Source organism: Notolabrus celidotus, unplaced genomic scaffold, assembly GCF_009762535.1.
Source record: "Notolabrus celidotus isolate fNotCel1 unplaced genomic scaffold, fNotCel1.pri scaffold_150_arrow_ctg1, whole genome shotgun sequence".
NCBI classification, from domain to species: Eukaryota; Metazoa; Chordata; class Actinopteri; order Labriformes; family Labridae; genus Notolabrus; species Notolabrus celidotus.
Window position 1 is genome coordinate 1 of NW_023260024.1, and position 70,976 is coordinate 70,976.

General features: G+C 42.2%; 3 protein-coding genes across 4 annotated transcripts; 1 reads left to right on the forward strand and 2 right to left on the reverse strand.

Annotated features, from left to right (window-relative positions):
• Positions 1-3: 3 nt before the first annotated feature.
• LOC117808782 (cGMP-dependent protein kinase 1-like) lies at positions 4-35,861 on the reverse strand. 2 transcript variants are annotated; one of them, XM_034678442.1, is made up of 23 exons: positions 35,389-35,861; positions 34,596-34,769; positions 24,990-25,079; positions 23,963-24,166; positions 21,178-21,313; positions 21,005-21,071; positions 20,718-20,817; positions 14,458-14,571; positions 10,493-10,598; positions 10,309-10,372; positions 10,102-10,179; positions 7,574-7,668; positions 7,389-7,454; positions 7,205-7,279; positions 6,048-6,144; positions 3,978-4,117; positions 3,748-3,837; positions 3,511-3,652; positions 3,254-3,417; positions 2,040-2,162; positions 1,898-1,960; positions 1,751-1,817; positions 4-1,673 (listed from the first exon to the last, which is right to left on the reverse strand). In XM_034678442.1, coding segments are annotated over exons 3-23 (2,091 nt in total). In that variant the 5' UTR covers positions 24,991-25,079; positions 34,596-34,769; positions 35,389-35,861; the 3' UTR covers positions 4-1,574. The 2 variants fall into 2 exon arrangements, with proteins under 2 accessions (XP_034534333.1, XP_034534332.1); XM_034678441.1 differs by lacking the exons at positions 34,596-34,769; positions 35,389-35,861 and having other exon boundaries at positions 24,990-25,265.
• LOC117808784 (EKC/KEOPS complex subunit Lage3) lies at positions 26,030-29,884 on the forward strand. Its single transcript, XM_034678444.1, has 3 exons — positions 26,030-26,186; positions 28,736-28,864; positions 29,110-29,884. The coding sequence occupies exons 1-3, from the start codon at positions 26,137-26,139 to the stop codon at positions 29,222-29,224; spliced, it is 294 nt and encodes a 97-aa protein (XP_034534335.1). The 5' UTR covers positions 26,030-26,136; the 3' UTR covers positions 29,225-29,884.
• Positions 35,862-36,160: 299 nt separating the features above from the next.
• Positions 36,161-44,523, reverse strand: wdr45 (WD repeat domain 45). Its single transcript, XM_034678443.1, has 11 exons — positions 44,395-44,523; positions 43,423-43,566; positions 43,217-43,291; positions 42,830-42,934; positions 41,744-41,849; positions 41,560-41,654; positions 41,400-41,479; positions 40,032-40,240; positions 38,696-38,797; positions 38,462-38,607; positions 36,161-36,634 (listed from the first exon to the last, which is right to left on the reverse strand). Exons 2-11 carry the CDS (start codon positions 43,469-43,471, stop codon positions 36,525-36,527), a joined length of 1,077 nt encoding a protein of 358 aa, XP_034534334.1. The 5' UTR covers positions 43,472-43,566; positions 44,395-44,523; the 3' UTR covers positions 36,161-36,524.
• Positions 44,524-70,976: the final 26,453 nt, after the last annotated feature.

Sequence of the window (70,976 nt, forward strand, 5' to 3'; positions counted from 1 at the left end):
TCGTTTGAGGAATAAAGTCCTAATCTTTCAGGAATAAAGTCCTAATCTTTCAGGAATAAAGTCCTAATCTTTCAGGAATAAACTCTTAATCTTTCAGGAATAGAGTCCTAATCGTTGAGGAATAAAGTCCTAATCTTTCAGGAATAAAGTCCTAATCTTTCAGGAATAAAGTCCTAATCTTTCAGGAATAAAGTTCTAATCTTTCAGGAATAAAGTCCTAATCTTATAGGAATAAAGTCCTAATCTTTCAGGAATAAAGTCCTAATCTTTCAGGAATAAAGTCCTAATCTTTCAGGACTTAAGACCTAATCTTTCAAGAATAAAGTCCTAATCTTTCAGGAATAAAGTTCTAATCTTTCAGGAATTAAGTCCTAATCTTTCAGGACTTAAGACCTAATCTTTCAAGAATAAAGTCCTAATCTTATAGGAATAAAGTCCTAATCTTTCAGGAATAAAGTCCTAATCTTTCAGGAATAAAGTCCTAATCTTTCAGGAATAAAGTCCTAATCTTTCAGGAATAAAGTCCTAATCTTTCAGGAATAAAGTCCTAATCTTTCAGGAATAAAGTCCTAATCTTTCAAGAATAAAGTCCTAATCTTTCAGGAATAAAGTCCTAATCTTTCAGGAATAAAGTCCTAATCTTTCAGGAATAAAGTCCTAATCTTTCAGGAATAAAGTCCTAATCTTTCAAATAACATAACATCTATTATTCTTTCATTGTCATTTTTTGGGGTAAAACTTCAATAAAGGTATGAACATGAAGTGGGCGGAGTCACTGCGGTTGAAACATGTAAGGTGATGATTTACGACATTGTGCATCATGAGGCGAAGGATTGAACGATCCTGACACATGCACGATTTTCCACGCATGAAGCCGTTAACACACGACAACTAGCTGCGTCACAAACACTTAAATCTGCATCTGTCATGAACTGACTTCACACTCCTCTGATAAGAGGGGTCATCGTCTGTTTGTGGACAGAGTTAAGCTCCTTCAGGATGAGAGCGCACAGCGCAGCTCTGTGCAGCAGGGAGAGGAGATGCCGACAGCTTGTTTACTCGGTCTGCCACAAAACAAGAGCAAACTGCACGGAGCTGCAGAACTGTATGTGTGTGTGTTTGTGCTTGAAGATCACAAGAGTAAAAGGATTGGATGTTGAGAGGAAGTGAGGCAGATGATGGGAAGGTCTTGGTCGCAGTAGGAGTGAGTTCTTCCCTGAGACTCGATGTGTGTCCACATTTGGACACACAGACCGCTGCGTCTTCGTTAAACCGTAGGACCCTCTGTGAGTTTAAGTTCTCATGATCCCCCGTCTGTCAGCAGCCGTGTTGCAGGATGTTTCATCACTCAGTCTGATATTTGAGGGAGTTTTAAAATGTGTTCTTTGTAAAATGATGAGTTCATTCTGAAGACTGTTCCTCAGCATGAAGCAGCACGTCGTCTCCTCTCTGGATGACTTGAAACAGTAAGGCTTTGTTTCTGATGTGTGATGATCTCTTTCTTCAGATATTAGAAGTCTAGATTTTAAACCCTGTCTGATATGGCTTCGCTCCCCCTCTCTGAGCTGCTCCCTCTAAAACTCCAGGTCCCACCCGGACTCCTCGTCGGGGGGCGGGTCGTCTGCGTCCTCGGGGAAGAAGTCAAAGTTGCGGTTGTCCAGCGGTCCCTCCACCTGCAGAGGAAGAAGACCGGAGGTTAACGCTCTCACCTGGGCGCCGTCACCCGACACAGACTCTGACGAACACTCACCGCGGGCGTGAACGGAGAGTCCATGGTCCCCTGCCGGAGTCCGTCCCAGTTAAATCCCTCGAACCACCTACAAGGACAAGGATGTGTTGCCATGACTACAGCATCACTTCCCACAGAATCATCATGAAAGCATCTGTTCTGTCTCACTTGTGTTTCTGGATGTCCTTCACGCCATTCTTCTGGTTCCCGAGCCGCTCTGAAGGATTGTCCCTGAGGAGAGAACACATGAGTGTTTAATACCGGTCCTCCTCTCAGGGTGGATCTGTGTGATCTAGGATTCTGTAAAGACCTGCAGAGACGTTTGATGAGGTTCGCGGCGCTCTTTGTGATCTTCTTGGGGAACTCGATCATGTCGATGCCTCTCAGGATGTTGTTGTAGGTCTTCATGGGGTCAGATCCAGAAAATGGAGGACTAAGGAAAGAGAGGTAAATAACCAAAACAGAGTCACTATACGTGGATACAAGGGAGGCTAAGTGGTTTCTGTTTGTAGTCTGACCAATCACGTGCAGGAAAACCGTCTGTATGGAGAGCAACAGCAGGAGGAGGAACACATCCTGGTTCTCATGATTGTTATTCTTCCTCTCTATAAACAGATCTCTGCATGAAGAGCAGCTAACAATCTGTTCTACATCAAACATTTACACTGAGACACTAATCTGCTTCATGCTGAGTCACTAAAGACAATCAGCGTTTAGATTTCCTGACTTCCCTGAACGCAGCATCAGAAATGATGGATCCCACCTCCATTCAACAAACAAACATTGTAGACGTAGTTTTCTTCTCCTCTTGAGGACAGACCTGACAAAGCTTTTTACTTTCAGCTACAACTAACCTGTAATTACAGATTCTGATTCAGAGACATGTTGGATCTGGATCTCAGGGTCTGGGTTTTTAGTCTGAGAAGGGTTCTGGTCTCTGTCTGTAGTCTGAGGAGTATCCACCAATCAGGTGTCAGCAGGAGAAACAGTCAGTATGGAGAGCAACAGCAGGTGTTCTAGAATTCTGTCTTTGAATAAGAAAGGAGACGAGGAAAGAGGAAAGAGGAAAGGAGAGGAAATGAGAAAGAAGGATGAAAAAAGAAGACAAGATGTGAGACAAGGGAAGAGGAAAGGAAAGAAGAGAGGATGGGAGGTGGAAAAAGGAGAGGAGGAGGTAAGAAAAGAGGAGAGGAGAAGGATGGAAGGAAAGTGGGAATAAGAAGAGGAAAGAAAAGAGGAGAGGCAGCAGAGGAGAGAAGGAAAAAGGAAGACAGAAAGAGGAGAGATAAAGAAAGAGAAGAGAGAGAGGGGAAGAAAGAAAAAAGGAGAGGAAAAACTAGAGAGGAGGGTAACCTAGTATTTACAGTGAAGCTGAGACTCACTAGGTTCATGCTTCTGAAGGAAGCCAGAGGGAAGCCTCTGTGGAACTGTTTACAGTGAAACTGAGACCCGGCACTACTCTGGGTCTATGGGGGGCGTACAGATCTGTCTCTGTTCATCATGCTAGAACCTCTCTGAGTGTACCTGCCACTGAGCAGCTCAAAGACCAGGATTCCCAGAGACCAGCAGTCCGCTGAGTTGTCGTGTCCTTTGTTCAGGATGATCTCAGGGGCCACGTACTCCGGGGTCCCACAGAAGGTCCAGGTCTTCTTACCCAGGCCCACCTTCTTCGCGAATCCAAAGTCCACCTTCAACAAACAAACATAAATGTTTTTAAGCTCCTTCCATCCAGGTCTTCAGTTATATCATGGATGGAAGGGCTCTGGAAAAAGTGTCTGGACCAGCTTGGCGTATCCTCTGTGGTCCAGGATGATGTTCTCCGGTTTCAGGTCTCTGTAGATGATCCCTCTGGAGTGCAGGAAGGCCAGAGCCTCGATCACACAGCCGGTGTAGAAACGAGTGATGCCGTCGTCAAACGATCCCCTGAAACACAGATCCTGGTGCTGAAGACGTCACGGTCTACCTGTGTTTACTACACACACACACGCACACACACACACACACACACACGGACTCACCTGTCCCTCAGCAGAGTCCACAGCTCACCTCCCAGGCACGCCTCCAGCAGCATGTAGAGATATTTAGAGTCTCTGAAGGTCCGGTACAGCCTGCAGGACCACAACCAGAGTCTGTCTTAACTTCAGCAGCTTATAAGAAGTGTCCTAAAAACCCAGCTCCTTCCACCTTTCACATCTCCTTTAAACTTTTATTCCTGAATGCTCCTTTAACCCTTCATGAACCCTGAGACCTGATGATGAAGGGACTGTGCGCCTCCATCATGATGTTGCGCTCTGACAGGATGTGTCCCTGCTGGCTGGTGTCCAGGATGTGACGCTTCTTCAACACTTTGAGGGCGAACGATCGGCTCGTGTCGTTCTTTAGCTGCACCTGAACACACACACACACACACACACACACACACACACACACACACACGCACACACCAACACACACACACACACACACACACACACACACACACACATGAATAAGTTAAAATGTTAAATTAATAAGTTAAAATGTTAAATGAATAAGTTAAAATGTTAAATTAATAAGATAAAATGATAAATTAATAAGATAAAATGTTAAATTAATAAGTTAAAATGTTAAATGAATAAGTTAAAATGTTAAATTAATAAGTTAAAATGTTAAATTAATAAGATAAAATGATAAAATAATAAGATAAAATGTTAAATGAATAAGTTAAAATGTTAAATTAATAAGATAAAATGTTAAATTAATACGATAAATGTTAAATTAATAAGTTAAAATGTTAAATGAATAAGTTAAAATGTTAAATTAATAAGTTAAAATGTTAAATTAATAAGTTAAAATGTTAAATTAATAAGTTAAAATGTTAAATTAATAAGATAAAATGTTAAATTAATAAGTTAAAATGTTAAATTAATAAGATAAAATGTTAAATTAATAAGATAAAATGTTAAATTAATAAGATAAAATGTTAAATTAATAAGTTAAAATGTTAAATTAATAAGATAAAATGTTAAATTAATAAGATAAAATGTTAAATTAATAAGTTAAAATGTTAAATTAATAAGTTAAAATGTTAAATTAATAAGTTAAAATGTTAAATTAATAAGATAAAATGATAAAATAATAAAATAAAATGTTAAATGAATAAGTTAAAATGTTAAATGAATAAGTTAAAATGTTAAATGAATAAGTTAAAATGTTAAATTAATAAGATAAAATGTTAAATTAATAAGTTAAAATGTTAAATGAATAAGATAAAATGTTAAATTAATAAGATAAAATGTTAAATGAATAAGTTAAAATGTTAAATCAATAAGATAAAATGATAAAATAAAAAGATAAAATGTTAAATGAATAAGTTAAAATGTTAAATTAATAAGTTAAAATGTTCAATTAATAAGATAAAATGATAAATTAATAAGATAAAATGATAAATAATTTGATAAAAAGTTTAAAATAAAAAGTTTTAAAGTCAGTTAGAAAATAAAAATTCTTAGCTGTGGTAAAATAATAATAAAAAGTAATTGTTGTGAGGTTAGTCATGAAACTAAGATAAATACAATTTTAAATGTTAATTTCTTAATGTCTTTTTGTTCAGACTGATGTCACAAGATATTGACTTTAGTCCTAAAATTTAAACTTTTGTCGTCGTATTTGAAACCTCCATATTTTGTCTTTTGATCCCATGATTTTAACATTTTATTATCTTACTTGACTTTTAAAATAATTTTAGTTTCAGATGGTTTTAACTTGATTAACATTTGTATCTCTTAAGTAAAACCTTTAACTTAAGATCATGTAAATTATTTCATTATTTTATTTTAGATATCATAATTCAACTTTTGTCCCAAATGCTAAATTTTGTCCTCAAGATTTTAACTTTTAACTGCATTATTATGGTTGTTTTTTGTAATTTTTTAATCTAGTGATGTCATTATTTTGACATTTTATTTTAATTATTAGACTAGATAACTTTATTGATTACAGTCACAAAACACAACAAATAAATAAACAAATAACACAGTTTGGATTTTTATGTTTCATCATGTCTAGAAATTTTAACTTTTCACATCAAAATTTTAAATATTATCTCATTAATGTGAATTTCACTTTGTCCTTTAAACATGTTATGTTTTATTTAACTCTATCTCAAACTTTGACCTTTTAAATTAATATTAAACATCTTGATTTTGGTTTAGATTTTAACTTTTACAACATATTTTTAAACATTTATCTCAACAACACACACATGAAAACACACACACACACACGCACACACACATTGAACCCTGACTCCATTATAGTCTGCTCCATATGAACCCACCAGCTCCACTCGGCTGAAGCCTCCCATCCCCAGAGTGCACACGATGTTGATGTCGTTCAGAGACACTCTGGAGAAGAAGTCTGCCTCGGCCTGCAGCCTGCAGACGACAGAGGAGGAGGAAGATCAGACTGAGAGGATGATACATGATGAAGGTGACTGTCCTTCAGAACAAGAGGGGCTTTTTTATTGATCTTAATTTAATTTAATTTGTATATATGTGTGTGTGTCTGTGACTGTGGATTAGTTTAATTGCTACAGAAAGCATAAAAATAACACTTTTTAAATAAAGTTAAAAAATAAATAAATTAATTAATACATCAAATCATTTACTCTAATTATCACCATAATCCCTTAAAATGAATAAATTATAAATAGAAAATAATAATAATAAATTATGATTCTAATAATTATAATCATAAAATGTATAAAAATGAAAAATTGTTAATAAAGAAACAAAATAAATAGAAAAATAAATTACAAATAAGAATAATTTCACCTTCATCATTCTCACATTCATTAATGATTTATATAAATACATTTATATAATAATAGCGAAAATGTAAAAATGAAACATTTAATGTAATAATAATAATTCATAATAATAATAAAATTATATAAACAAACAATCAATAATTAATAATTATAATAACAAAAATAATTGCAGCTAAATCCTTATCACATATTTATGATTCATATATATATATATATTAATATATATATGTTTACAAATATTAACAATAAAAATATAGTAATAATTCTAACAGCAATACATTGTGATTATATGTGGTATCAGTATAATTTTCTATAATAATAATAATAATAATAACAATAAAGATTCCCTCTTAATTATTGTCACATTAATTTAGTCTTTATTTAGACTCAAAAATCATTGAGAGTAAAAACCTCATTTAAAATTAAGTTGAGCATTTAAAAGAAACATTTAAATTCAAGATAAAACTTTAAAAGAATGATGATCAATGTTAGTTGAATTATATTCACTAAGGTAGTTCAGATCATTAGAATGAGTCAGGAGCTGACAGCTGAACTTCTCAAACTCTCCCATCACTTAGTGTCTGTGAAAGTTTCCACAGCAGCTCTGTAATAATGCTGCTGCTGATGTAAGAACACTTCTATTATCCATGTCTGAATGAACTCACTTGGCCTTGACCTCGCTGTTGTCGTACTGCTTGTTGTTGACGCCATCCAGTCCACCGATCAGCTGTTTGAAGGACCTGAGGAGACACGTTCAGAGAGAGCAGCTGTAGCTTTCTTTAAGGCAGAGCACAAAGCGAGCCGCGGCGAAAACACGGATCTGAACGAGGAATAAAGACTCCCACTCACTCTCTGTCAATGACCAGACACGTGACGTCTCCCACGGCCGTCACGCTGGCGGTGCGGACGTCCTCGCTGCAGAGACCAAGGGCGGAGGAAGGAAGGGGTTCATATGTGAACGTTTTCAGAGGATGTGTGTGTGTGTGTGTGTGTGTGTGTGTGTGTGTGTGTGTGTGTGTGTGTGTGTGTTTCACCCTTTCAGAGCCTGTTCCCCAAACCAGTCCCCCTTAGAGAGACTCTTCACCTCCGTCGGCTCCTCATTGGCCGAGTTCTGCTGAGAGACTTTGACCTGAACACATCACACATAGAGGAAGTCAGGATAATGAGATAAATTAATATGATGAAATGTTAAATTAATAAGATGAAATGTTAAATTAATAAGTTAAAATGTTAAAATAATAAGTTAAAATGTTAAATTAATATGATAAAATGTTAAATGAATAAGTTAAAATGTTAAAATAATAAGTTAAAATGTTAAATTAATAAGATAAAATGTTAAATTAAAGGCAAAAATGTTAATTAATAAGATATAAAATGTTTTCAATGAAATAAGTTAAACTTGTTAAATTAATCTGCTATAATGTTAATGAATAAGTTAAACTGTTAAAATAAGTAAGTTCACACTGTTTAATTAATAAGATAAAATTGTTTCTAAATTAATAAGAAAAATGTTTAAATTAATAAGCAGACACTGTTAAATAATAGGAAACCTGTTATAATTCATAAGTATAATAATGTTAAATTAATAAGTTTTTAAACTGTTAAATTAATACGTTAAAATGTTTAAATTAATAAGATAAAATGGTAATTAATGAGTTAAATGTTACATTGATAAATGTAAATGAATAAGTTAAAATGTTAAAATAATAAGTTAAAATGTTAAATTAATAAGATAAAATGTTAAATTAATAAGAAAAATGTTAAATTAATAAGATGAAATGTTAAATTAATAAGTTAAAATGTTAAATTAATAAGTTAAAATGTTAAATTAATAAGATAAAATGGTAATTAATGAGTTAAAATGTTAAAATAATAAGTTAAAATGTTAAATTAATAAGTTAAAATGTTAAATTAATAAGATAAAATGATAAATTAATACGATAAAATGTTAAATTAATAAGTTAAAATGTTAAATTAATAAGATAAAATGATAAAATAATAAAATAAAATGTTAAATCAATAAGTTAAAATGTTAAATCAATAAGATAAAATAATAAAATAATAAGATTAAATGTTAAATAATTTGATAAAAAGTCGTAGTTATAAGTTTTAAAGTCAGTTAGAAAATAAAATTCTTAGCTTTGATAAAATAATAATAAAAAGTAATTGTTGTGAGGTTAGTCATGAAACTGAGATAAATATAATTTTAAATGTTAATTTCTGTCTTTTTGTTCAGACTGATGTCACAAGATTTTGAATTTAGTCCCAAAATTTAAACTTTTGCCGTCGTATTTGAAATCTCCATATTTTGTCTTTTGATCCCATGATTTTAACATTTTATTATCTTACTTGACTTTTTAAAATAATTTTAGTTTCAGATGGTTTTAACTTGATTAACATTTGTATCTCTTAAGTAAAACCTTCAACTTACAATCATGAAATTTATTTCATTATTTTATTTTAGATATCATAATTCAACTTTTGTCCCAAATGCTAAATTTTGTCCTCAAGATTTTAACTTTTAACTGCATTATTATGTTTTTTTTTTTTAAAATGTTAATCTAGTGATGTCATTATTTTGACATTTTATTTTAATTATTAGACTAGATAACTTTATTGATTACAGTCACAAAACACAACAAATAAATAAACAAATAACACAGTTTGGATTTTTATGTTTCATCATGTCTAGAAATTTTAACTTTTCACATCAAATTTTTAAATATTATCTCATTAATGTGAATTTCACTTTGTCCTTTAAACATGTTATGTTTTATTTAACTCTATCTCAAACTTTGACCTTTTAAATTAATATTAAACATCTTGATTTTGGTTTAGATTTTAACTTTTACGACATATTTTTAAACATTTATCTCAACATTAAACTTTGATCTCATATCTAAGAGTTGAAACTCAAATCAACCACTTTTAATTCATCATTTAGATTTTTTAGTGTCATATTTTAAATTTTATCTCGAGTTTATACTTTTAAAATCATAATTATGTATTTTTATCTCGTAATTTTAATATTGTATTGTCACGATTTTAACATTTTATCCTGTATTATTTTTTTTGTATCAAAATTTTGAATTTTACAGACAAATTTACACTTTTTATGTAAGAATTTTAAATATTATTACATAATAATGACTTCCAGCTGACTTTAACTTCTTCATTTGAATTTTTTAATTTTATATTTTAACAATTTATCTCATACTTAAACTTTTTCCTCAAAATTTAGAATATTTTTTATATTTTTATCCCAAACTTTCAACTTTTTTTTTTTTTTTACTTTTTAGGTTTATTTTTAAATTATTTTTCTCACTAGTGAAAATTTGTTTTAATTAGTTTCTGAAAAAAAAAAACCTTTAAAATTTTTCTACTTCAGTTTTGTTCCTCAAAAGGTCTTTAGTGTGTTTTATGTTTTACTTTTGGATCTGACCTCCTCCTGTTTTAAGAGATGGAGGTAGATGAAACCATCTCTCCCTCTCTCTCTCTCTCTCTCTCTCTCTCTCTCTCTCTCTCTCTCTCTCTCTCTCTCTCGTCCATCCCTCTTCCTCACCTGTCCTTCGCTGATGATGAAGAACGTGTCTCCGGTGGCTCCCTGACGGATAATGTAATCACAGTCGCTGTAATGAGTCTGAGGGAGAAAGAATGATGCGTTCAGGAAACCTCAGATTACTGAGCGCTGAGTCTCAGATGGAGAACAGACGGCAGAAACAGAAACTGTGAGAGAGCTGAATATAGAACGTGTTTGGACGATCGTCACCTCCTCCAAAACATCAGCCAGTTTGCTGAGGATGTCCTCGGGGAGCGCCTGGAACGAGGGAACGCTGAGAGGAGGAGGAGGAGGAGGAGGAGGAGGAGGAGGAGGAGGAGGAGGAGAGTTTGGAGTGAGAGAAGTGAGTCATCCGGACCAGGTTTATAGAGTGGAGTGTTTGAGTGAGCCGTACCTGCGGAGGAAGTCCGTGTACTGGGAGTGTTTGATGAGACCGGTCCTCATCATGATGGTCTGGAAACCCTGACGGTCGATGCCCCAGAGCTTGATGTCGGTCAGAGCTGCAGAGAGAAGACCAGAATCAGAAGTCCATGTCGTCACAGAGGCCCCAGATCCACAGAGGCCTCAGATCCACAGATCCACAGATCCACAGAGGCCTCAGATCCACAGATCCACAGAGGCCCCAGATCCACAGATCCACAGAGGCCTCAGATCCACAGATCCACAGAGGCCTCAGATCCACAGATCCACAGAGGCCCCAGATCCACAGATCCACAGAGGCCCCAGATCCTCAGATCCACAGATCCAGACTCAGAGGGTCGAGGCTGTGACCTTTCAAAATAAAAGCTCTTCAAGAAGTTACATAAAGATCAATTCATCACTTTCTGTCTATTTATATCACTTTATCTCTCTCTCTTTCTCTGTAGACATCCCTCCATCTCTCTAGAGAAAGAGAGATAAAGAGAAAGTATCACTCTATCTCTATCTCATGTATCTCTCTCTATTTCATCATATCTCTATCCCTCTCTCTTCCATCCCTTTGTCTCTATCCCTTTAGATGGAGAGAAACAGGGAGAGATAGAGAGAGATAGCCAGGTATGGATGAAATGATAGATGGAGAGGAAGATAAAGAGATAGAGATAGAGTGATACTTTCTGTTCTTCCATCCCTCTATCTCTACCCCCTTTATCTCTATCAGTCTGTTTCCTCTGTTTATTTCTCTCTCTCTCTCTCTCTCTCTCTCTCTCTCTCTCTCCTGCTCAATTCATTCTTCTTTGTCTATCTATTTATCTCACTTTATCCCACTCTCTTTCTATTTCTCTCCATCCTTTCTCTGTATTTCAGTTTACTTACATCCTTCTATCTCTCTAGAGAAGGAGAGATAAAGAGAGAGAGACCTGAATCTCTATCTCTTTATCTCTCTCTCTCTCTCTCTCTCTCTCTCTTTGTCTTTATCTGTTTCTTTCTATCTATTTTTATCTCTTTCTATCTCTCCCTCTATCTTCATCTCCTTATCTCTCTTCTTCTCTCTAAATCCTTTCTCTATCTACCTCCATCCCTCTTTTTATCTCTTTATTTCTCTCTTTCTGTCTTGATTTCTATCTCTGTTCATCTCTCCATCTAATCTCTTGTTGTATATATCTCCATCCCTCTCTCTCTCTATCCCTCCATTTTTCTACCTCAGTCTCATCTTCTCTTACTACCTCCTGTCTCAATCATCATCTTTTTCTCTCTCTCTCTCTCTCTCTCTCTCTCTCTCTCTCTCTCTCTCTCTCTCTCTTCATCTCTTAATCTAACCCTAAACCCAAAACGTCGACGCTGCTTTAACGTCTGACTCCAGAAACTTCAGCTTGAGACGTCCAGAGAAGAAGAAAGGAGAGTTTCTAACAGATATGATGAAGATGAAGTGATGTGTGTTTCTTTCTCTTCAGTGATGCTAAACAAACAGAAGGACGCTGATTTAAAGAGGCAGAGCGGGGAGGAGGAGACCTCGTCTTTAAAGGTACGCTCTTAAAGAGCCGGCTGATTGTTTTAATACCTCACACAGATCACAACAACAACAACAACAACAACAACAACAACAACAACAACAACAACAACAACGCTGTAAACAAACTCTCTTCAGAGGCGCAAACACACACACACATACACACACACGCATGCACGCACGCACACACACACACACACACACACACACACACACACACACACCCACACACACACACACACACACACACACACACACACACACACACTCACACACACAGATTCATCACTCAGGGTCTCAGCATCCTGCCAGCTCTTCAAAGTGATAAACACACACACACACACACACACACACACACACACACACACACACACACACACACACACACACACACACACACACACTCAAAGTGATAAACACACACACACACACACACAGAATCCTGCTGTCAGCCTCGGTTGGAGCCGATCCATCGTCTGAAGAATGAAGAGAGATCTGAGGAGAGGAAACATGCAGAGCGCTGCAGCTTCACTCGACAGGTGAAGGTCTGAGGGAACATCTCCAGAGTGTTCGCATAAAGGAATAATAACAAGCACTAAAACTCTCTCCTGATGTGAGGGGAGGGAAAAATACACTTTACAGAATCTGTGATTTATTTCATCACCGAAGAACAAAACTAAAAGATAAAGGTCTTTAGTCTCTGAGAATAACCACGCCCAGAAATATTACAAGGTGTGCAAAACTCTCTCCTTTATGATCTGATGTCAACAGGTGAGATATCATGGTCGTACCCGGTGTCTCTTTTACTGTCTGGAATTAATCACTGATGTTACTTGGCTTTGATCAATCAAAAGCATTCCGTTCTATTCTGCTTTGATCTGTTCCATTCTATTTTGCTTTGATCTGTTGTATTTTATTCTGCTTTGATCTGTTCAATTATATTCTGCTTTGATCTGTTGTATTTTATTCTGCTTTGATCTGTTCAATTATATTCTGCTTTGATCTGTTGTATTTTATTCTGCTTTGATCTGTTCCATTCTTTTCTATTCTGCTTTGATCTGTTCTGTTCTATTCTGCTTTGATCTGTTCTGTTCTATTCTCCTTTGATCTGTACCATTCTTTTCTGCTTTGATCTGTTCCATTCTATTCTGCTTTGATCTGTTCCATTCTATTCTGCTTTGATCTGTTCTGTTCTATTCTGCTTTGATCTGTTCCATTCTATTCTCCTTTGATCTGTTCCATTCTATTCTATTCTCCTTTGATCTGTTCAATTATATTCTGCTTTGATCTGTTCAATTATATTCTGCTTTGATCTGTTCAATTTTATTCTGCTTTGATCTGTTCAATTCTATTCTCCTTTGATCTGTTCCATTCTATTCTCCTTTGATCTGTTCCATTTTATTCTGCTTTGATCTGTTCCATTCTTTTCTATTCTGCTTTGATCTGTTCTGTTCTATGAGGCTTTGATCTGTTCTGTTCTATTCTACCTTTGATCTGTACCATTCTTTTCTGCTTTGATCTGTTCCATTCTATTCTGCTTTGATCTGTTCTGTTCTATTCTGCTTTGATCTGTTCTGTTCTATTCTGCTTTGATCTGTTCTGTTCTATTCTCCTTTGATCGGTACCATTCTATTCTGCTTTGATCTGTTCCATTCTATTCTGCTTTGATCGCTTCTGTTCTATTCTGCTTTGATCTGTTCCATTCTATTCTGCTTTGGTCTGTTCTGTTCTATTCTGCTTTGATCTGTTCCATTCTATTCTGCTTTGATCTGTTCCATTCTATTCAACTTTGATCTGTTCCGATCTATTCTCCTTTGATCTGTTCCGTTCTATTCTGCTTTGATCTGTTCTGTTCTATTCTGCTTTGATCTGTTCCATTCCATCCATGACTGTTTCCATCACGGCTGCAGCAGGAAGCAGGAAGACACTGCGGTGTCTCAAAGGGACAAAGTAACGTGGTTTTAAATCTGTCCTCAGCTGCGTTGTGTTTATTTCCTTATCGCCCACAGCTCTGGTGTTTCTGGATGAAGCAGCGTTTGAAGCGAGCGTTGCAGCAGAGGAGGAGGAGGAGGAGGAGGAGGAGGAGGAGGGGGTGAGACAGTTGTGAGTTTAATAAGAGGAGGATAAATTAGACTGAGCAGAGATGGTGTTAGTGTTTGACCCTCATCACACGTTCTTCTGTCACACCATGAATAGAAGTTATTAAAGCACTGAAGCTGTTTCAAAGCCTGGATCTCTCTTCTGTTCGGCTCTGACGGATGAAGTGGCCTTCAGCGGTGGAGTCAGGGCCGAGCGGGCCTTTGTGACACAAAAATGGTGAGCAATTTTCCCTCGCCTCTGAACATCAAACTGCCACTTCAAGCATAGGGCAAGTGTGTGTGTGTGTGTGTGTGTGTGTGTGTGTGTGCCTGTGTAAGTGTGTGTGTGTTTACCTGTAACTGTTGCTGTGCGCGTGCAGTTGTAGAGAATCGCCAGCTCTCCAAAGACTTTGCCCGGACCGATGGAGCAGAGTTTCTGTCCTTGTTTGGTCACCTCCACCATCCCCTCTGTGAACACAATCAAACACATGGTTCAGTTCCTTTAACCGGTCCCTTCAGGACTTCTCCCAGAGGAACATTTTACTGCTCAAGGATTTCTCTTCTTCAAGTCTCTGGAGACAAAACTGAGATTCTCACTTCAGCTTCATTCAAGTTTCAAATTGTTCTCATTAGTTTCTCCTAAAATTCACCAGGAGAAATAGTTAAACCATGAGTCTTATCTGAGACTTCAATGAGAGATCATGATATATTTGTTTGGCCTTTATTTATCAGGACAGCTGAAGAGAGACAGGACATGTGGGGAGTAGTGAGCGGAGGAAGACATGCAGGAAATGGTCGACCGGCTGGTAATCGAACCGGCGACCCCTGCGACGAGGACTGTAGCCTCTGTATGTGGGGCGCTTAGACCGCTAGGCCACCAGCGCCCAAATGAACCCGCCCCTTTAATCATAATAATCTGTCTAAATCCGGTCGGCCCGTATTTTAAATATATTGTCTAAATCTCTATCTGTTGCAGTTTCTCTCAAATCCACTAAATCTTAGTGAAGTGGTTTTGTTCCACACAGACTTGTAAAGGAAGGACCAGACTGTGAAGTCAAAGAAGAGATCACTTCACATCTAAAGTCCTGATCCTGAAGTGGTTCACATGTTTTAATGAGGATTGTAAGTTTGTGGAGAATTAAAGTGAAATGCTAATTTTGCAGGGCTCTATAAATGTTGATGAAAAGATGAGCTCAGGCTCTTTCTTTGCTCCATCTGAGCTCAACTTCAGACACAAAAACTGAGTCTGACTAAAACAAATGGATGAGGTTAGACTGAGAGAGCTCCCTGATTTCTCCACCTGAGCTCAAAGGAGTCACAACACCTGAGGAATACCTGAGAACCATTTCAGATTCAGACCAGATCTCCTTCTGAACTGAAAGGGAGACTAAGCTGAGACTTAGTCTCTGGAGGCAAGACTGAGAAACAGGAGACATAAGCTGTAGCAGCGGTGTCCAAACTTTTTCAAAGAGGGTCACATTTGATGTTGTCAGAATACCTCAGGGCCAGTGGCTCCTACTGAGACTTAGGAGTCATAAAAGTTATATATGAAATATTTATTTAATAACAAATATTTTACTTTTTTTCCTCAATAAATCAGTAACTAGGAAGTCCTCAGTTCTCCACAAGCCATGTAAACATGAGCAAACTTTATCTTCTTCTGTAGAATGTTTTTCATTCGGGTCGGGCGATGTGGGAAAATATATTGTCTCATTGTTTTTCTATGGCAGGATCATGATCTGGATTTCATCACACTTCTTTTTCATGTTGTTTTTAAGACTTTTCTGAGCAGCAGACAACATTTTAAGAACACAATCATTCTTTTCCTGAATTCTAAACAATTCTTATCCACCAAATTTTGCCTTTTCTGGAAAAAGTCCTAATTTTGATCTTGTCTTTGTGTCCTCTTTTGTGTCTTCTGAACTTTTATTGACATTTTCACATCGTGATAAAAACATGAATTTGAAAACCTGTCAGCTTTAAGAGTTCTTGTGTTTCTTCTTTATTGCCGTCTTGCAGAATTCCCAGAGCTTTGGCTTTAGACAGGTCGTCCATATGAAGCTTTTTGAGATGTTTCTGGATTGAGTTTAATTTTGTTAACAATATTTCAAAAACTGCTTTCTTCCACCTCAAAAACATCGCCCGTCTCCGCCCCTCCCTTTCCTTCACAGCAGCTGAAACTCTCATCCACGCCTTCATCACCTCAAGACTCGATTACTGCAATAGCATCCTCTACGGTTCACCCAACACCCTCCTCAACAAATTACAATACATACAAAACTCAGCTGCACGCCTCCCTCACTCATACCCGCTCCAGAGACCACATCACCCCAGTCCTCCAGAACCTCCATTGGCTTCCCATCCCCTTCAGAATACAAGATCCTACTCATCACCTATAAAGCCCTCCATAACCTAGCTCCCTCCTACCTCACCGACCTTCTGCAGCCATATAATCCCTCCCGCAACCTCCGCTCCACCAACGCCAACCTCCTCACCCCTCTCACCAAACCCAAGCACCGAACCTGGGGGGACAGGGCCTTCTCTGTCGCTGCCCCCACCCTCTGGAACTCTCTCCCCCAACACCTCAGATTCTCTCCCTCACTCACCAAATTCAAATCCGGACTCAAAACACACCTATTTACAAAGGCTTTTAAACTATCATTTATTGATTTTTTTTCTTGTTTTGTTTTATTTTGCTGCCTTGCTTTTCTTTGCTTTTTTGCACTGTTCTCCTTTTGCTTCCTATTGTATAATTGTATTTTCATGTAAAGCGCTTGGAGAACCTTTTAAAGCGCTTTTATAAATAAAATGTATTATTATTATTATTATTATTATTGTGCTCTTGAAAGAGACTGCAAATGTACAAATGATTCAGAAGGGGATTAATTTCTTTGCTATAAATAACACATTTGAAGATGGAAGCTTGGGGCCATAAATAAATGGACCTTGGGCCACAATTGGCCCCCGGGCCGTACTTTGGACACGCCTGAGCTATAGTCTCATTCTGCTTTCAAACAGATCTCCTTGTTGTCTAGGAGACATCAATGAAACACTTTTGGGATCTCCTCTCTACATGTCTTCTCCTGTCCGTCCGTACGTCGAGCCTCTCTGCAGAAAAGGATTCCTTCTCCAGCTTCAAAAGCAGACGGAGGAAGAATGCTGAGAAAATGAGATCACTCATGAGCCTCTTGCAGAAATGTTCTCCTGACATTTTCTAAATCATATCAGGACACTCAGGCAGCCCAGGAGCACAGCGCCGTCGAGAACGTTGTCTCCAGAGCTGCGTGCACGAATGTTCGGACTGAGGGACGTCTGATGGAGCTGAGACGACGCGCTGAGACGCTGAGGGATCATCAGAGGCGTTTCAAACAGCTCTTCAGTGGACGGCTGTGACAGCAGCAGCGTGACAGAGCGGCTCTCCTCGAGACGGACGAGCAGAACGAGTGTGTGAGGGAGGAGTGAAGGTGTCAGGGACATATGACTGAAGCTACCACACACACACTTCTGTGCTGTGTATGTGTGTGTGTGTGTGTGTGTGTGTGGGAAGCCTGAGTTTGATCTTAACACCCGCCAGACGGTGACCTCGGCGTGATGTCACCATGAAACGTGTCTCCTCTCTCGCCGTCTTCTCCTCATACCGGCTCAGACTCTCCCTCCGTCTGCTCTCAGATAAACGAGCCGTCCGTCCACATCAGTCCACTTTTCACCTCAGATTATTTCTGTCTCAGGGAGCAGGAAGGAGCCGAGGAGGACGGTTTGTCTTCATTACCAGGAGGTGACACATGACAGAGACTCTGAGGAGGGTTTCACCGTCTCTGTAATGCACCTTGAAACATCTATCTTCAGATTTGGCGCCCGAACATTGGAATTGAGACAGAAAATAACCGTCTCTCTTTATTCTCATGCAATCTGCACCAAGATATCTCTCCTACAAACATCTTGAGACGCTTTCAGACCAAGAAGAAAACACATCTTTAACTCAAGGTCGCTGCAAAGACAAACTTGAGACAAGTATGCAAATATAAATCGTCCACAAGAAGTGTGAGATGATCTTTCCTCGCCTCAGCTGAGATTTAGGCGTGATGCTGTCATGCATAAGTTCATCGACACTGAATGGGTAATCTCTTCTTGCAGTCTGATCTACAAGAGGATCCAGAGTCTTCCACGAATCATTCTCAGGAGCATCCAGACCTCCTTATACTTCAGCTGATCCTGGATCAGGTCACAGAAGGCCAAACAGGACGTCCCCTCTCCAGCTCCACCTGCAGGATCCAGAGGAGTTCCCAGACCAGATGGGATCCATAATCTCTCCAGCAAGCTCTGGATCAACCTCCAAAAGGAGACGTGCAGGCGGATCCTTATCAGACTAACTATCAGACCACTTCCACCAGATCTGAGAGGTTTCTATTCTAGTCAATGTGTTAACTTCCACTGGATCCGCTCTGTTGGGTTCCGGTGCTCATTTCCTCTCCTTTCCTTCTCTTAGCGATCATTTCCTTTCCTTTCCTTCTCTTAGCGATCATTTCCTTTCCTCCGCTTTCCTTTCCTTATCTCTCATTTTCTCTCCTTTACTTTCTTAGCAATCGTTTCCTTTCCTTCCCTTAGCGCTCATTTCCTCTCATTTCCTTCCCTTAGCGATCATTTTCTTTCCTTTCCTTCCCTTTGTGATCATTTCCTCTCGTTTCCTTCCCTTAGCGATCATTTCCTTTCCTCCGCTTTCCTTTCCTTATCTCTCATTTTCTCTCCTTTACTTTCTTAGCAATCGTTTCCTTTCCTTCCCTTAGCGCTCATTTCCTCTCATTTCCTTCCCTTAGCGATCATTTTCTTTCCTTTCCTTCCCTTAGCGCTCATTTCCTCTCATTTCCTTCCCTTAGCGATCATTTTCTTTCCTTTCCTTCCCTTAGCGATCATTTCCTTTCCTATTCTTCCCTTAGCGATCATTTTCTTTCCTTTCCTTCCCTTAGTGATCATTTCCTTTCCTTCCCTTAGCGCTCATTTTCTTTCCTTTCCTTCCCTTAAAGATCATTTCCTCTCCTTTCCTTCCCTTAGCGATCATTTCCTTTCCTATCCTTCCCTTAGCAATCATTTCCTCTCCTTTCCTTCCCTTAGTGATCATTTCCTTTCCTTCCCTTAGCGCTCATTTCCTCTCATTTCCTTTCCTTAGCGATCATTTTCTTTCCTTTCCTTCTCTTAGCGATCATTTTCTTTCCTTTCCTTCCCTTAGCGATCATTTTCTTTCCTTTCCTTCCCTTAAAGATCATTTCCTCTCCTTTCCTTCCCTTAGCGATCATTTTCTTTCCTATCCTTCCCTTAGCAATCATTTCCTCTCCTTTCTTCCCTTAGTGATCATTCCTTTCTTCCCTTAGCGCTCATTTCCTCTCATTTCCTTTCCTTAGCGATCATTTTCTTTCCTTTCCTTCTCTTAGCGATCATTTTCTTTCCTTTCCTTCCCTTAGCGATCATTTCCTCTCCTTTCCTCTCCTTTCCTTCCCTTAGTGATCATTTCCTCTCCTTTCCTTCCCTTAGTGATCATTTCCTTTCCTTCCCTTAACGATCATTTCCTTTCCTTTCCTTTCCTCAGCTCTTATTTCCTCTCCTTTACTTCCTTAGCTTCTTCTGCATCTCCTTTCCTTGGCTCATCTTTCCTTCCCTTACGGCCAAATTCCATCAGATCTGATGGGTTTCTATTCTAGTCAATGTGTTAACTTCCACTGGATCCACTCCGTTGCGTTCCGGCTGCGTCTCTGATCCGGCAGGTCTGAGTCCTCCGGATCAGATCCACAAGACTTCTATTTGTGCCGGATGCCGGAGCACGACGCATCAATCTCAACAGAGCAGATGGAGCGGGACAGGAAGTCAGGTTTCACCAAAACAAAAGTAAAACATCCGGTTAATTTTCAGAATAAAAGACTCTGTGTTATCACCAGATTGTATTTCACTTAACTACAACAACAAACCAAAGTCATGATGAGAGGAGCCAGGCCTGGAGTCAACAGGTCAGAGGTTTTCAGAGGACCAGAATGGTCCTATGTCAGCCACTTTACGGTCTCTACCCACAGATCCTGAGCGTAGGTGGAGACCAGGTCGTGGATCAACCTGTAAATGGAACGCTCTGAGTTCCTACTCCTCTACAACGCTGCGGTCTGATGCCCACGTTGTTGCTAACGCCAACTCACCGGCCAACCTACCACTCAGGACTAAGACTCACTCCTCACCTGAAGCGAGCAATCCACCGTTTCCCAGCCTGGCTCCTCAAGACCCTGAGGTACTCGAGTTCCTTCACTCAGGACAAGGACTTACTCCCACGGTCCGGCTCCTCGAGATGCTGACCCTCATCAGGAGCGTTTCGTACTTGGCTCCAAACCAACCCGACGCCCACTGGATCCTCACTTCCATCATTTCATCAACTTGTGTTGCTACATAAATCCCCGCCTCCGCACAAACACAGATCTCTCCGTCCTGTTGGAATCTGGTCTTTATTCTGGACCCTCATTTCAGTCCTGATGCATTCACAACTCCAATTTCCCACTTCCACTGTACATTGAACGCAGCACGGTGCATTCAGGTCCCTTTACTACAAACTGTTCATCAGCACAACAACATAGGGAGCTCACCCTCCAGGACGTAGACCATGGAGCCGTCGTCCCCCTCCTGGATCACACAGCAGCTTTTGGCCAGACAGGTGGGGTGCATGCAGTCCATGATGGTCAGGATCTGCACACAGGATCAGACCATTAAACCCACGCACACACACACACACACACACACACACACACACACACACACACACACACACACACACACACACACACACACACAAACACACACGAGGAGGAGGAGGAGGAGGAGGAGGAGGAGGAGGAGGAGGAGGAGGAGGAGGATGCTCACGGTGCGTCCCTACCTGTCCGTGTTCCAGGTGCTTCATGAAGTCGTTGTCCATCAGAGCTCTCTGGATCAGCTCGCTGGACCTGCAGGAGCACAGACCGGTCACAGAGGTGTGTGTGTGTGTGTGTGTGTGTGTGTGTGTGTGTGTGTGTGTGTGTGTGTGTGCGTGTGTGTGTGTGTTGTACCCACTCTTTGCTCTTGCAGTAGCTGGTGAGCGTGACGTCGGTGAGCTGGGAGGGGTCCAGCGCCGTGGGCTCTGCAGAGATGGCCTGTCTCTTTGTGCGCTGAGGTTCATCAGGAGCCGCTGGAGGCTGAACAGCTGCTCCTTAAACACACACACACACACACACACACACACACACACAGACACACACACACACACTGTTCAGCACACACCGGGGTCTACAGGGCTGACAGGTACACAACATTTAAGAATAGCTCCTTTAGATTGATTCAGCCTGCAGCAGGAAACAGGCTGTGATGGCTGCAGGTCCTCAGGACGATGGACCGGCTCAAAGTGTGTCCTCTAAAAGTTCTTGTTCTCACCGACAGACTCAGATTCTTGCTCTTGTGAAACAAACTGAACTCAGCGACTTATAAAGATCATAACTTTGAGAAACCTCCTGCTGTCACAGACTTACACTCATGGGAAGGCGTGGCTCCCTCTCTCCAATATGGCCGCCGCTCCTACAAGCAGCAGCAGCAGCCATACTGCATCACTTCCTTGATGTCTCAGTGTGATTGTGTTTTATGAAACTCTGTCACTTTGATGATCTTTAAGATCGTTACGTAACAAACTATGATGATAAAACAGACCGACCCAGGCCGAGGTCGACCAGCTGATCCTCTTCCTCTGAGCCCCTCATGTACAAAGACTTGTATGGAGTTCCTACTGAAACATGGCGTGCGCTCAGATCCAGAAAACGGCGTACGCACAAAAAATATATCCAGATGTTTGAATCTGTGCGTGAGGATCAACAGCTGTAGAAACGTGCGTACGACAGCCATGAAGTTGGCGTGAGGCACAGCACATTTCCACGGTCATTTTTCACTTTTGATACATCTGAACTCTGCCATGAAAAAGAACGTACGCCACGGTTTTGTGCGTATGCTCCCTTTAAACACGAGGCCCCAGGTCTCTGACGGCTCAGTGGAGTCTGCTGGACTCACAAAGAAGGATGTAATGGATGTTTTTGTCAAGGTTTGGTCTGTAACTTATCCAAAACTTACATGAAACGATGGGAAACGTGTCTCTAGTTTCTGTTTTTGTTCATTTATTTCAAACTTATGTCAAGTTTCTTGAGTGGATATTAAAGGTGACATATCATGCAAAATTGACTTTTTAATGGTTCTTTACCTGAAATATGTTTCCCTGGCATGTCTACAAACCCCCCGAGAATGAAAAAAATCCATTCTGCCCCTGTTCTGATTTCTCCACCTTTCTGTAAATGTGTGCTGAAACCAGCCGTTTCAGTTTTCAGTGTTTTTCATACGTCACAACGCCATCCGGTCTGTAACAGGAAGTCAGAGCTCGGAGCTTGTTCAGCCCATAGACTGTATAAAATACAACTCAACCCCTCCTCCGTTTTTCATTCCCTGCACACATGTGTGCTAACAAGGAGCTTAGGAGGGAGGCATGCTAGTTGTAGGCTGTCTTAATAAACACAAAGGTCGCTTTGACTCCCCACGTCTGCAGATTTGAAGATCTAGTGGGGGATTTTTATTTATCATGGATAAGTGCTAGCGCTAGTTAGCATAGCCACATAGCTACATGTTGGTAGCTGTGTACCAAGACACACGTCGACATGCTGACAAATAAAACAACAAGAAACACTAAATCTATGACCAATGGTTCAGAAAGGTCCTGCTGCAGGCGCCTCTCCGTCAGGATCAGATTCTGGATCAGATTCAGAGGGTTGAAGTAACGCGATCTCTGAGCAGCCGTGTATATTCAGCCAACATGTAAACATTAGATCAACGTGCTGGAGAGCCGAGGCACATCCACTTCCTGAGGGGGCGTGGTCAGAGGGAAAACAGAGTGTTCTGATGAGGAATGAAGAAGAGGGTTTTTCAGGCAGACCAGAATCTGATTTCAAAGTGTTTTTATGAGCATAAACTTTAAAGACATGTTTTGGGGACCTCTTAGACCAATATATATTGATGAAAAATGCGTGATATGTCCCCTTTAATAAGAGGAGGCTGTTTTTCACCAGCAGGGGGCAGCAGAGACATCACGTCTGTGTACGGATACTCTCGTTATGAGTCAGGAATCACTGACGCTATTAAGAACTCTGAAAAAAGGACGAAAAGACACTCAATGAAACGAGGAAACTTAACTGGAGTGAAATGTTTCGTGCACACAGGAAAGGATTAAAGATCAACATCCAGATCCTCCAGGACCGGTTCACAGTGTCCTTGTGGCTCAGATCTTAAAACACATAAATACCTCCCAGTTTGACTCTGCAGAACCAACAAACACCTCGAGAGTGCAGTGCCATCATAAATATATAATCATAATCTCCTGGTGGATATTTTTAGGTGCTACTTTTTTTTTGAGACTTTGGGGGAGGAGGCCGGTAAATAAATGATTCAGTGTTTCAGGAAGTTTTATCTCTGAAAGGAGGGAGGGAGGGAGGGAGGGAGGGAGGATCTAGGGTCTGACTCTTGTTTTAGAGTTCATCTGGGACTCTGGGAGTTCATCTGATCTGATTCTGATTTCACTCAGATCCTTTCTTTACAGAGAAGTAGTGAAACTAAAAGCTTTACTTTAATAACAATAGGTGCTTGACTTGTGACTTGTAGCATGTATATATGATGGATGTGTTGTAGATGTTAAATGTTGTATGGTAAGTTATAAATGAATTGCCCTTCTTAGGATCAATAAAGTTGTCTGAATCTGAATCTGAATCTGAATAATCAAGTGTTGGGATAAACTCCCCCTTCACTCTGAGGTGTGTTCGCTGCACGGTCACACCTGTACTGGGCGAGGTCTCCCCTGTGTTGGCGGTCTGCGTGGGGGCGCTGCGGTGCCGGTCCAGCTCCACCTGCAGCTGCCGGATCAGATCGTCTTTGGTGTCGAGCTCCAGCTCCAGCTCGTCGATCAGAGAGTCTCTCTGCCGCAGCTCCTCGATCTTCAGCTGCAGAGCCAGCTGCAGGTCCCGCAGCGTGCCCTTAGACACTGACACAGACACATGATTAGATATCATCATTTCATCTGTTCACTGTCATTCAACTTTAATGTACTCTGCACTGCTCTGTGTTCACATGGCAGGATTAAAGATGAGCAAATTTGCTGATTTAGATGATTTAATTATTTTAAATTGGTTGTAAATTAAACAATAAACCCACAGTACAGTAATCCTAAGAGTGTGCTGTATATTATCCATAGCACACTATAAATCTGTGTTTTCAGTTCTTCTATATTTTATATTTAAAGTGTATTTTACCACAAACAAAGAATAACTATTAAACTCTGATATATTTGTATTCTTTTTTGTATTTTTGTGCATTTTTCTGGAATAATAAATACATTTTTACACCTCTTCATAGTTTAAGCTTCTCAGTGTTTTAAAAATAAATTAAAATAAACATTAAAAATCTGCATCCAGCTGCATCCTCACAGTGGTGAACACCTTAATGCATCAATAACTACAGACCTGCAGTATTTCCCTTCCCATTTCCATTCTGTGATACTTGAGAATATTTTAAAAGCAATTTGCATTAAATAAAATATAAAGCAACGTGTAATAAAGTCATATAATATTCAGTTTCAGCAGCTCAGCATTGTGCAGAGTTGTTAAAATGAGCTCCACCTTAAAAAGCTGCAACATTAAAGCATTAATAAATATAATATTCTCTGATAAGAAGAGTTTTCATATTTATTCAAATGCTACTCTTTTTGTTAACATCATACTTTTGCAGATGAGATGAAATGCACACACAGTTAATAATCCTGCTGTAGTTTTCAGAAGCCTTGAAACATGAATTCATCCTGTACTCACTTTCTCAGAGTGGAGTCCGGATCGTTAAACAGCGCAGTGGTCTGAAGAGTCCAGCCGGAGGAGGAGAGCTGCTCCTCGGTCAGACTGTCCCTGGAGCTCCCGGTGGTTAAATTAATAAATACAAACACAAACAATAATAAATATTCAGATATGAACACATGTAGGAGATATCATGGGTTTAAATCACATGCAGCAGCGATGGACAGACTCAGACTGAGCTTCAGTTTCACTCTCTGAGGATGAACGGTTCGCAGATGCGCACAGCTGAGTTTGACAGCACCCCTACAAAATAAAAGCCCATCATGTATTTAGAGCCTAGAATAAACTCTAGTTAGTAAATAATCTGTTACATGTACATGTTAATTAAATGCTAAGAATTCTAAGATGAAATCTCCTTGAGTGGGAGAAATATTCTGCTTTTATTTTGAAATGTGCTGCAAAAAAAATGCAAAATAGCTGTGGTAGGTTACTAATTATTACTCTCTAATATTATTATATTTATTCTCAATCAATCAATCAATCAAACTTTATTTATAGAGCACCTTTCATACAAATCAAGTGCAACCCAAAGTGCTTTACAGCGATTGAAAAACAAGAAAGAAGCAGAAATAAAACAATGGCAAGACATATTAGGAGAAAATATAAACAATAATAATAATAATATATATATATATATTACTAAAAAGAATAAAAATAATTATAATACAAATTAATATTAAAATAACATAGAATAAAATAGAGACTAATGCACACCAACAATAAAATATGTGTAGTTAAAATAAGTTAAAGCATCAAAATTAAGAACACAAATAGTTAAATCAATATTCTGCATTAACCTGCTGATTATTTTATTCATTAGTTTGTTTATTGTTGCTTCTTAAGAGCCAAAAAATAGCAAAAAATGTTTTTTTTAAAGGCTAGAAGCACAAAGTACAACATTCATAATGTTAGATTAAATATATTTATAATTAATATATTTAACTTATTTAAATAATGTCTCTCTTTCTTTCAGCTGTGTCATTTCTGCTGCTGGTCTGCCTCACCGCCAGGTGGCAGCACCGCGCCCTCTCTGTCTCTGAGCTTCTTCTTCTACGTTTCCGTCTTCTTCTTCTACGGAAACTCCTTCCTCCTCAACACAAAAAGCAAGATGGCGGCGATACAAGCAGAAAGGAACCATGAAACGGGCAAACTGGAGTTGTATCCTTTAATGTTGGATCTAAATATGAACTTTTAAATCATATTCGTGTTTTAAAATTAATTTATTAGATTAATTAATTCAAACGGACACGACACGGAGGACTGTTAGCTTCACAGCTAGCATGTTGTGTTTCCTGTTCAGTCTGCTCGGTCTCTCTGAATGACTGATGACAGTTTTAACAGAAATATTTCACTATTAGAGTTTTTTATTCTGTATTTTACTTTTATTCTTTATCATGTCAATAATATTAAGACCCCAGGATGATTAGTTCAGCCTCTCTCCTGACTCAGATCCTTATAAACATCACTTAACTTCTGTTGGAGTAAATATTCCCTCACAGATATCACTAAAAAACAAACCTAAACTCATTTAAACAAACTAAAAACACACTAAAGGACGAACTGAAGCTCTGCTTTACTGTGAGTGCTGTGATTACTGAACCTGAAGTCAGATTTAAGGCATCCTGTGTGATTTATGAGTCTATAAATGCAGATATAGAGGTGTAGCTTTCAGTGTTTGTTTGTTTAGTGTTTGTTTACCTTTAGATGTTTTATTTTAGAGGATTGTGTCTTTGTGTTTGGGTGTTAAAGTCAGATCCTTCAGCTAAGTATTCACCTGACAGATTGGAGAGTTATATGTGTTTCTAAGTCAAAGCTGCAGATTGTTCTTGGCTTTTAAACTTAATATCTGTCTGTGATTATAAAGCAGAGTTCAGTAAGTCATGAAGTTGAGGAAATATAATTGATTGAGGCGTCAGAACATTCAGTTTTACCCAGATAAATGTTTAAATATGAGTGTTGGAGCTATGTGTTTATTTTTTGTATTTAGTTGTTTATTCAGTTTGGAATTAATAAGTAGTATTAGTTGTTGGATTTATCTAAACTTTTCTTTTAATAACTCATTTAAGTTAGATTTTTGGGGGTTTATTTTTTGTCATTTGTTTAGTATATTTAGATTTTTTGTATATTTAGTATTTCTTTTGTTTGTTTTTGTTTGTTTGGTAATCAGGAGCTGTGAGCACCTGAGGTTATTTAGGTAGGTAGGTGTCAGAAGGCCGGCGTACACCTTGGTGGGCCTATGGTTTTTTACCAGCGCAAGAGAGGCAGCAGGAGCCGTGATAGTCTTTGTTCCTTTTGTTTGTTTGCTTGCCATCAGAAATAAACCATTGGAAACCGCTGAGACTCCTGCATGGACATTAGACTTCTTTTGCCTGCGTACATCACATCCCCACGGTGCATCAGTGACCCTTTGATTAAGTTTAGTTTGAGTTTGATACTTTAATTATTCTTTGAGTTTTTTATGACAAATGGTCACTACAATGACTTTACAGAAGACTTAAAGGGGACATATCACGCTTTTTTCATCAATATATATTGGTCTAAGAGGTCCCCAAAACATGTCTTTAAAGTTTATGCTCAAAAAAACACTTTGAAATCAGATTCTGGTCTGCCTGAAAAACCCTCTTCTTCAGCTCTCATCAGAACAGTCTGTTTTCTCTCTGACCACGCCCCCTCAGGAAGTGGATGTGCCTCGGCTGTCCAGCACGTTGATCTAATGTTTACATGTTGGCTGAATATACACGGCTGCTCACAGACCCGCGTTACTTCAACCCTCTGAATCTGATCCAGAATCTGATCCTGACGGAGAGGCGCCTGCAGCAGGACCTTTCTGAACCATTGGTCACAGATTTAGTGTTTCTTGTTGTTTTATTTGTCAGTATGTAGACGTGTGTCTTGGTACACAGCTACAGCTACAGCTACAGCTATGAACATGTAGCTATGTGGCTATGCTAGTTTATCAGCATGTCGACGTGTGTCTTGGTACACGGCTACCAACATGTAGCTATGTGGCTATGCTAACTAGCGCTAGCACTTATCCATGATAAATAAAACTCATCCACTAGATCTTCAAATCTGCAGACGTGGGGAGTCAAAGCGACCTTTGTGTTTATTAAGACAGCCTACAACTAGCATGCCTCCCTCCTAAGCTCCTTGTTAGCACACATGTGTGCAGGGAATGAAAAAACGGAGGAGGGGTTCAGTATTATTTATACAGTCTATGGGCTGAACAGCTCCGAGCTCTGACTTCCTGTTACAGACCGGATATTGTTGTTACGTAACAAAAACACTGAAGTCTGAAACGGCTGGTTTCAGCACACATTTACAGAAAGGTGGAGAAATCAGAACAGGGGCAGAATGGAGTCTTTTCATTCTCGGGGGGGTTGTAGACAGGGACACAGATTTCAGGTAAAGAACCATTAAAAAGTCAATTTTGCATGATATGTCACCTTTAAGTGACAGAAAGTGTGTGTGTGTGTGTGTGTGTTCAGGAAACTAAAACACAATAACATGATGGAGAAAACATCCGACACGTTCCTTCTTTGGTTTGTCTTCTGTAGATGGTTGAAGTCAGGAACGCAGCCGTCATTTCAGGAGTGAGGGAAACACATTGTTGTGGTTCTCTGAGGGATTAATGAAGTGATTCTGATGAGGTGTAACTCTCGTCCAATCATCAGCAGCTCCTCTTGTCCTCCTTGACTTCCCCGTAGCTCCCTGGACGTCCCCTTCCCGTCGTCCCGCGAAGCCAACATCGCTCTGCGTTCTCTGTCTCCGGACCGAGAGCCGAGGAAAGGAGGCATCAGCAAACAGCTGTCTGTGACCGGCAGCACGCTCTCAGTGTGAGGAGACGTCAGATTCAAACTCCTGCAGCTTTAACGTCTGTGAACACTCGCTGATCTTTCTTCTTCTTCTTCTTCTTCTTCTTCTTCTTCTTCTTCTTCTTCTTCTTCTTCTTCTTCTTCTTCTTCTTCTTCTTCTTCTTCTTCTTCTTCTTCTTCTTCTTCTTCTTCTTCTTCTTCTTCTTCTTCTTCTTCTTCTTCTTCTTCTTCTTCTTCTTCTTCTTCTTCTTCTTCTTCTTCTTCAGGCGGTGGAGCGCAGACGAAGCTCGGATCCTCCGGGTGTCGGTGAACTCGTTCCTGGATCACCTCTCGCTCGTCGTGGAGACCATGGAGATGTTCGGTCCTCCTGTCCCTCAGTGACGCCTGATACGTGACGCAGGACTGATTTCATGTTCTCTTCCTCCTCTGGAGCTTCAAGTCCTCGGACAGCGTCTGAAAGACAAACACGCTCAGGGTCGGAGGAGGAAGTCTGAGCAGCTGGCAGCTTTGAAACTGTTCTTTCTGATCACATGAGGGACGTTAGGGAGCTCGGGGTCGGACTGGGTTTATCTTCAAGTGTCCTCCTTGTCTCTGAGAAGAGCTGAAAGAGGAGACTGTTGATTCATCTTCAAGCAGAAACTATAAATACTGTCTCTACAGACTCTCAGGTTCAGGGATTTTGTGTCACCGGTGATGTTGGTGTCCTTGTGGTCTCCTCTGAGGACCAGACTGAGCTCTAACTGTTAGAATTTGAACTGAGGAAGCTGTTATCAATATCTTTTATTGATTTAATCATAATGACGTCATAGTTTTTGACATTTTCCTCCCAAATGTGCTTTTTTAAAAGTCAGATGTTGCACCAAAGCTGTGACAGTTTGTCCAGCAGAGGGCGCTGCATGATAAAGATTCATCCTCCTGTTTGTTTCCCCTCATGTAAACCCAAATAATCATCTTCTTCTTCCTCTTCCTCTGAGGAGAGGAAACACTCCTCACTTCTGTTTTCAGTGTTTACCAATAAACTAAAGATGCTCACCTGTCTGACCTCGTCGTAGACTTTGAGACACCTGAGGGAACCTGACAGACGTAAGGAGAGTGAGCAGAGAGGAGGAAATGAAGCTACCCGGTGACTGACAGAGGGATAATGAAACTTCAGACGACAGGAGGAGAAATAATAATCACCTGGTGCTTTAGAGAGACAGAATAATGTCTTCAGAGAGAGTGTGGATGTGTCCTTTAATAAATCAGGTAAATAAGAGTCTGTGAGAGTGAACTCTTCACACTGTGCAGACCTGCAGGATCAAAGATGTGCTTCTTTGTTCATCATCCACTGAATGTTGTTCCATGAAAAGTTCAGCAAACTTACAATATATCAGACACGAGCCAAACACCAGTTTACTGTGTTTCCACATGAGTGCCTGAGGAGTAATACTCTGATGATGGAGGAACAGTCACAGGAGACTTTGAGCTTCATCCTGAGAGCGCCGGTGCGTTCGAGTTTACCGTCACCGGCTGTTCAAACACGTTAATGGTCTCCCTGAAGTGAAGCAGCTGTAAGTCTCAAAGTTTTCATTGTTGATTATCAAATATTATTCTCAGACTCCAAACAGAGCAGGTCTAGACCGTCCTCTACAAAGACCCAACATCAAGACCGGATCAGATCCAGGACTCAGTCTGATCTCATCTTAATCCACCATGAGCAGAGCACTTTGCAGCATTTAGCAAGTTACAGTGGCAAGGACAAACTTCCTTTAACAGGCAGAAACCTCCAGCAGGACCAGACTCATGTTAGACACACATCTGCTGAGACCGTGTTGGAGAGAGGGATAGAGGGAGATGAAGAGAGAGAGAGAGATGATAGTGGGGAGACGGATAGTAGTAGTTGTAGCAGCTGGAGTCTGGACCACGTCCACAGCAGCAGAGATCCAGAGGAACCTACGAGACAAGGGAGCTCAGGGACTCCAGAAAGGTCTAAGAAAAGAGAGAAGAGAGGGAGACCAGAAGAAAGAAAAAAAGGAGAAGAAATGGGGAAGGAAAGGACGGGATGAGAAAAGGAGACATAAAGAGGAAGAAACATGGAATGAAAGAAAGAAAAATGAGTAAAAGAGAAGGAAAGAAGGAATGAAAGGAAAAATAAATGAATAAAGAAAGAAAGAAAGAAGAACAAAAGACAGAAAGAAGAAAAGAAAGAAAGGATGAATGACAGACCCAGAGAAAGAAAGAAGGAAGGAATGAAAAGGAAAGAAAGAAAGAATACAAAATAAGAAAGAAAGAAAAAGGAATAAAGAGAAGGAAAGAAAGATAGAAGGTAATAAAGAAGCAATAAAAGGAAAGAGGAAAAGAAGGAAAGAAAGAAAGGATGAATAACAGACCCCAAAAAAGGAATCTCCAGCAGAGATCCAGAGAAACCAACGAGACAAGGGAGCTCAGGGACTCCAGAAAGGTCTAAGAAAAGAGAGAAGAGAGGGAGACCAGAAGAAAGAAAAAGAGCAGAAGAAATGGGGAAGGAAAGGATAGAAGGAAAGGAGGGGATGAGAAGAGGAGACATAAAGGATGAAGAAACATGGAAAGAAAGAAAGAAAGAAAAATGAGTAAAAGAGAAGGAAAGAAGGAAGGAATGAAAAGGAAAAATGAATGAAGAAAGAAAGGATGAAAGAAAGAAAGAAAGAAAGAAAGAAAGAAAGAAAGACAGAAAGAAAGAAAGAAAGAAAGAAAGGATGAATAACAGACCCCAAAAAAGGAATCTCCAGCAGAGATCCAGAGGAACCTACGAGACAAGGGAGCTCAGGGACTCCAGGTCGGTCTATGGTTAGTAACTTTAATGGGACAGGAAGAGTTAAAGTGAGAGACAGGCAGAGAGAGGAGAGAGAGGGAAAGACAGGATCCCAGTGTGTCAGTCTAAGCCTATAGCAGCAGAACTAAGACCTGGTCCAAGCCTGATCCAGCTCTAACTATGAGCGTAAACAGAGGTGAGCACTCAAAGGACTCCTTGCATGAGGCCTCATTAAAAGATTGATCCTAGCTTCTTTAAATTTGAGCTTCTGGAGTAAAAATCTTCAAATGACAGATTTCCTGAAGCAGGTTTCTGCTGCTGGACGCCAGCATTCACTCCAGGTCTCTCCGCTGGGATCAAAGCAGCAGTCCTGCATTCATAAACTCTACGTCTGTGTTTTCTTCTGTTGTTCATTTCATCTCTTAAATATCCAAACACAGCCGTCACACAACGACAGCATCAAACCGAGACACACAAGCAGTTTTCTCTTTGTGGTGGTGTTTTTTCTGAGAGATGAAATCACTCTGCTGATTCCTCATTTAAATTTAAATGTAGTTAAACTCTGACACCCTCGTTCCTTTAAACGTTCTCTTTAGAGGTGATTCTTTAACGGTACAGACGAGCCTCAGAACAATCCTCCTTTATGACTGACTCTGAATCAGTTCGTCTTCATTATGTGGAGCTGCATGAAGAAGCAGAGAGGATGTTTTCAGCCTGTGTGAGAACTGTAAAGACTTGTGGATCTTCCTCAGCTGTAGCTCGGGGGGTGAAATGATCCATTGTTGTATTTTCCCTCTAAGTCTTTTAGTGTTCACACTCACTCGTGGGTGAACTGAAGCCATGCGGAGAGCCGTGGGTCGACATGGAGCAGCGTGGAGGTCGATGCCTCATGGAGCGTATTCATCAAAACACAGACGGTCACAAACTCAGGAGTCAGAGCACGATGGAGACGAGAGACTCTGACAGCAGGAGGTAAAGGTACGGGAGCAGCTCGGTGACAGGTGGAGGATCAGGTGAGGACTCTCTGAGCTCAACTCCTGGGGCGTGATGAGTCCAGCAGCAGGTGCAGGGTTGATCGTGTTCGAGACCACCTCTCCTAGGCGACTTCACTTGCTTGAAACACCCTCCTCATGATCCAGGTGTGAAGCATCCTTCCTGCAACGTCCTGAATCAGAGTCCTGCAGTTTTCCTCCTCCTTGGATATGCGTACGTTCTGACCCACAGATAAGTTGATAGCAGAGTGTCTGTGTCGCCCTGCTCGTGTCTTTACTTGGTAGTAAAGGGATGATGTATAGTGAGCAGGTGAGACCAGCCCCTCCTCTTCTAGTCCACGTCTGTGTGGAGCGGTAACACCACGACATATGGAGGAGCAGAGCCGGGCTGCGTGTGTCAGGAGTGAGTAAAACCTTCACAGAGTCTCATGGTGGACTTCAGACACGTCTGAATCAGATCTTCAGCGGAGGCCAAATAAAATATTCACTAACTGCATTTTCTCAGGTTTGTTTTCAAACAAGTGACGCATCATCTCTGACCTTCAAACATCATCCCACTTCCACTAATGACGAGTGAGTGAGAGCTGAAGAGAAGCTGCTGCAGAGAGGTTCATGTGAGGAGAGCGTTTTAAATGCCAGAGCTCGGGGGGGCCCATCGGGGCTGGGTGGGTGGCTGGTGTCCCTGTCACCCTCCGCCCCCCTGCTGCCCCCTCCCCTGTGGGGGCCTGGTCCGCGGCTGCCCTCGGGGCCGGGTTTCCCGGGGTTCCCTCGCGGTCCTCTTGGGGGGGTGGGGTGGTGCGCAGCTGGGGGGGTGTTACTACGGCAGCCATTGGGGTGTCCCTCCATGCCCCCGCGGCCTGGTCCATCAGTCGCAGGGCATGGGTGGGGGGCGTGGCTTGGGGGAGTGGTCGGGCCGTCTGGGGGGGGCAGGTGGGATTGGCCCTGCCGCCTCCGCCCTCCCCCCGCTCCGGCGCGCCGGTTGGTGGGCTCTAGTCCTGGTCCTGCCCGTCTGCCTGGCTGTCTGCTCCTGGTGCCGGGCCCCCTCGGCCCTGGTGGCTCCTTTGGCTCCGTCTTGGGGGGCTGTGGGGGTGGTGTTGTGGGGGTGTCCCTTGGGGGGGCTGCGGGATCTCTCCCCCCTCGCCCCCCTTTCCTCCTACTGGGTGACCTGGGGGTCGCCCTGGGTGCTCCGGCGGTACCTGCTTGCTTCCGGTCTGGGTCCTTGGCTTGTCCCCTGGCCTGGGTCTCCCGCGGCGCGTTGGGTCCTTCGGTCTGACTGCTCTCGCGGCCCGGGTGCTGAGCCGTACCGCTCGGCTGGTCTGACCCAGGTGGTTTCATCTGCACCAGTGGTGGTCTTGTTACACAAATAGAACACAGCACGGCGCCAACCCTCTGTGACCCAAGCTTCAGTAATGATTGTGGACACTAAGGGTTGCTTAATCATTAGGATCACCACACAGATTTTTTTTTTGGCATCATGGTGAGATGGTCCCTCTCCATCTAAGTGTGTTAGGTCTCTCTCTCCTTCTCTCTCCCTGTCCCTTTGTATATCCTTATGTAATCTTTCTTTCACTTTCTCTTATTTTATTTTTTGGCCCACCTAGGTGTGCACGCCCTCTTTTACAGAACATGATATTAGCTGTCAATAAAAGAGAGGCCAGAGTTCTAAGAGGGATGGTGATGGTTGCATGCATACAGTCACAAGCACAGAAGAACAAGGTTTTCTTTCTTTTCTTTTGCTGCAAGAATAAATTGCATGAATATTTGACAGTTTGTGACAAACATGACACAAACCAGAAATATATATGCAGACAAGAGGAAAGAGGTAAGAAAAAAGGAAGAAAAAAATAAAAATTAAAAAAATTAAAAAAATTAAAAAAAATAAATGCCAGAGCTCGGGAGTTCCTCGTCTGCCTCCGTCTCTTTTAGTTAGATAGTAAGTTTGTGTTTTAGATCTGACATCAAAACATCAAAACATCAGAATATGACTCACCAGCCAACCAATCGACTGAGGCCGAGGTAGATCAGCAACTCCTGTCCTCTGTGAGATCAGATTAATGTTGTTGTTTCAGAGTCAGGTGGCCTTAAAGAGAGCGATGTGACAGAGGTCTGCTCCTCTCTCTCTCTCTCTCTCATGTCTTCAGACTCTCAGAGGAACCTCCCCAGCCTGTCAGGGACAAAAACAAAGACCTGTTAGTGGACGTCATTCAAATGTGCATCAGAAACCTCCTCATCTCTCCCCCCTCTCATGAGAGTCATTGTCACATAAAGCTGAAATATGATGAATGGAGCTTTTAAATGATTACACTTCACTTCAGTCTGCAGCGAGCTGTGATTACATTCAGAGTCAATGAGGCTTTTAGGGCTTTAATAACCGTTTCACTGACGCTCTGATCTGATTATTACAAACTGCTCTTTAACCAAATATCACAACGTTTACTTTTCTGCAAAGTCAGAGGAATTGAGCCCAGACAGAGTCATCGGTGTGGACCAGGAGGTCTGGGGTTTATGAGGCGTGCGGTCAGAGGAGGAGGAGGAGGAGGGGCCTCTGTATTTAAACGTCCTGCTGAAGGAATGTTCAAGGTCACCACGTCTCACTGAGAAGGTGAAGATGCAGCAGAGATATCTGTGCTCTTTATAAACCTGTTGACCTTTTTTTAAATCAGTAAATAAATCTGAAGGATGAATAAGTTTCCTCAGGAAGCTGGCTGAAGTGATGGAGGTGAAGAAGACTTGAGGCAAAAACAGAGAGGACCTTCCTCAGGCAGGGCAAAGGACACAAATACCTGAGCTGCTCCAGCTCCAGGGCTGGAGTGCAGGATCGAAGTGGACCTGGGTAGACACTTTCCAGAAGAAATCTGCAGCACCATCCTGCAGCCAGATTTGGTTCTGTTGTCCTTGGTTGGAAGATCTGCCTTCCTCCTGGAGCTCACAGTGCCATGGGAGGAGCGGTTGGAGGCTGCCCACTAGAGGAAGAGGGAAAATGTGGCGACCTGGTTGCAGAGTGACGTTGAAGGATGGAGTGTGAAGCTCTACCTGGTGGTTTTGTTGGAGCTTCAACAACACGGCTACTTGAAGACTCAGGATGTCAGGGAGCAAGGCTGCAGGAAGCAAACAGGGAAGCTGTCCACGTTCACCGCCCTGCCACCAGGACATGTTCTGGGTTACAGAGCGGTGGTCTCCAGCTGATGACCCTGCAAAAAAGACCGACCTGCAACACAAATGCACGTTTGATACGAGGAAACACTCAAACAAAAGGGATGCATTGATAGTTTCATATTTAATAAACTGTTTGAGTCATTTTTAAAGACACAGGCGCTCATTTTTGGGATCTAGCTTCTAAAATCGAGCAGATTTGTTCACTTTTATTTCCCGTAATCAATAAAGTTGCAGCCTGTTTGAATATTTGACTGTCAGTTGGACACCAGGAACAGTTTTCAGACATCACCCTGGGAGAAATGTGCTTCTGTGGCCACTTCAGAAGTCCAGAACATTTTTTAGAATGAAAGATTGACTGAATAAAAAGACGAGAGACAAAGAGCAGCAGAGACGCTCAGACTGGTTTCTTAAAAAGTGAGTTTTAATGTGACTTCCCATAAATACAGTCCGTCTCCTCTGAGGTCTCAGGGTCTCATGGACTCGGGGTCTCATGGACTCAGGGACTCTGTGACCCCCTCTACAACACGCTCATATAAAAGTGTACTGATATTCACGCTGCTACATACTGCAGATAAACTGATTACAAACACAGAGGACTTCATGAAGCCGGAGCAGCAGCAGCATCGAGTCTGTGAGTCTCCGTCTCAGGCCGGGTCCCATCTGTCTCTGCAACAGAAGCATCATCACTTCCAATCGTCCTCCTCGTGTCCTCTCCTCTTCCTCACTCCTCCTCTTCCTCCTCTGTGATGCGTTGCACGCCGGCTCAGAAGTCGTCGTCGTCACAGATGTCCAGGTACACGTCGAAGGCCTCTCGGTTGCAGTTCCCGTCGGGGGTGAAGACGTACTTGTGGAAGGTCCCGTCCACGCATATGGCTGCAGGGAGGAGAGACAAACCAGAGCGTTAAACAACATCTTTATTTGTTTTCAAGCAACGCTGAGTGGAGGGTGTGAAGGCGCCACGTGAGGCACACCGTCTGGAGCCGTGCAGCGGAGGGATTGGCTCGGTGGGATGAGTGAGAGCTGCCATCTGAAGTGTGGCAGAGAGGACGAGACGGAGGAGGAGGAGGAGGAGAGGAGTGAGTGATAACAAAGAGCTCGACCCTGACGTTGAGTCACATTCAGAGGCTGTCGTCCTGCAAAGGTCGCTGGATCGACCTCTGACCTCGCCTTCTTACTACACGTCCTCCTCCTCCCCACCCGCTCTCCCATCAGAGTCTAGTGTTTAAGCTTATAGTTAGAGCTGGATCAGGCTTGGACCAGGTCTTAGTTCTGCTGCTATAGGCTTAGACTGACATACTGGGATCCTGTCTTTCCCTCTCTCTCCTCTCTCTGCCTGTCTCTCACTTTAACTCTTCCTGTCCCATTAAAGTTACTAACCATAGACCGACCTGGAGTCCCTGAGCTCCCTTGTCTCGTAGATTCCTCTGGATCTCTGCTGTAGATTCCTTTTTTTGGGTCTGTTATTCATCCTTTCTTTCTTTCTTTCTTTCTTTCTTTCTTTCTTTCTTTCTTCTTTCATTTCTTTTTCTTTCTTTCTTTCCTTCTTTCCTTCTTTTTTTCTTTCCTTCTTTTTTTCTTACCTTCTTTTTTTCTTTCCTTCTTTTTTTCTTTCTTTCTTTCTTTCTTTCCTTCTTTCTTTCCTTCTTTTTTTCTTTCCTTCTTCCTTTCATTCTTTCATCCTTTCTTTCATTCATCCTTTCTTTCTTTCTTCTTCCTTCTTTCTATTCTTCCTCTTTCATCCTTTCTTTCTATTCTTCCTCTTTCATCCTTTCTTTCTATTCTATTCTTCCTCTTTCATCCTTTCTTTCTTCTTTCTTTCTATTCTTCCTCTTTCATCCTTTCTTTCTTCTTTCTTTCATCCTTTATTTCTTCTTTCTTTCTATTCTTCCTCTTTCATCCTTTCTTTCTTTCTTTCATCCTTTCTTTCTTTCTTTCTTTCATCCTTTCTTTCTTTCTTTCTTTCTTTCTTTCATCCTTTCTTTCTTTCTTTCATTCTTTCTTTCATTCTTTCTTTCTTTCCTCCATTCTTTCTTTCTTCCTTTCATTCCTTCTTTCTTTCTTTCCTCCATTCTTTCTTTCCCTCCTCCTTTCCTTCCTTCTTTCTTCCTTTCATTCCTTCTTTCTTTCTTTCTTTCTTTCTTTCTTACTTACTTCCTTTCATTTCTTTTTCCTTTTTTCTTTCTTTCATTCCTTTTGTTTTTTCTTTCCTTCTTTCTTTCCTTCTTTCCTTCTTTCTTTCTTTCCTTTCCTTCTTTCTTTCTTTCTTTCTTTCTTTCTTCATCCTGTAAAGTCTTTAGGGATGCAATAAATGTTGGTCATTTGAGGAGAGAGAGGAAACATGGGGAGTAGAGAGTGAGGGAAGACTTGCAGCGAAGGATCAAGGATGAGAGTGGAACCACTGACTGCTGCACTGAGGACCACAGCCTCTGACGCTCGCTCAAACTGCACGCTGCAGCCAATCAGAGAAAGAGGCGGGACCTACAGACGTGTTTCGTTGTGGCAGCAAGAAGCAGCTGATTCATCAGGACTAGCATGTATATTTATGAAGTTCTTTCTAAGCTACAGAAGCTAAAACATCATCAGCATACAGATCGATCATTTCTATAAAGTTATCTGAGACTTCTAAAGACTCGTCTTAAAGAACATCCTCGTGGTTGTTCCGCTCTGTGATCTGACGTCCTGTGTCGTGTGTTTCCTCACCGATGACAGAGTTGACGTTCTTGGACGTGTTCTTCCCAAAAGCGCAGATACAGGCGCACTCAGCCGGCACCGTGAAGCTGGCCAGCGACCACTGACTGTCCACGTACTGACCGATCACAGGGCCCACTTTACCCACACGCGCCAGGCTGAGGATGAAAGAGACGTTAGAGGGATCAGAGGGGGTTTGAGAGAGGGAGAGAGAGGGAAGCGAGGAGACGCCGGGTCAGTTCTTACGCAGAGCGGCGGTTCAGCTTGGTGTCTTTGAGCGCAAAGATGTGAACGGTTCCTTTATCGCTGGAGGCGCAGAGGAAGGAGGAGTCGTGGCTGAAGTTGATGCTGCAGAGAGAGAAACAAAGAGTGAGAGAGCAAACACAAATCTTTAAAACCTCCCCTTCATGCAGTCAACTCTCCTCAGGGTGACAGTTTCCTCTTCCATCTTTCCTTTTGTCTTCTATTCACTTTTTAAACTTGTATTGTTCTCATGGAGCTGACCTGAGAGCACCACCCTCCTCTGATTCCCATACTGCACCCCTCCTGTGTTCTGACGCTGCACCGTGAGCTTGGATCTATTTCTGTTGGTGATGTTCTGTTTTGTGCACCTGCTGAAACTCAAACTCATCCTCAAACCAAACAGTGCCGAACGCGTCCGTCTGTTGTTGTTGTTGTCGTCGTGGTGTGGACCTGCTTCGTACCGGAGGACAGTCTGTTAACTCAGCGATCAACACATTTCATCTCCTGCAGCTGCTTCATAATAACGGCCCTCCGATTGTTTGTCAGCGGAAACTTTTAATAGGAATGATTCTCAATCTGTGAGCACAGTTGTGTAATGTGTTCTCAGGCTCTGAGGGAGAATTAAGAGTTTAAAAAACCACAGAAGAAGTCCTCAGTTTGAGCGGGGAGACTACACTTGAACACCTGGGGGTGAATCCTTTGAAACACTCAAAAGAGTCGGATAAAAGATGCTGAGTTGAGTTTGGGAAAAGTTTGAGAAGTGATCTACAGAGACCAAAAACGATCTCGCACCAGGCTCTGAACACGAGCAGTGAGTCTCACGCCAAAAATCTCAAGATCAGAGGCCTCGCCGATATTTTTTGGAGTGCTGAGGACAGATTTCATCCCAAATACTCAGAAGAAGCAAGAAAAAAACATGAAGTGGAAGATTCTTTCAAAGTAAAAGTCTGATCCATTTATTCTGTGGAGAGACTCACCTTGTTTTCACACCGTGCTTTTATTTTGAAGGAATGCCCAGGGCGGTTAATTTATAAAAGAAGTAACTTCTTCAGCGCTTTAGTCGAGCCGACTGTGAACTTTTGTTAATGATCAAATATCATCAGGTTACAGGAAATATTCCTTCTTGTGTGATCTCCCTCTTTCTTTAAATCCATCTCTGTGCTCCCCTCCTCTTAAGATCCTCCCTGATAAGTCACCTGTATAATACCTGAAAGCCTTCCCTAAATGGAGTCCTGGTTCTTTAAGGTGTCTAACTCTACAGATCAGATAACATCCGGTTTGAAGAGAGACCCTTAAAGGTGGAATCAGTAAGGCTGCCAGAAAGCGGGATGATGTGTACCAGTAGAGGGTGGCGGGGTCGGTTCCTCGGCGCAGCTCCACCAGCTTGTCCCTGGTCGTGGTGTCAAACAGGCGGATCAGGGTTCCTTTACGAGAGGCCGACGCCGCCACGCTGCCGGGCTGATTCAGAGCCACACAGGCGATCTCACTCTGGTGAGCGTTGATGGTGAACGGGGCCGAGGACGTACCCGGCTTAGTGTTCGACAAGTCCTGAAGAAAACAAGATGTCTCTGTTGAAGCCTTCAGTTTGAGCGACTGAGGAATGAGCTCTGTTATGTATATATGTGTATGTCTGTATGTATGAGTATATACTGTATGTATATATTTTCCTCTCCTATTAATTTGTATTTATTTTTTGTTTATTTATTATCATCATTTATATTATTGTTATTTTATTTGTACATATATATATATATATATATGTTAATTTAAAGGTTTAATAACATATATATATTTTTTAAGTAAATATGTTTATACATACATTTTTTTAAGTTTATATATACATATTTTAAATTTAAGTATTTATTTCTATTTTTTTATTTAAAGCTCCTGTGAGGAACTTTCTGTTTGTTTTGACTTTGGCGCCCCCCTGTGGACTAAGTGATCTTACTTATTTTGTCCTGTGCATGTGTAAATTATGTTATCTCCTCCTGCTTTCAACTAACAGTCAACTATTTCACTCTTTAAGAATATTTACCGCAGAGAAAGGGTTTTTATTGACGTGCTGTCAATCACCTCATCTGACACCTACCCTCTCACAGCGATTTCAGGCTTTAAAATAACACAGCAGAAATGATCAATACCTTTTCTAACAATCTTGTTTACTTTTCTAGGTCATAAAGAGGCATCACTGCTCATTTCAGTCCATTTCATGACCACTCAAAAACTCCTCAGAGGGCCTTTAAGTTTACATTCATATATTTTTTTAATTTAAGTTTGTATGTGTATATATTTATATAATTTTTTATATTTTTATTAATTTAATTACATTTATACATATGCCAATTCAATTTTCACATGTTTTTTATTTAATATGTTAAATATATTTTTGAATTTAAGTTTATATTTTTAATTTAATTCTATATGTGTATATACATATAAAATATATATTTAGTTTCTATATATTTATTTTATTGAAGTTTCTATATATTTTTTATATTTCAGTATATACAAACATTTATTAATTTAAATTAACATATATATGTTTTTTACATTATTGTACACATTTTTTAAAGCTTAAACATATTTGTATTTATTGTAATTTTGTATCTATATGTTATTTTTAATATCTTAAGTATTATAATATTTTTTATAACTCTAAATCTTGAAGAAGAGTCCTGAGCTCTGTTTGTGTTTCTCTGTCACTTACAACAAGCTGCAGGCTGCCGCATTTATGACCTGGAAACACCAGCAGCTGTTTCTCCAGACTGGGACACAGATCACACAGACCTGCAGGAAACACATCGACCTTCATCAGTTACAAACTGAAGAAATAAAACATACAAAGAAGAAGAAGAACGACGCTCGACCTTTGGGGTTGTCTCTGGTGTCAAACTCAAACAGTTTCACCGGGTTGTCTGGGAAGCTGTACACGTAGATCCTGTTCTTTAAGACGATGATGATCCTGAGAGGAAGAGAAGCAGGAATAATCATCATTATATTTAATAACACCTGTAGTGTCTCAGTGAGCTGCAGAGGGTAGAGATCACTCACTTGTCGTGCCTCATGCGGACAGCCAGAACCGGTTTGGTGAAGGTGAACTCCAGGACCAGTTTGTCTTTGGGGTCTCTGGACTCTCGAGCGTCGTCCCAGATCAGCACTGAAGAGGAAGCAAACATCAGAGATAGACTTAAGACACAAGGTCAACAACAGAAGATGGGAAGCCAAGGTTCATGATGAGCTTTATCTTCTGATGGATGTCTGCAGCTTTAAAACACCTTCACTGGATTTTCTTTTTCCTGCAGGTTAGGGAACTCTGAATTTAACCGCCTCACTGTGATGCTTCTTCATATTAAGGATGCAACAGTACAGTTCGCCCACAGTTCAATACCTACCTCTGCTTTGGCTCTGTGATGTGATGCAGAACGTCTTTCAGATGTTTCTATGTACAGGGTCAAAATCGCTGAGGAAGAACATCCTCAGGTCAAAGTTGCTGAAACTCTAGCCATGTAAAAAGAGAGCCAGCTTCATGACACTGAAACTGTGTAAAATCAACTGATCTGACTCCCTCTTTAAGTTTAACCCTCAACCTTTTATTTCAGAGGGAAACATAACATACACGGTGGTGCAGTGGGTAGCGCTGTTGCCTCACAGCTAGAAGGTTCCTGGTTCAAATCCCCGGCCGGGCGGGTGCCTTTCTGTGTGGTGTTTGCATGTTCTCCCCATGCATGCGTGGGTTCTCTCCGGGTTCTCTGGCTTCCTCCCACAATCCAAAAACATGCTCAGGTTGATTGATCACTCTAAATTGCCCGTAGGTGTGAGTGTGTGCATGAATGGTTGTCTGTCTCTCTGTGTTAGCCCTGTGATAGGTTGGCGACCTGTCCAGGGTGTACCCTGCCTTCTGCCCGAAGCCAGCTGGGATAGGCTCCAGCCCCCCGTGACCCCAAACAGGATAAGCGGTCAAGATGATGGATGGACATAACATATGGAAGCTTGTTATGGCAAAACCAAAGAGAGGAAACACTTCACGAGCCGTGGATTAAACCGTGGATGCCGTGCCGAACGTTATATTGATGATTGAAGAAGAAGAAGAGTTATTTACTGTCGAACTCTGACCCTGTTACGTCCGATCCAACTCACCGGATATCTCAGAGAACTTTGGGTTGACTCCTCCTCCGACTACGGCCAGCAGGTTGGAGCGATGCAGCATGGAGCACAGAGCCACACTGCCCACCTGCTCGTGGTCTGGAATACACACACACACACACACACACACACACACACACACACACACACACACACACACACACACACACACACACACACACACACACACACACATCATAGTTTATATAGAGTGTGGACCTTTATGTGCTTTAAATAAAGTAATAAAGTTGAGTACTAGTATTTGCTATGTGTGTATTTATGTTCATTATTTTCACTTCTTTAATATCAGATATAAAAACAGGACTTAATGAGTATTAATCACAGAAACACAAACCCCCCCCTGACAGCAGACTCACTCACCCAGGTGACCTTTCTCCATCAGGGGCTCCACATTATAGATCCTGACCCCGGTCTCCATAGCACAGCAGAAACAGCCTGAGGTGAACCAAAGAGAACAACATGTCAACAACAACAACAACAACAACAACAACAACAACAACAACAACAACATGTCAACAACAACATGTCAACAACATGCAGCTGTGTTCCTGCAGCTGTTAGCTCACTCTGGTCCTGGTTGAACTGCAGGCTGTTGACTCCTCTCTGCTGAGCCATGGCTGCAGAACTTCTCCCGGTACCGTGAACCTCCTGGTGGACCTCAGCTTCAGCTGGACTTAATGGACAACCTGAGAGACCACCTGAGAGAGGACCTGAGACAGAGAGAGGAGACCTGTTAGAGAGGACCTGAGAGAGGACCTGAGACAGAGAGAGGAAGAACCCTGTTAGAGACGACCTGAGAGAGGACCTGAGAGAGAGGAAGAACCCTGTTAGAGAGGACCTGAGAGACCACCTGAGAGAGGACCTGAGACAGAGAGAGGAAGAACCCTGTTAGAGACGACCTGAGAGAGGACCTGAGAGAGGACCTGAGAGAGAGGAAGAACCCTGTTAGAGACGACCTGAGAGACCACCTGAGAGAGGACCTGAGAGAGAGGAAGAACCCTGTTAGAGAGGACCTGAGAGACCACCTGAGAGAGGACCTGAGACAGAGGAAGAACCCTGTTAGAGAGGACCTGAGAGACCACCTGAGAGAGGACCTGAGAGAGAGGAAGAAACCTGTTAGAGAGGACCTGAGAGACCACCTGAGAGAGGACCTGAGACAGAGGAAGAACCCTGTTAGAGACGACCTGAGAGACGACCTGAGAGAGGACCTGAGAGAGAGAGAGGATCCCTGTTAGAGAGGACCTGAGACAGAGAGAGGATCCCTGTTAGAGAGGACCTGAGACAGAGAGAGGATCCCTGTTAGAGAGGACCTGAGAGAGGACCTGAGACAGAGAGAGGATCCCTGTTAGAGAGGACCTGAGAGAGGACCTGAGACAGAGAGAGGATCCCTGTTAGAGAGGACCTGAGACAGAGAGAGGCTCCCTGTTAGAGAGGACAGTTAGCCTGTAAGCTAGCTCACAGTGAGGGTTATATAAACGCTTTAAACAGTCAGAGTTTGAGTTTTTCTCTCCGACATGTTTGAATAAGTTCAGTCTCACCGTGAACATGAAGACACGAGGAGAAGTCGAGGCTTTAAAGCGTTAAAAACACGACAGACAGCGCGAGACAGGAACACAGAGATGAGGCAAGACGAAGCTTTGTTTTTGTTTTCGACCTGTGACGTCACTGACACGTGTTTCCGGGTTAGTTCCGGGTTCCTGTTTTGAAAAATGTTTTTTTTTTTAATACAAATACGATTTAAAAGAAAGCAGCGAATTAAAGCAGAAACATTAAAGTAAAAAAATAATTAAAAATTATAAAAATATATTTATATATAATGAAGATGTTATAGTGACACAGTTCTTGTTATGTAATTATATACAATGTCAGACATATTGGATCCTTTTGGACATAAATAAATATGGACACTCTGAATTAATTTAACTATTTAAAGGTGTTTTCTACTGAAGCAGATAAGGGTTAATGTTTTATTAGGAATCATTTTTTGGAGACAGGGCGAGCAAAACATATTATTAGGTGTAATTGTTTTTCAATTCTGAGATTAAAGTCAGAATGGATTCAATATTTTGCTAAAGGCATGAAAGGATGAAAGGACAAAGAGATGAAGGGATGGAGGGATAAATGGAGAAAGAGATGAAAGGATGAAGAGATGGAGGGATAAATGGAGAAAGAGATGAAAGGATGAAGAGATGAAGGCATAAAGGCATGAAGGGATGAAGGGACATAGAGATGAAGGGATGGAGGGATAAATGGAGAAAGAGATGAAAGGATGAAGAGATGAAGGGATGGAGGGATAAATGGAGAAAGAGATGAAAGGATGAAGAGATGAAGGGATGGAGGGATAAATGGAGAAAGAGATGAAAGGATGAAGAGATGAAGGCACAAAGGCATGAAGGGATGAAGGGACATAGAGATGAAGGGATGGAGGGATAAATGGAGAAAGAGATGAAAGGATGAAGAGATGAAGGGATGGAGGGATAAATGGAGAAAGAGATGAAAGGATGAAGAGATGAAGGGATGGAGGGATAAATGGAGAAAGAGATGAAAGGATGAAGAGATGAAGGGATGGAGGGATAAATGGAGAAAGAGATGAAAGGATGAAGAGATGAAGGCACAAAGGCATGAAGGGATGAAGGGGAAAGAGATGAAGGGATGATAGGAACAACAAAATTAAGGGATGAAAGGAAAAATTGATAAAGGCATTATGGGATCAAAGGACAAAAGGATGAAGGGATGAAATGATGAACGGATGAAGAGACAAAGGCACTAAAAGACGGATGGAGGGACAAATGGATGAAAGGATAAAGAGACTAAGGGACAAGGGATTTGACTTAAGGATGAAGGGACAAGGGATGAAGGACAAAGAGAAAAAGGATGAAATTAAAAAGGCATCAAAGGACAAAAGGATGAAGGGATGAAGGAGCAAAGACATGAAAGGATACAGAGATGAAGGGACAAAGGAATCAAGGGATGAATGGATGGAGGGACAAAGTTATGCAAGGATAAAGAGATGAAGGAACAAGGGATTGGACTTAAGGATGGTAGGACAAAGGCATGAAGGGATGACAGGAAGAAGGGAAAAAGGATGAGGAGACAATGGACATAGGGATGAAGGGACTATGAGATGACATGACAAAGGATGAAGGGATGACAGGAGGAAGGGAAAAAGGGATGAAGTGATAAAGGGATGGAGGAACAAAGGGACTCTGAATCTGTACTCCCCTCCAGCAGATTTGTAAGCGGTCCTGCAGCTCGGTTTAGTTTCATCTGCAGACTTTAGTTTCATGTCAGACTCTTTTTTCTGTCGACTCTCAATCTGACCTTTGAACTGTTGAGAGCAGAGGTGATGGAGGCAGGCAGAGGGGTGAGGGAGGCAGGCAGAGGGGTGAGGGAGGCAGGCAGAGGGGTGAGGGAGGCAGGCAGAGGGGTGACGGAGGCAGGCAGAGGGGTGACGGAGGCAGGCAGAGGGGTGAGGGAGGCAGGCAGAGGGGTGACGGAGGCAGGCAGAGGGGTGAGGGAGGCAGGCAGAGGGGTGAGGGAGGCAGGCAGAGAGGTGATGGAGGCAGGCAGAGGGGTGAGGGAGGCAGGCAGAGGGGTGAGGGAGGCAGGCAGAGGGGTGACGGAGGCAGGCGGAGCTGAAGAAAAGTTCTTTGTGTAAAATGTTTCAAGGCTGAGTCAGACGCAGGAAAAGGAGAGTTAATTAGGTCTGTTTACACCTGAACACTGTGCGAGGGCAGAGCGTCTCTGAGAGGAGCTCAGGATTTAGAATCATTCAGGACCGGGCTCCAGACGTCTCTCTGTTTCATGTTTGTGCTCCACTTCTCTTAAAAATACTCCTCAGTGAGAATAAACCTGCCCAAACTCCCAAATGAAGAAATTAAAGGGTAAACAAAATGTTTGTTCTTCCTGTTTGTGTTTAATAGAAAGACTCGTTGACAGATTGATGATTAGGGACTGATTTGTGTCTGCATGAGGACAGCGTGATTTTATCTCCATCCAGGGACAATAAGGTTCCTGTCCCAGCGAGAACATCTCCACAGGCAGTTTCTTGTGCTCCAGTAGATCTGCTCTAGCCTCCTGTAATAAAATGCTATCAGGTTATACGAGTCTTTGATACACATCAGGACATTTAGTGTGGCGACGGGTCTTTCCTCTGGTTTATTATCAGCATGGAGGCACTCAAAGAAGCCTTTTATAAACACTTGAGCCTGAGCTGTGATCATAAAACTATATTTAACCTGAGGGACAAATTCAATCACTGAAACAAAACGCTCTTAACTTTATAAAAATAACCCGTGTGAACTTCTGCTAATAAACTTACAATTTGCACGGGACACTGAAGTCGAGTCCTTATTATTCTCTCTTTAGAATTTCACCAGTTTGTGCCGCTGAGTGTGAAGCTTCCACTGTGACTTCCACTACAGAGACATGTCTGTGTTTAATGCAGTGACTTCCACTACAGAGTCATGTCTGTTTTTAATGCAGTGACTTCCACTACAGAGTCATGTCTGTGTTTAATGCAGTGACTTCCACTACAGAGTTATGTCTGTGTTTAATGCAGTGACTTCCACTACAGAGTCATGTCTGTGTTTAATGCAGTGACTTCCACTACAGAGTCATGTCTGTTTTTAATGCAGTGACTTCCACTACAGAGTCATGTCTGTGTTTAATGCAGTGACTTCCACTACAGAGTCATGTCTGTGTTTAATGCAGTGACTTCCACTACAGAGTCATGTCTGTGTTTAATGCAGTGACTTCCACTACAGAGTCATGTCTGTTTTTAATGCAGTGACTTCCACTACAGAGTCATGTCTGTTTTTGATGCAGTGACTTCCACTACAGAGTCATGTCTGTGTTTAATGCAGTGACTTCCACTACAGAGTCATATCTGTTTATAATGCAGTGACTTCCACTACAGAGTCATGTCTGTTTTTGATGCAGTGACTTCCACTACAGTCATGTCTGTGTTTAATGCAGTGACTTCCACTACAGAGTCATGTCTGTTTTTGATGCAGTGACTTCCACTACAGAGTCATATCTGTGTTTAATGCAGTGACTTCCACTACAGAGTCATGTCTGTTTATAATGCAGTGACTTCCACTACAGAGTCATGTCTGTTTATAATGCAGTGACTTCCACTACAGAGTCATGTCTGTTTTTAATGCAGTGACTTCCACTACAGAGTCATGTCTGTGTTTAATGCAGTGACTTCCACTACAGAGTCATGTCTGTTTATAATGCAGTGACTTCCACTACAGAGTCATGTCTGTTTTTAATGCAGTGACTTCCCTACAGAGTCATGTCTGTGTTTAATGCAGTGACTTCCACTACAGAGTCATGTCTGTTTATAATGCAGTGACTTCCACTACAGAGTCATGTCTGTGTTTAATGCAGTGACTTCCACTACAGAGTCATGTCTGTTTTTAATGCAGTGACTTCCACTACAGAGTCATGTCTGTTTAATGCAGTGACTTCCACTACAGAGTCATGTTTGTGTTTAATGCAGTGACTTCCACTACAGAGTCATGTCTGTTTAATGCAGTGACTTCCACTACAGAGTCATGTTTGTGTTTAATGCAGTGACTTCCACTACAGAGTCATGTCTGTGTTTAATGCAGTGACTTCCACTACAGAGTCATGTCTGTTTTTGATGCAGTGACTTCCACTACAGAGTCATGTCTGTGTTTAATGCAGTGACTTCCACTACAGAGTCATATCTGTTTATAATGCAGTGACTTCCACTACAGAGTCATGTCTGTTTTTGATGCAGTGACTTCCACTACAGTCATGTCTGTGTTTAATGCAGTGACTTCCACTACAGAGTCATGTCTGTTTTTGATGCAGTGACTTCCACTACAGAGTCATATCTGTGTTTAATGCAGTGACTTCCACTACAGAGTCATGTCTGTTTATAATGCAGTGACTTCCACTACAGAGTCATGTCTGTTTATAATGCAGTGACTTCCACTACAGAGTCATGTCTGTTTTTAATGCAGTGACTTCCACTACAGAGTCATGTCTGTGTTTAATGCAGTGACTTCCACTACAGAGTCATGTCTGTTTATAATGCAGTGACTTCCACTACAGAGTCATGTCTGTGTTTAATGCAGTGACTTCCACTACAGAGTCATGTCTGTTTATAATGCAGTGACTTCCACTACAGAGTCATGTCTGTGTTTAATGCAGTGACTTCCACTACAGAGTCATGTCTGTTTTTAATGCAGTGACTTCCACTACAGAGTCATGTCTGTTTAATGCAGTGACTTCCACTACAGAGTCATGTCTGTGTTTAATGCAGTGATATATCCTCTACAGAGTCATGTCTGTGTTTAATGCAGTGACTTCCACTACAGAGTCATGTTTGTTTTTAATGTAGTGACTTCCACTACAGAGTCATGTCTGTTTTTAATGCAGTGACTTCCACTACAGAGTCATGTTTGTGTTTAATGCAGTGACTTCCACTACAGAGGCATGTTTGTTTTTAATGCAGTGACTTCCACTACAGAGTCATGTCTGTGTTTAATGCAGTGACTTCCACTACAGAGTCATGTCTGTGTTTAATGCAGTGACTTCCACTACAGAGTCATGTCTGTTTATAATGCAGTGACTTCCACTACAGAGTCATGTCTGTTTATAATGCAGTGACTTCCACTACAGAGTCATGTCTGTGTTTAATGCAGTGACTTCCACTACAGAGTCATGTCTGTTTATAATGCAGTGACTTCCACTACAGAGTCATGTCTGTGTTTAATGCAGTGACTTCCACTACAGAGTCATGTCTGTTTATAATGCAGTGACTTCCACTACAGAGTCATGTCTGTGTTTAATGCAGTGACTTCCACTACAGAGTCATGTCTGTTTTTAATTCAGTGACTTCTACTACAGAGACATGTCTGTGTTTAATGCAGTGACTTCCACTACAGAGTCATGTCTGTTTTTAATGCAGTGACTTCCACTACAGAGTCATGTCTGTTTTTAATGCAGTGACTTCCACTACAGAGTCATGTCTGTTTTTAATGCAGTGACTTCCACTACAGAGTCATGTCTGTGTTTAATGCAGTGACTTCCACTACAGAGTCATGTCTGTGTTTAATGCAGTGACTTCCACTACAGAGTCATGTCTGTGTTTAATGCAGTGACTTCCACTACAGAGTCATGTCTGTTTTTAATGCAGTGACTTCCACTACAGAGTCATGTCTGTGTTTAATGCAGTGACTTCCACTACAGAGTCATGTCTGTGTTTAATGCAGTGACTTCCACTACAGAGTCATGTCTGTGTTTAATGCAGTGACTTCCACTACAGAGTTATGTCTGTTTTTAATGCAGTGACTTCCACTACAGAGTCATGTCTGTTTTTAATGCAGTGACTTCCACTACAGAGTCATGTCTGTTTTTAATGCAGTGACTTCCACTACAGAGTCATGTCTGTTTTTAATGCAGTGACTTCCACTACAGAGTCATGTCTGTGTTTAATGCAGTGACTTCCACTACAGAGTCATATCTGTGTTCAATGCAGTGACTTCCACTACAGAGTCATGTCTGTTTATAATGCAGTGACTTCCACTACAGAGTCATGTCTGTGTTTAATGCAGTGACTTCCACTACAGAGTCATGTCTGTGTTTAATGCAGTGACTTCCACTACAGAGTCATATCTGTTTATAATGCAGTGACTTCCAGACTCGGCCTCTCAGTGTCTCTTATACCTGGTGATGTGACTCACCTCAACCTCATTGGTTGGCAGATGTTCCTCCAGGTGTTTGTCTCTGTTGGGGTTTAATCACTTTAGAGCTCTGTCTTAGAGGCACAGTAGGAAACTAACAAAGGGTCTTGTTGTTGTTGTTGTTGTTGTTGTTGTTGTTGTGTAATGATGCTTGATTCAGTTCACTGAGTGTTTATTAAAGGTGTAGTCTGTAACAACACCTGTGATGGAAAGTGACCCCAGGTCTCGTCACAGATACAGGTTCATCAGGTCATGTTAAAAGTAGGGCGCGGTTTCTATCAAAATAAATGACATGTACATTTCAGTAAACAGTTCCCAGTTCAAACACAGCAGCTCTAAAGGAAATATCAAAGTAATTATCACCCCTCCATCGGTAAATACTGCTGCTGTTCCATTCCATTTTCTTAAACAGGCACTGTCACGCTAAGACGAGCTGTTCACCTGAGGGGAAGGTTCCAGGTGAATGACTGGGAACACCGGGTCTACACTGAATCAATACTCCATGGGAATTATTCTTTTATTTGTGGTGGCTGACAGGAGGATTATGGCCAAGCTGTCGTCTCTGATGAACATTTCTTTCCTTTATATATTCTTGTTAAATTCTTGTTCTGTACACCTTCTTGTTTGCTGCTGTGACTCCATGTATTTCCCCGTTGTGGGAGGAATAAAGGAGGATCTTATCTTATCTTATCTTATCTTATCTTATCTTATCTTATCTTATCTTATTAACCCTCAGTGACGCAGAACTTGGCGTGCTGTCATTACACTTCCACGGTTTGGCCCTGGAGGCTTGAAGCTACAAAACTAAGAGCATCAGCACAAATCAAGAGTTTCAATACCTTCAAATACCTTTAAACAGAAGCCCAACAACAGGTAAAAGAAAATTGGATGCACCTGTTTGTCCACAGGGGGCGCCAAAATCAACCCTAACTCATCTCCAATCCGTCACAGCACCTGATCAGATAGGGTTCTATTCCAGTCAATGTGTTAACTTCCACTGGATCCCCTACGTCGCGTTCCGGCTGCGTCTCTGATCCGGCAGGTCGGAGTCCTCCAGATCAGATACACAAGACTTCTATTTTTTCTGCCTCCACTGAACTTTTCACACAAAAGTGTTTGAGTTTGTTGATTCTCTCCTTTCCTTTCCTTAGCTCTCATTTCCTTTCCTTTCCTTTCTTTTCCTTGGCTTCCCTCTCTTTAGCGCTCCTGTCCTTTCCTCAGCTTTCTTTTCCTTTTCTTTCCTTCCCTTAGCGCTCATTTCCTTTCCTTATCTTTCCTTTCCTTACAGCCAAATTCCTTCAGATCTGATAGGTTTCTATTCTAGTCAATGTGTTAACTTCCACTGGATCCGCTCCGTTGCGTTCCGGTGCTCATTTCCTTTTCTTTCCTTCCCGTAGCGACCATTTCCTTTCCTCAGCTTTCTTTTCCTTTCCTTTCATTTCCTTTCCTTAGCGCTCATTTCCTCTCCATAGTGATCATTTCCTTTCCTTCCCTTATCGTCATTTCCTTTCCTCAGCTTTCTCTTCCTTAGCTTTCCTCTCCTTAGCGATCATTTCCTTTCCTTCCCTTAGTGATCATTTCCTTTCCTTCCCTTAGTGATCATTTCCTTTCCTTTCCTTATCGTCATTTCCTTTCCTCAGCTTTATTTTCCTTTTCTTTCCTTCCCTTAGCGCTCATATCCTCTCCTTTCATTCCCATAGCGCTCATCTCCTTTCCTTATCTTTCCTTCCCTTACGGCCAAATTCCTCCTGATCTGATCGGTTTCTATTCTAGTCAATGTGTTAACTTCCTCTGGATACGCTCCGTTGCGTTCCTGTGCTCATTTCGTTTCCTTCCCTTCCAAAAGCGACTATTTCCTTTCCTCAGCTTTCTTTTCCTTAGCTTTCCTTCCCTTATCGTCATTTCCTCTCCTTAGCGATCATTTCCTTTCCTTCCCTTATCTTCATTTCCTTTCCTCAGCTTTCTTTTCCTTTTCTTTCCTTCCCTTAGTGCTCATATCCTCTCTTTTCATTCCCTTGGCGCTCATTTCCTTTCCTTATCTTTCCTTTCCTTACGGCCAAATTCCACCAGATCTGATCGGTTTCTATTCTAGTCAATGTGTTAACTTCCACTGGATCCGCTCTTTTGCGTTCCGGTGCTCATTTCCTTTGCTTTCCTTCCCACGGCGACCATTTCCTTTCCTCAGCTTTCTTTTCCTTTCCTTTCATTTCCTTTCCTTAGCGCTCATTTCCTCTCCATAGTGGTCATTTCCTTTCCTTCCCTTATCGTCATTTCCTTTCCTCAGCTTTCTCTTCCTTAGCTTTCCTCTCCTTAGCGATCATTTCCTTTCCTTCCCTTAGTGATAATTTCCTTTCCTTCCCTTAGTGATCATTTCCTTTCCTTTCCTTATCGTCATTTCCTTTCCTCAGCTTTATTTTCCTTTTCTTTCCTTCCCTTAGCACTCATTTCCTTTCCTTATCTTTCCTTTCCTTACGGCCAAATTCCTCCTGATCTGATAGGTTTCTATTCTAGTCAATGTGTTAACTTCCTCTGGATCCACTCCGTTGCGTTCTGGCATCACATGCTCCTGACGCCCTGAACCTGGAGGCCACATAGTGATAAAAGTGATAAAAGTATTTTGTAATCAGAGAGAATTGTAAATGAATAATCTTCAGAGTGTCTTCGTCCTCTCCTTCAGAGTCAGACGGTGTAAACAGGCAGACTTTGAACCCTCTCTCTGTGTTGCACCAGGTTGCTTTGCGCCTGCTTTTGTTTCGTCTGACTGACGCGTGTCAATCCCTTCTTTGAGCAACCTCCAGATATTTTACAGACTTTCAGAAGCTCCTGTAGTGTCCCATTAGTGAGGCTGCTTTCAGCTCTGATGGCTCTAAACTCTGGATCACCCTCCCTTTGGATCGCAGGAAAAAGCAAACAACCTTTGAATTTTTAACAAAGAAATTCAAGACCCAGATCTCAGGCGTCGCTTTAGCTGCTCTGCGGCGGAGAGAATGAGCTGTAATCAGGATGTGAAACCAACACGGGGGGAAAAATGGCACCACATCTATTCAGGTTATCTTAATTAGTCTCACTAGACGTTACAACCATTACAGCTGGCTCTGTTAAATGTTAGTCCTGTACTTTGAATTGACAGTGAACATGTTAATGAGCAGATACAGTAAATGATTAATGTGCTCTGTCTCTCATGATAAAGTCAGAAATATAAACCAGCCCCCACACTCTGCATGTTTCTGTGTCAACACCACCTCTCGTCACATCTTTGCTCTTCACCTCCACTCGTGTTTGATGCTCACGTCATGTCCTCGTGTTTGACGCTCACGTCGTGTCCTCGTGTTTGACGCTCACGTCGTGTCCTCGTGTTTGACGCTCACATCATGTCCTCGTGTCTGACACTCACGTCATGTCCTCGTGTCCTCCACGTTGATGCATGGGGCTCCATAACGACCAGAGAAACACTAAAGGTTGCTGTCATCGCTCAGAGTCTGCTGCTGATTCCTTTTCATTACCCCGTGGTTCACTCCTGATATACCTTTTCAAAGTGAATTAACGTGTTTGGGGTTTGATTGCTGAAACTGCAGCATGTGTGCAGAGAGCAGACGATGCTTTGGCTGCAGGGAGGTGCAGTCAGTAAACATCCAGTCTGCTGGACGGCAGAACTCACAAACAAAACTTTTCCACAAACCTGCTGAGCATGGACCGAAGAGATTAAAAAGTGGAGCTCAACAATATGAGGGATTAAATTTAAGGTTCATCGTCTTAAAGCTGCAGCGGCATCACATTTGATATCGTCTCTTATCTGCAGGAAGCTTCTGATGGACGTACTGCTCCTTTAAACGGCTTCTCTCATTTGTTTCTGAAGCTGAGTTTTGAAAATGCTAAACCAACCTAACTTTAAGTGGAGTTGAGGCGGGACTTTAGCCTTGCCCGCCTGTCAATCAAGTAAGCCACGCCCCTAATTATGCAAAACATGTTTGTTTAAAAATTTTAAAAATGAAAGAGTTATAAATAAATCCACTTCCTGTACAGTGTGTGCTGATAGAGAATTTTCTTTTGAACCAGGCTGTGAACATGTTTATTTCTGCTGTAAAGATCGGCTCTTTGAATGGGTGTGTGTGTGGTTTCTGTTGCTTTTGGAGCCAGCCTCTAGTGGACACTCAAGGAACTGCAGTTTTTCGGCATACTCAACTCTCTGCACAACTTGCAGCTGGACTAAGAGACCGTATCACTCCCTTCATCGCCTCCCCATAAATCGTAGAATCGATTTTAACATTTTACTGCTCTGCTCTTGCGCCCACGCACATTTCCGATCTCCTAGCTTGGTCGTAACCCGAGGTCCTCCACCCGGGTTCTGCTCGCCATCCCACAATCCAGGCAGAGGACCAAAGGTGAGCAGGTCTTTCCTGTCAGAGCCCTGGACCTGCTGGATCCACCTCCCTGAGGACATCAGAGTAGAAACCTTGTTTTAAAAACACCTATTTATAGACGTGCTTTGATCCTCTAAACGCTGCAGGCAGGCAGGATCTCATATCTTTGATCCCTTCATCGTTTTAACCTTTGACCTTCTGTTGTTGTTTTATTCTTGTGTATCTGAGGCGGTCTTAACCTTTTTATCTTCTCATTTCTGCCGCCTGAAGCTAAAAGTTTATTATTAAAAGACGAATCTGTCGTCTGATAATAACCTTCCTGCTGGTTTCCTTGATTACCGGCGTTGGCACACTCTGTGCTGCACGCCGTGTTTGATACGAGCACGAGCGTCTGGCGTCTGAATCAATTAGTAGAATCTGCTCTCTGGGGACCGAGCTAATTGTTTGGACAGACAGTGTTTTTTGGCTGACGATGAAAGCTGTCCATTTCTGTGATGAGTCTCCAAAACAGAATCAAACGGCAGCTTTAAAAGACAGAAGGAGGAGAGGATGCTTGTGAGGGTTAGGTATGCAGGGAGCGGGCAGGCCGTATTATTGATACTGATGGAAAATGAAAGGGACGATGATCCCGTCCTCTCTTTGACCTTAGAGTTTATATTTCTGTGTGGACACTCGGGCTGTGATGAACCAGGCGGAGCTTTTAGAGTCAAAACATCAGATTTATGTACAAATCAGTTTGTTTTGGGGGTGATGTGTTCTGTCTTCTTCTGTGTTGATGCACTTAGATCACATTTAGCAAAGTCAACAATGTGTGCTTTCTCTGCAGCCGTGTAGCTCCTTCTGTTTTGAGATTGAAAAGTTGATTGTAAGTGCCTTTCACGGGACTTCCACCAGATCCGTGTCCGGTCCAGCTCTGTGCGCTCTCGTCCGTCAACACCCACCGGTCGTGTTTTCAGAACGCAGCACGGAGCAGGACCGGCAGACAGCTGGAGTCATGTGACCGAGGTTTCCCCTTCTGTAATCCCTGAATCAAGAATTCTCCTCCTCAACATGACTTTATCCTCAGCTTTCAACAACAAACTTGAATGCCATCATAAGCAATTTATCTTCTCAAGCTTGTGTAGCTTTTAACCTACAAAGCCCTTAAAAATCAGGCACCCTCGTATCTTAAAGAGCTCATAGTTCCCTATTACCCCTCTAGAACTCTACGCTCCCAACATGCAGGCTTGCTAGTTGTACCTAAAATCTCTAAAAGTAGTATGGGAGGTAGAGCCTTCAGTTATCAGGCCCCTCTCCTTTGGAATCATCTACCAATCAGGGTCCGGGAGGCAGACACCCTCTCCACTTTTAAGAGTAGACTTAAAACTTTCCTTTTTGATAAAGCTTATAGTTAAGCTGGATCAGGCTTGGACCAGCTTATGTCATGCTGCTATAGGCCTAGACTGCCGGGGGAACTGGCACACTGACACACTGGGATCCTAGCTCACCTTCTTCCCCCCAACCCCTTCATCACTTACTTTAACTCTGCCTGTCCCATTAAAGTTACTAACCATAGACCTTTCTGGAGTCCCTGAGCTCCCTTGTCTCGTAGGTTCCCAACTCAGTCGAGGCATGATGGCTGTCTAACATGAGTCTGGTCCTGCTGGAGGTTTCTGCCTGTTAAAGGAAGTTTTTCCTCACCACTGTAACTAGCTAAATACTGTGATGTGCAATGCTCATGATGGATTAAGGTGGGGTCAGACTGAGTCTTACCCTGTCTTGGTGTTGGGTCTCTGTTCATAATTTGACACAGAGTGGTCTAGACCTGCTCTGTTTGTAAAAGCGTCTTGAGATAACGTTTGTTGTGATTTGGCGCTATACAAATAAAGATTGATTGATTGATTGATTGTGCTTTAATATCAACTTTGCCATCTCCAACAGAGTTCAATAAATGCTTATGTTGTGAAGATGAAATGAGGTGCGAGTAGCCAGTAGCCGCCAAACTCTGGGATGAGAACATAATCAGCTTCTTCATAGTTTTGGACGTCTTTTCTGCAGAGGGCAGAGATGCTTTTCAAACATGTTTTCAGCAGATACATACACACTGCATGGACTCTACTGTCGCTTTTCTATAATGCACACTACTGGCTTCTTTTGGCTTTACTCACTCGGAAGTGGGGATGTCACTTTTGAAGTGTCATGAAATTATGCAGACTAAATCAGCTTCTTCAAGGTGGAGTTCTCAGCTCATCAGGATTGTGATGCTGCCTGAAAGAGGCTGTGAGTGGTGCTTGTCATTTTGCCTTTTTTCTGCAACACAAACACACTTCACTCTGTATAGTTAAACTTACCAAAATGAGCTAAATGCATTTGTATTTGTGTGCATGTAATGAAAAGTTGCAAGCACAAACTGCCATTAGCTCAGCTCTTACACGGGACTTCCACCAGATCCGTGTCCGGTCTAGCTCCGTGCTCTCTCGTCCGTCAAAACCCACCGGTTGCGTTGTCACTGAATCAAGGATTCTCCTCCTCCTCCTCCTCTCCTCATCCATGTTGTCTTCCTGGTCCTCTGAAAACCTCTGACCTGTTGACTCCAGGCCTGGCTCCGCTCATCATGACTTTGGTTTGTTGTTGTAGTTAAGTGAAATACGATCTGGTGATAACACAGAGTGTTTTATTCTGAAAATGAACCGGATGTTTTCATTTTGTTTTGGTGAAACCTGACTTCCTGTCCCGCTCCATCTGCTTGGAAGATCTTCCAGGACAAACCTGATCTATAAAGTTTTTTGTCATTTCCCAAGGTGACTCCAGTTATAAATCGAACCTCTCCTCCAGCACGGCTTTAATTTCAGGAGTCCTTTGTGTCTTTTGTGTGGATTGCCGTCCCGTCCTCACATTGATTCCCTGCATGTACGCTCCTTTGTCCTACTTTCTCCTCCTGCTTGTGCAGAGTCGCCGGGCTGCAGGGAGAGGCCTTTAAGTGTGAAAGATTCACAGACTACCTGGCAACTTTGGTGTCTTCTGACAGAAATACAAACCATGTATTTCCTTGTGTATGAATGTTTTATTACAAGGTTGCAGGGGGGTGTGAAAATCCCAGGAGTTTCCCAGAAGGACGGGCTGGAGATATGGCCTTGAAACGAGGGGGAGCTTGCATAACTGAGTCTGGAGCTTCATCCCGGTGTTTCTGTGACGCTGCAGCGTGGCGTGCATGTTAACATTTTACTGATTCTGCATTCTTCTCCAGTTTCAAATCTCCATGTGCTGCAACTAACTTCTGTATCTCTTCGGTGTGGTTAGCATTCTTCTTCTTTTGTTTTTAGCGTGGTTATCAAACAACTTTCAGAAGCGCTACAGCTAATTTCTTAGCTGTAGCGCTTTCAGGAGTAACGCCAAAATTCCACAAGATCCTTGTCCGGTCCGTCTCCGATCTGATAGGTTTCTATTCTATTCAATGTGTTAACTTCCACTGGATCCGCTCAGTTGCGTTCCGGCAGGTCGGAGCCCTCCGGATCAGATACACAAGGCTTCTATTTGTGGTGGACGTGGAAGTTGTGGCGTCCTCCTCAGCGTGCTGTTTGTGTTCAGATTTTGGAGGCGTTGGTTTTCATGCAGTTTTGGTGATTAGGCTCTGAGCGTTTTTAAAAATCAACTTCACTCTAAATGACTGACTCCTCTCTCACAGCAACACATGGACCCGCTGATAACTGAGCTTTATTCAGAGTTAAGACATCTCTGCCTGATTAATGGTATTATGTTTACAGTGATAAACAGACGGGCTATGACTATGTACTGACACTGATTACCTTCCCCTTAACGACCGTCACCCCTGAGAGGAATATGTATGCTGGATAAATGCATGCTACATAAATGCATGCTACAACAACAAAAAGGTGTAGAGCTGATGATAAGAGTGATGAATGAGGTTTGAGGAAAAATGGAACCAAGCCAAAAAACAAGTAAGCAAAAAAAGGCAAAGACACCCTTTAGAGCTAAATTGTTAATCTCTCATGATTAATGCCGGAGGGGAAAGAAAAACATTTCATTCAGTGCATCTTTTCTGTAACGAGGCTCTGATCTGCCTTTAAAGGAAGAAAACAAAAACCTCACCCGTGGAAATCTGAGTTTTAGCCTCTGCACAATGACAGGCCGAGGTCAGCTGCCGGTGTTAAAAGGTTTCGTCAGGCTCATTTATGCAAACTGAATAACAATTCCTGCAAAACCACGTTCACAAAAGATAGCTGGGAAGCAGATGTCTACTTAATTAAGTTACTGATATAATTTTGTTGATTTATTCCAGTGAAATTATTAAATTATTCTCATGCTGTGACCCCCCTTTGATAAACCTTTCACTGTGAGCCCAATAGGAGCAGTAAGTGTCCTCTCAAAGCCTACCTCCATTTCTGTTCACGTCCTTTTCTGTCACCTGGCAGTCAAAGCGAGATATCTGCTTTCCTACACTTCCACTGTTTGTCTGCTTGTGTGGTTGTTTTTTTCAGGTTCAGATGCTTGGTGAGGAAAAAACATGCCAGACAGAAAGATGTGTGAACTGAGCGTTTCACTGCCAATAATATCTGTCACTCAGACTCAGCACTGACAGCCAGTTTATACAGTATCTGCCTCTGCTGCTTGTTCTATGTATACAGTAATAAATCCAGAGTATCAAGGCCTGTGTCCTCTGACAGTGATACATCCAGAGTGTTAGGGCCTGTGTCCACTAACAGTGATACATCCAGAGTGTTAGGGCCTGTGTCCTCTGACAGTGATACATCCAGAGTGTTAGGGCCTGTGTCCACTAACAGTGATACATCCAGAGTGTTAGGGCCTGTGTCCACTAACAGTGATACATCCAGAGTGTTAGGGCCTGTGTCCACTAACAGTGATACATCTAGAGTGTTAGGGCCTGTGTCCACTAACAGTGATGCATCCAGAGTGTTAGGGCCTGTGTCCTCTGACAGTGATACATCCAGAGTGTTAGGGCCTGTGTCCACTAACAGTGATACATCCAGAGTATTAGGGCCTGTGTCCTCTGACAGTGATACATCCAGAGTGTTAAGACCTGTGTCCACTAACAGTGATACATCCAGAGTATTAGGGCCTGTGTCCTCTGACAGTGATTCATCCAGAGTGTTAGGGCCTGTGTCCACAAACAGTGATGATTTCTGAGCATTAGGGCTTGTGTCCTCTAACACAGGGGTTCTCAAACTTTCTGGAGCCAGGGACCCCTTACAGGTGAGAAGATTGTCCAAGGACCCCCTCATAATTGTAACACAGATTAAACACATTAGTGATGTGTCATGATCAGAAGCTGCTGCTCTGAGAGTCGATGCTTTATAGTGGATCTGAAGAGCCGGCTCACATCCAGAGAGAGCCGGCTCTCAGTTTGTTCCTTTCCCTGCTTAGCTCTCTCAGTGCTCAGCCCCAGCTCTGCTCACAGCAGAACGTTCGGTTCTGTTTGTTTGAGTTCGGTTCTGTTTCGGTTCTAGTTCCGGTTCGGTTCTGGTTCGGTTCTGGTTCGGTTCTGGTTCGGTTCCGGTTCGGTTCTGGTTCTGTTTGTTTGAGTTCGTTTCCGATTCGGTTCGGGTCCGGTTCGGGTCCGGTTCGGGTCCGGTTCGGGTCCGGTTCCGGTCCGGTTCCGGTCCGGTTCCGGTCCGGTTCCGGTCCGGTTCCGGTTCGGTTCTGGTTCTGTTTGTTTGAGTTCGGTTCTGGTTCGGTTCTGGTTCGGTTCTGGTTCGGTTCTGGTTCGGTTTAATTGTGTTTGGTTCTGGTTCTGTTTGCTTTAAGTTTAGTTCTGGTTCTAACCCTAATCCTAACCCTAACCCTAACCCTAATCCTAATCCTAACCCTAACCCTAATCCTAACCCTAATCCTAATCCTAACCCTAACCCTAATCCTAACCCTAACCCTAATCCTAACCCTAACCCTAACCCTAATCCTAATCCTAACCCTAACCCTAACCCTAATCCTAACCCTAACCCTAATCCTAATCCTAACCCTAACCCTAACCCTAATCCTAATCCTAACCCTAACCCTAATCCTAACCCTAATCCTAACCCTAACCCTAATCCTAATCCTAACCCTAACCCTAACCCTAATCCTAATCCTAACCCTAACCCTAACCCTAACCCTAATCCTAACCCTAACCCTAACCCTAATCCTAACCCTAACCCTAACCCTAACCCTAACCCTAACCTAACCCTAACCCTAACCCTAACCGTAACCTAACCCTAATCCTAACCCTAACCCTAACCCTAACCCTAATCCTAACCCTAACCCTAACCCTAATCTAACCCTAATCCTAACCCTAACCCTAACCCTAACCCTAATCCTAACCCTAACCCTAATCCTAACCCTAACCCTAACCGTAACCTAATCCTAATCCTAACCCTAAATCTAACCCTAACCCTAATCCTAATCCTAACCCTAAATCTAACCCTAACCCTAACCTAACCCTAACCCTAACCCTAATCCTAACCCTAACCCTAACCCTAACCCTAATCTAACCCTAATCCTAACCCTAACCCTAACCCTAACCCTAATCCTAATCCTAACCCTAACCCTAATCCTAACCCTAACCCTAACCCTAACCCTAACCTAACCCTAACCCTAACCCTAACCGTAACCTAACCCTAATCCTAACCCTAACCCTAACCCTAACCCTAACCCTAATCCTAACCCTAACCCTAACCCTAATCTAACCCTAATCCTAACCCTAACCCTAACCCTAACCCTAATCCTAACCCTAACCCTAATCCTAACCCTAACCCTAACCGTAACCTAATCCTAATCCTAACCCTAAATCTAACCCTAACCCTAACCTAACCCTAGCCCTAACCCTAACCGTAACCTAACCCTAACCCTAACCTAACCCTAACCCTAGCCCAAATCTAACCCTAGCCCTAACCCTAGCCCTAACCCTAACCGTAACCTAACCCTAATCCTAATCCTAATCCTAACCCTAACCCTAACCCTAATCCTAACCCTAACCCTAACCCTAACCCTAATCCTAATCCTAATCCTAACCCTAGCCCTAACCCTAACCCTAACCCTAACCCAAATCTAACCCTAGCCCTAACCCTAACCCTAACCGTAACCTAACCCTAATCCTAATCCTAATCCTAACCCTAACCCTAACCCTAACCCTAACCCTAATCCTAACCCTAACCCTAACCCTAATCCTAACCCTAACCCTAACCCTAACCCTAATCCTAACCCTAACCCTAACCCTAATCCTAATCCTAATCCTAACCCTAACCCTAACCCTAACCCTAATCCTAACCCTAACCCTAACCCTAATCCTAACCCTAACCCTAACCCTAACCCTAATCCTAACCCTAACCCTAACCCTAATCCTAATCCTAACCCTAACCCTAACCCTAATCCTAACCCTTATCCTAACCCTAACCCTAACTCTAATCCTAACCCTAATCATGGGTTCACGTTGTTAACCCTAATCTATCCTTTACCACTTGGTGCAAGTCCTTCTTCTCAGTGCCAGTCTGGATCCCCTTGACGTGGTCCTGAATAAGTTGACCAGCAGTTTTTGCAGGAGCTTGGTCTGAGCAGCTTCCTCAGGATGTAGACTCTCTGATGGAGTCGTGGTTCCGTGTTGAGCTTGAATGCAACACGTTTCCTTGCTCCTGCGTGTTCCTTCCAGCATCATCCACTCTCTCTCCCCTCCCTCAGGACCTGTGGGCGGGTTGTTGTAACGTATTCATGCAGGTCATTGGACTGAAGATGCTACAGATGTGTGTAAAAATATCTCTGGGTGGAGAAGTGAAAGGTTAAATGTTAGGATTATAATGACTCTCCTCTACAGTATACATGTTCATGTTCTCCAGAGACTTAATCATTCCAAGGTTTCCCCCGACCGTGACACGCTGTAGTCCGTGTCAAGCTGTCATTAAAACTACGAGACAGATAACATGCAGGACAAATCATCAGTCCTTACTTTTAATTCACACCTTGACCTCCAGGCACCTCCATCAGGTCAGAACTCCTCTGGCGTGCAGGAAACTGTGCACCCGTCTTCTGCAGGTGAGCGTGTGTGGGTGCTTCTCTCTTTCTTATTGCTGCTCTGCCTGATTATAACGAGACACCACATATGTTTCAAAGCAGCCTATCAAATGCCTCGATTACATCGTGTTTGCTTGGCCTGTCACATGCAGGCCACATGTTGCATACTTGTTTTGCACATAAGTCACAGGGGGGGGGCGGTTTGGGTGGATGCAGGATTTGGACACAAGGGATTGTGAAATTTAGGCGATAAAAGAGCTTCAGTTCATGTTAGAGGAAAACTGTGTTTCTGATTAAAAGGTAATAAAGTGAACATGTTCCATCTCATGCTGAGAGTCACTGTTGACTTCTCTTTAATGAACACAAACCATCGTCCTCCTTCAACCTGAACCCAGAGCTGAGCGTCTAAAGTAGAGCCATGAAGAGTTCACTGATGTTGTTGTGATCACTGAATTTTGCAGGGGATGAAATGTTTTGCAGAAATGCAGTTTGGGATTTTTGGGACTTTTCAGCTTCTTACAGTTAATTCCTTTATTAGTAAACAAGAGGACAACTGAAGGTCTTTGAGGCTGGGGCACATTGTTCCTCTGAGCTAAATGCAAACCTCAGTTTTCTGAGGTCTGAACTGAATTTGGTACCGATCCATCTGTTTGATGAGTATGTTGAGATATTTCACTACAAGGGGAAACTCCAATCTGCTGACGGTGATTGAGGTTCATCATCTGAGCCATTAAGGCCTGAACCTCTTCTATGTCCACTTCAATCAGGAGAGACACAGTTTGAATATTAAAGGTTATTTATTAAAACTGAATGAATAATGAAACTTGACAGAGATCTTTGGCGTAAGGACTCTATGGAGATCATGTTGTGAGCGTAGGATGTGTGAATTTGGCAGCAGAAGAAATCCCCCTAGAGTCCAGACTCTGGTGGTGATGGTTGATGAATCCACGGAATTGAAGACTTGCAGAGACCAGGTGGAGATGGGGAGGTGGAGGGGTGCACACCATCAATGCAAGAAGGAACTAGCAGGAGAGAGAGACATTTAAAAAGACAGCAGAGAGTTGATAGGCTGACGATAAGGGCGTGTCACTGAGCTATTGGATGACAGCCGCCGCTGATTAACCAATGACAGCTCCAGAGCAGGTGAGCTACTGAACGAGGGAGAGGAGAGTTAAACTGCTGTGATTGCTTTATAGTCTTCCTGTCTGAACTTTCACTAGAGCTGCACTTGCGGCTTGTTTGGCTAAGGGTAGACTTTGATCTGCTGTTGTTGCTTCATGAAAGGTCAGATGATCACCAAAATTAAAGGAGTGCATCCTCTGTGGAGCAAGAATGATTGGACCAGATTTCACAGCACTGTCTTCATTTATGACAGAGATATTTCCAAAAGTACAAAAGTGGTATTCCAACTGACGGACACCAATGCAAGATATGATGCCAACTAGGGGTGAGCCCGACTAAGGATCTGCTTAGTGGAATCTGATTCATCAGATTTTGCCCGTAGTGGATGAATAGTGGAATGTTTGTTGTTTTTCCTTATTGAGCCAAAGTCTGCATGATGGTGACCGCATGACAATATTACACATAACCCTTTACAATGAAGAGACTCAGAGCTTAAAGTAAAAGGGACAACAGAATATTATAAGTATAAAACTTAGATTTTTAAATCTATATTACAAAAACAACGAGGTGATGAAGGAGAGAAAACTCAAATAAGACCACCATCAGTTAAACATGGAACAACGCTCCACTATAGAGAAAGGAATCAGGAGATATTTAAACAGTGTTCACACAGGAGAGCAGCACTGCAGAGGGTAGTTTGTCCAACTCAAACCTGAACCAGCTAAAGGGTTTTTAAATCTCTTAACAGAACCTTTTAAAACAGTCTTTCATCTCGTCTTTGTCCGCTTGAGTCTTTTCAAACTGTACGTGAGGAAAACCATCGTGTGTACGGGCAGAAGTGCGCTCCTGTCTTTGTTGACTGTAAATCCTGTCTTTGAGAATATCCTCTCTGATGGTGTGGAGGTGGATGGGATGCTGTGGATTGTTTTTGAGGCTTCAGACAGCTTTGGGTATCCCTCCTGGTTCTTTTGGCCCCGTACAGTTTTTGTGTGGTCCGGTAATCCTTGATCTCACAGCCCTCTTCATGAAGCTGCTCCTCATCTTCATCACTATCTTTTAGGATCAACTGAAGTTTTATTTCCTGACATTTTGAGCTGCCATGAACGTAGAAAGATTTAAAGACCAGCTGAGGTACGTCTGCTCCACAGGTACTGCTAAATGGGAGAGTCCACCTTTAATTACCAGGGGAGATTTAATGACCCCTTTAAGGAGATTTAACACTTCAAGATTCGTTCTCAGAATTACATTCAATAAGTCTATTTATATAAAATAGGATATGAGACACTATTTTTACAGGAAACAGGAAAATAATGTAACATTAGACATTGAGCACCCCCATGGTTTGAATGGAATGATCCACGTTTCATATGCAAATATTCAACTATGAGATTGGCAGTCGACTAAAGGCTGAGTTATACTTCTGCGTCTCCCCTACGCAGCAGGGGCTGGCGCGGACATGAGCCCCACATACTTGTGCGTCGGTGTGTCCGTGTCGCGCAGCAATTCTCCGCCGAAACACTAGAGGGCAGTGTGGTCTCTCTGATAGCCGGTCGCCTGCTTCCGGCCCCGCTACGATCTCTGTTTACTTTTCCACAGAGTTTCAGAGCGTGTTCTGTTAATCTCCAGCTGATACATGTTGCTGTTTATCATACAGACATGATTAGGCAAGGCAAGGCAAGGCAGCTTTATTTGTATAGCGCATTTCATACACAAGGGCAACTCAATGTGCTTTACATTAACACATTAAAAACATTGGAAACATTCAGACAGCATAAAAGAACATAATTAAAATGACAAATATAATAAAACAGAAAAGAAAAGGAAAATTAGAAATATATTAAAAATTACATTAAAATTGTAATTTAAAGTGAGTTAAAATAATCTAAGATAGGAAGGCAGAGGTAAATAAGAAAGTCTTAGTCTTTGATTTAAAAGAGGTGAGAGTTGGAGCAGACCTGCAGCTTTCAGGGAGTGTGTTCCAGATATGTGGAGCATAATGACTAAACGCTGCTTCACCATGTTTCCTTCTGACTCTAGGGACTGAAAGCAGACCAGGACCTGATGACCTCAGAGGTCCAGGTGGTTCATACAGTGGTAGCAGATCAGCAATGTATTTTGGGCCTAAACCATTCAGGTCTTTATAAACCATCAGCAGGATTTTAAAGTCTACTCTCTGACAGACAGGAAGCCAGTGTAGGGATCTAAGAACTGGAGTGATGTGGTCTACTTTGTTGGTCCTTGTTAGGACTCGAGCAGCAGCATTCTGTATGAGCTGCAGTCCTCTGATGGACTTTAGGGAGTCCTGTAAAGACCCCATTACAGTAGTCTAGTCTGCTAAAGATAAATGCATGGAGGAGTTTTTCTGCATCCTGCTGAGACATGAGTCCTTTAATCCTTGATATATTCTGAAGGTGATAGTAGGCGGACTTTGTAATTGTCTTAATGTGGCTGCTGAAATTAAGGTCTGAGTCTAAGACTACACCAAGGTTTCTGGCTTGGTTTGAACATTTCATCTGTGCAGATTGGAGCTGAGCAGTGACCTTTAACCTTTCTTCCTCCAAAAACTATCATTTCAGTTTTCTCTTTGTTTAACTGAAGAAAGTTCTGGCTCGTCCAGTCATTGGATTACATGAAGAATAGAGAGGAGGAGATTAAATACACGGCTGATGTGCGGCCGATGTCCGGGATCCCGGAAGTGTTGTAAATGCGGGAAATACAAAGCCGCTGAGTGGACCAATCACTGGGCTTGAGGTCCGCGTCGTAGTGATGGGAATTCCGGCTCTTTTTAAAGAGCCGGTTCTTTTGGCTCGGCTCACTACAAAGAGCCGGCTCTTTCGGCTCCCAAGTGGCTCCTCAGATTTTTTCTTGTTTGAATGACTGTATTACCTAAAATAATGTTAAATTATATGTAAAATGAATTACTAATGTAAAAAACATACATTATATGAAATGTGCATCATTTAAAAGGCTTTATTTATATTCTCAACATGGAGCAGTGTTACAGAAATTAAATTATAAAGTACAAAAACAAGACTCATCTCAATTAGACAAAAAGGTCCAATCTCTGATTGTCTGTATATTATTTCTAAACTTTTAAACACCTTCATTATCAGCAGGTTACCTTGACTGTCTTTATTCTTCACTTATTGCACTGATGGATAAACACTTCTAATGTCCATGACCTGGATGACTGAGAACCTTCACAGACAGATCTAATGTGCCTTTGCAGGTTTTTTGTGGACCCTGATTGATGACACTTTCACCTTGCACAGTCTTCCCTCTGCCGTTGAACAGTCTATGCCTTTTAAATGTGTCTAAAGTTTACTGTGTTTTCTGCAGTCACTCGTTTTCTCACCTTTCCAGTGCGTTCTCTCTCTTTCGCGCACGTTCTCCCTCTCGTCTCCCTCCTGTTGCTGCTCACTGTGCTGTCTGTGTCTCTGACCCCTTCCCTCCCATAGACTGTCCCCTCCCTGTTCTGCTCAATGTAGACACGTGATTGGTCAAGACGCCACCATGTCTTGACCAATCACGTGAGGCTTTCACAGAAAAAGACGAGAAAAAAAAACAAAAACGGCTCCCAGTCAGGAGCCGGCTCCCGTCGTTCACTTCAAAGAGCCGGCTCTTAGAGCCGGATCGTTTGCGACCGACACATCACTACCGCGTCGGCTCTACGGGGAGTTACATTTTGGAGGAGGTGCACGTCAGCTACGTGCGTAGGCCTCGGCGTAGGTACGGGAGCTACGCGGACCCCCGGCGTAGGGTATGCCGTTGATTCAACGCAGAAGTATAAATCAGCCTTAAGACTCGTTAGAACGAATAGTCGAATATTCCACTATTTGGGGTCACCCCTAGAGCCAACATGTAAAAACATATTCAATTTGTATATATCGGGGTGCTGGTGGCCTAGCGGTCTAAGTGCCCCACATATAGAGGCTATAGTCCTCATCGCAGGGGTTGCCGGTTCGATTCCCGGCTGGTCGACCATTTCCTGCATGTCTTCCCCCACTCTCTGCTCCCCACACTTCCTGTCTCTCTTCACTATCCTATCAAATAAAGGCAAAAAGCCCAAAAAATATAAAAATAAATTTGTATATATTCTTGGTCTTGAACGAGCTCAAACATGACTTCTTGTGTTTTTCTTGCACACTCGACTTCCTCCTGTTCTTATCTCTTAGACGTTCGTCATCAGTGTTTGCTTTCAGAGCTGCAGCTGCTCAGAGTGAGGGGGCACCGGGATGAGGAGGAAGAATCGAGGATTAAGTTGTGGTGTAAAATATCAGCAGACAATCTTATTACATGTCCCTCCTGCTCTAACGAGACATGATGTCACCCACGATTAACCTTTTGCTCTGCTTTAATCAGATTCTGCTGCTCACAGGATATCTGGAGCACATAATCCACGCTGCAGACTGGATTCAAATGAATGTAAATAGCTCATGCAAATGGACGCGGTGATGGAGACCTGACGCCGAGTTACAAACAATCAGAGTCCTCCAACCGTTTCTACTCCATCTTTAATAAGTTGTATTTTTCAGAATTAGAGCAGCTGGTTAAACATCTGCAGAGAAGCGTAGCCGGATTCATCCTCTCCCAGGAGCGTTAATTGGTGTTAACCACCTTGGTAAACACAGCCTCACTACAGGGAATAAATCAAAGGGTTTTTATTATAACTGTTACATGACAGCAGCGCCTGACTCACACAGTCTGACAAACTCTGTTTTAGAAAACAAAAGAGTGTCCTCCCACTCGATCTGCAGCCCGGTCCGCTCAGCCGGAGCTCCAGCTTCGCCCCGGTGGCTTCCAGCTCAGGTCTGCAGAGAGAGGAACACAAAGAGACGGACCCTTTTCATCCAGATTTACTCACAAACGCTCCTGTAGGACTAAATGTTGTGTAAGCATGTGACTCACCGTCCTGACAGTACAGTGGAGTACTGTACATTGCTGAGTGGGCCACTTCAGAGGGTTCGTGGAAGCTCTTTTCGTGTCTACAGGAAGCAGGGAAGCGTTCAGTAACATGTTATGTGGTTGGATGTAAAAATAGTATCTTGGTGAACGGACACATAATGTTAGAAACTGTTGTATAAAGTCCACTGGAGGGGATGTGAAAGGAAACAACTGCTTACACTGTCGTTGGTTTTTTGACACATGGAAAAATATGTGTGTGTTGTTTTTGTCACGTTTCAGCCTCTTCTTCAAGAAGTCACTTTAAAGCAGCCGAACGCAAAAATGCAAGAAAACATATTTAAAAATAAAAAAGGCAAGAAACACAATTTTTAAATGAACCAGAGGGATTAATATGAAGCTTAAAAATATAGAAAAAAAAATGTTTTGTGTCACTGTTTTTATTTTCTTTGTTTTACTTAAAGGGAAATACAAATGAAGAAGAAGAACGTACTTTATTAATCCCCAGGTGGAAATTCAATTTTTTCACTCGTGTTATTTTTCAGTCATGCTACACACACAGTTTTTGGTATATACATACAATCATGCACACACACACACATGCAGTGAACATGCTTAGGGAGAGATGCCAGAGTGAGGATGCTGTCATCAACCAGGGGCACCTCGGCAGTGCCCAGGCAAGTGAACCAGCACCTCTCCAGCCACCAGTCCACTTGCCAAACTTCGTCCATACTGAGACTCGAACCGGCGACTCTTCGGTTCCCAAGTCCCTATGGACTGAGCTACTGCCGCCCCCAAGAGACAATAATCACGATAATGATTTGGATTTGGAAATTCTTTATTGTCCCCAAGGAGCAATTTGGTTTGCAACAGTAGTCCCCACACATACTATATACACAATAGCTATACACATAATAACAAACACAAGTTCACACATTAATTTAAATACATATCCCATGGATGACATCATTTTTTCTGCAGATGAGACCAAAGGTACCACAGTCCTATGTGAAATGGCAACAACCCAACAGCTGAAGGCACAAATGATCTAAGATCTCTATTAGATCTGGTCCTTCTAGTGTAAGTGAACCTCCTCCTTGTTGGCAAGAGTTTAAACTCTGAGTAGAGGGGGTGTTGAGGGTCTTCAAGAATGGCCTTTGCCGTGTGGGTGGCTCTCACTTGATAAAGGTGGCCAACGATCTTTAGGCAGACTTGGACGATGTAAGCCTGTTTTTGTTAGAAGTGCTGAGGTTACCAAACCAAGAGGTCATCACAAAAGTTAAATTAGACTCAATAAAAGATGAATAAAAAAGTGATCTATCAACATTAAAGCCTCTCAGCTTCCTCAAGAAGGAAAGTCTCTGATTGGCCTTTTTGCAAACAGCACCAGTGTTAGCATTAAAGTCAGTTTGTCATCAAAGATTGTGCCTGAGTATTTAAACTCATTCACTGTCTCCACATCTGATCCACTGATGACAGTCGGTGCCTTGATTGGTTGATTCTGATGAAAATCAATCAGCATTCTCTTTGGTTTTGTTTTTTTTAAGTTATATTTTTGGGGCATTTTTGCCTTTCTGGATAGGACAGCTGAAGAGAGACAGGAAATGTGGGGAGTAGAGAGAGGGGGAGGACATGCAGCAAACGGTCAAGGCTGGAATCGATCCTGCAACCTCTGCATCAAGGACTATAGCCTCTGTATGTGGGGCGCTTACACCGCTAGGCCACCAGCGCCCCATTTCCTTTGTTTTAGATGCATTTAGATGCAAATAAGAATCATCACACCGTTTAATAAAACTTTCCAGGACTGGACCGTGACCCACCTCATGGGTTACAGGATAAACTCCAATAAAGGTCTTCTGAAAGTAATCATTAAGTATTTCTATAATTCAGGCTGCCAAGTGACATCATTTCAGCTACGCCCATATTTGGTAATGTGCCATCATTAAAGCACTAAATGAGCTTCTCCTTCTTGTGTTTGCAGCGTACAGAGTCACTTTAATACTGGAAACAAAAGCAGGA

Coding starts and splice junctions, on each gene's coding strand:
- LOC117808784 (XM_034678444.1), top strand. CDS start 26,137: ATGGCGGCGATACAAGCAGAAAGGAACCATGAAACGGGCAAACTGGAG. Junction 26,187..28,735: donor GAAACGGGCAAACTGGAGTT/GTATCCTTTAAT, acceptor ACTTCCCCGTAG/CTCCCTGGACGTCCCCTTCC. Junction 28,865..29,109: donor ACCGGCAGCACGCTCTCAGT/GTGAGGAGACGT, acceptor CTTCTTCTTCAG/GCGGTGGAGCGCAGACGAAG.
- LOC117808782 (XM_034678442.1), bottom strand. Junction 10,180..10,308: donor TGGCTGATGTTTTGGAGGAG/GTGACGATCGTC, acceptor TTTCTCCCTCAG/ACTCATTACAGCGACTGTGA. Junction 7,455..7,573: donor GGGGAACAGGCTCTGAAAGG/GTGAAACACACA, acceptor TGGTCTCTGCAG/CGAGGACGTCCGCACCGCCA.
- wdr45 (XM_034678443.1), bottom strand. CDS start 43,471: ATGGCTCAGCAGAGAGGAGTCAACAGCCTGCAGTTCAACCAGGACCAG. Junction 43,292..43,422: donor GCAGTTCAACCAGGACCAGA/GTGAGCTAACAG, acceptor GGTTCACCTCAG/GCTGTTTCTGCTGTGCTATG. Junction 42,935..43,216: donor GATGGAGAAAGGTCACCTGG/GTGAGTGAGTCT, acceptor TGTGTATTCCAG/ACCACGAGCAGGTGGGCAGT.